The sequence below is a fragment of the Pteropus vampyrus genome, unplaced genomic scaffold (genome assembly GCF_000151845.1).
Source record: "Pteropus vampyrus isolate Shadow unplaced genomic scaffold, Pvam_2.0 Scaffold1100, whole genome shotgun sequence".
Lineage (NCBI taxonomy): Eukaryota > Metazoa > Chordata > Mammalia > Chiroptera > Pteropodidae > Pteropus > Pteropus vampyrus.
The window spans coordinates 9,012-81,100 of NW_011889881.1; the positions used below are offsets into that span (position 1 = coordinate 9,012).

Below are 72,089 nucleotides of genomic sequence, written 5' to 3' on the forward strand. Positions count from 1 at the left end.
AAGGGCATCTGTGAATGGAAAGATATGGAGCAGAAACTGGCTATGTAAAGGGGGATTGATCAAATTCTTTCTTTCTTTTTTTATGCTGACATTGGTTAACAAAATCCAGTAAGTTTCAAGTATACAATTTAACAGTAAGGCACATATATATTGCACTGTTTATTCACTGCCCACAGATTTCTTTCTGTCACCACATGTTTGACCCCTTTTACCTCGTCTATCTTCCCCCTCCCCCACTACACTCTGGTAACCACTAGTCTATTGTTCATTTCCATGAGTTTCTGTTTGTTTGTCCTGCATGTTTGTTGCTTTTAGGTTTATATCCCACATATAAGTGATATTATGTGATTTTCAGCTTTTTCTGTCTGGATTATTTCACTTAGCATGATCATCTCGAGGTCCATCCAAGTTGTCACAAATGGCAGTATTTCATCTCTTCTTATGGCTGAGTAATATTCCATTGTATATATGTACCACAGCTTCTTTAGCCAATCATCTATCACAGGACACTTCGGTTGCTTCCATGTCCTGGCCACTGTGAATATGCTGCTATAACATTGGTGTGCAAATATCTTTTCGGATATTGGTTTTCAAGTCTTTGGGGTAAATGCCCAGTAAAGGGGTTGCTGGATCATATGGTAGATCAATTCTTAGTTTTTTGAGGAACCTCTATGGTGTTTCCTATAGTGTTGTATCAACTTGCAGTCCCATGAACAGTATATAAGGGTTCCTTTTTCTCCGCATCTTCTCCAACATTTGTAATTACTGTCCTGTTGATAATAGCTATTCTAAGAGGTGTGAGATGTCAAATTATTTCAAATGTATTAGAAATAATGGAAGCTAAGTTTCTCACTGTTGGAGAAGGGATTCACTGATTCAAAACAAGAGAAAAACCAGAATGAACCCTGTGAATTCAGAGATTGGAACTGAATGTATCAGTGTAAATTCATGCTTTTCTATGCAGATAGATTACATAGATAAATAGATGATAGATAGACAGATCATAGATAGATAGACAGATAGATAGATAGATAGATAGATAGATAGATAGATAGATAGATAGATGATAGGTTGTGTGCGTGTGTGCGTGTGTGTGTGTGTGTGTGTGTGTCAGAAGCTGATACCACACACAAATTCTCTACTTTTCTCTACTGATGGTGCTTAGAAACAGTGACACTTTACAGCAACGAGCACATCTTGTGCTCAAATTTTGGCTTCTAAGTACTATTTTTCACCAATAGGAACCCAGGCTCCTTAGAGAAATGGCTGATTCAAGAACCAGGGCTGAGAATGCACGTGATGAGCCTGTGCTAGAAAGAGCATCTTGTGCTAGAAATCAAGAAAATGCTAAACACTGAGGAAGACATGTCAAAAGCACACAGAAACCAGACTGAGGGGCTTCTATTAACCAAACCATGGACAATATGAGCATCACAATAAACAAAGATAATAAGAAATTATAACACACTGAATAAAATAAGAAAAGAATACATACAGACATAAAAATCGATAAATTGTAACTGTGAGGATATTTACACAGTTTCGAAGTATTGCTGTTCAAAATGCCTATTAATTACAAAGGGGAAAGGGTAGCTTCACAGTGGTGGACACTGGCAGACATCTCCTAATCAAGTGATCAGAGTGATTGTCATCAGGAATGAGATGAATTAATCAAGCATCACTTGACAGGATGCAGTGAGAAGAACTCGGCATCACCTCTGTGATAGATTTCATACATCTTCCCCCTATCTCGTGGATATAAATTTGTTTTAGTCATGATCTGCATATTTTCTTACTGGACTGAAGCTTTCCTTTGTAGAGAAGCTACTACCTCTTCTGTGGCTAAAGTCCTGTTAGAAAAGATTATCCCTGCCTGGGGAACTCCTCTCAAACTCCAAAGTGATTGAGGAACTCATCTTACTGGCCAGGTGCTTCAACAAGTCTGTGCTGTTTGATCAGTCTTACAGCATTTTCATGGTGCTTGATGCCTTCAATCCTCAGGTTTAGTCAAAAGTACTAATGGCATTATTAAGATTCAAATGGTGAAATTTGGAGAGACTCTCCAAATACCTTGGCCATAAGCATTGTTGCTCTACCTAAGTGTGCTTATTTTTAATAGAAGCAATTGAGCCTTTACAATATTAAAGTATGTCTCCCTTTATCAACTGTGGATAGAAAGGAGGAGCCAAAGGCATGGGATAACCTGTATTTATCTCAAAAGGTAGAGCAATCTTTTCATAGTGTGCTCCAAGGAGATGAAACTCCAAACACCATACTCTACAACCTGGGGACTTTGTTTAGTGGAAAAGACACCTCCAAAAAGACTCCCTTGAGCCTTGCTGAAAGGGACGCTATCAGCTACAGTTAACTAATCCTGTGCTTCTAAACCCCAGGGAGTAGACTCTTGGAAGCAAGTAAAGAAAAATTGCAATAAGCGTAAAAAGTGATTTTAGAAAAATAAATAGGGCGTGTTGGAGAAATATGGAGTCAATAAGCCATATGTGGGCAAAAGAATGCTACTCAGGTGAGATGATTCAAGCCCAGTCTAGGGACAGGTGTTTATAGTTAGTCAGGTATAGAAGGGAAGAAATGGTGTCCCAGGAAGAAGAGAAGGCATGTGTTATATTCACAGGTATGAGGATAATGGAGTATTTTGAGAATTAAAGATTTATTCCTTTTAAGATTTCGATTGTGTTGAAAAATATCAAAGGGCTAACAACACAGAAAGGCACTTGGTCCATTTAGGTTCGCACAGGAATTCCAACAAGCCTTCAGAAACAAATAATTTCACTCAATTTGCACTATGCTATAAAATTAAAAAGAAGAGAAGCTTCAGGAGTTTTGTTGGTTTTGTTTATTCTAATTTAATATAAAATTGATGCCAATATTTGGACTATTTTGAACTAAGTTCTGCCTGATCCTAAGTTGAATTTGCTTTTGGGTTCTTCCATTTGAAACATTTAAAAAGCCCTAATTGGCTATGGTGTGCTATTTCTTTAATATACTTGATTGTATTTTTAACATTTTTATTTAAGAATATAGCTTTATGTAAATGAGATTGGCCTATAGTTTTCTTTTTAGTGATAAATTAAATTTAATTAAATCTTGAGAAATTTCATCTTGAGAAAAAATATCACCATAAAGAAATTTCTCTAAACCTTGTAGTTCTAAGAGAATGACAGCTCTTTAGGAAAAAGTTGATGAATATTAAGGTTAACAAAAGGTGTGTAATGGAAAGATCACAGGCTTTGGAGTCAGACAGTTGAATACAACCTGGACTAAGGTAAGGTAAATGAGGTGATGGTGTACAAAATTTAAGGAGACATTCATTCTCAGGGTCATGTAATGGCAGGGCTGACATCTGAAAGTGAGTGCTTTCTTAAATTTTACATCTCTGGTGCCTCATTTGCCTCATCCTAGTTTAGCCCCTGGTCTTGAGTCAGGATCCTAGCCCTGCCCTCACTACCTAGAGGATCTCAGGTGATTTACATAAGCTCTTTAAGCCTCAATTGTTTTCTGCTGCAAAATGAGTTGATATTGTCCACCTTCCCCACAAGACTATGCAAGAACTGAGATATGTTAGATGGTATATCAAGCAAATTGCCTGTAAATCACAGATGCACATTAAAATTAGTTTTCTTATCCTTTCTACCCTACCCCCCTCAAAAAAAATATATATATATGCTATAGGAGCAGTAGGTAGAACCTAAATAACAATGAACTTTTTTTTTTTTTTACATTACTAAGAGCTTGGACTCTATCTAGAACAGTGGTTCTCAAAGTTTAGTATCTGTACCAACGGCATCAGCATCACTTAAGAACTTACTAGAAATGTAAATTCTGAGTTTCCAAATCAGAAACTCTGTTGGTCAAGTCCACAAACTTCTTTAACAAGCCCTCCACTTGATCCTGATGCACGCTAATGTTTAGAAAAATATGAGAATAATTCTGGAATTTTAAGCAAGGAAGTAACATGGAAGTATTTAAATAATAGAATTATTAATAAATGTCATTCAATGGATGAGAGATTCAGGACGAGTCAAGACAAGACAGGGAGACTTATTAGAGAGTTATTTTGTTAAGACAGAAGTTATTTGAATTTGAACAAAAATAGTGGAAGTGATAATAATAGGAGATGGGTTTGTAATTATTTGGATAGCAAAAATAAGATAATTTTCAGGCCTCTTAAATGAGAGTTTATATACTGGTTATCTCTATATCTGCAAAAGTTGGGAAATTATTTGGGTCACTGAAGGTTATCAATAACTGCTAGCTTTTGAGTAAATAAATCTAGAATATGTCCTGCCCTACCTATATATGTGATAGTTGGATATTTTTGTTTGTAAGAAAAAGACTTGTTCACTTGTATATGGAAGATGAACAAAAGAAGTAATGTGAGCAGGCTCCTTGGCCTTTGATATACCAAGATAAAAAGAGCATTAACTTGGAGTTTTTCTCCCTATAACATTCCTTTGTTTGGTATCTAATTATAGCAATTTGGCCAAATGTGAGTATTTTGGGAGCTCATGAGAACACTGAACCCAAGTTTAATGACACCTTGCTTTTCTTGCCAGATATGAAGAAATGTATGAAGTGACCAGGAAATCTATATTCAAATAGTGATCAAGATCATTGCCTCTCAAAGGTTGTGACCTTCTTGGCCTATGAAGATCCTATGAGGTGGTACTTGCCTGCACAGCCCTTTGTCTATCCTCATAGCTGTGGTTCTTGGGATTTTTATAAAGTATAGGGGCGTTCCCATAGTCAAAGCTAATAACTGGACTCTCAGCTACATCCTGCTCATCTCCCTTATCCTGTGTATCTTCTGCTCCTTACTCTTCATTGGCCATCAGAACACTGCCACCTGCATTGTCCAACAAATAACATTTGGAGTAGTATTTATTAAAACTGTTTCTACCTTTTTGGCTAAAACCATTACTGTAGTTCTGGCTTTCAAGGTCACAACACCAGGGTGAAAAATGAGGCAGTGGTTGCTATCGGGGGCATATAATTCTATTATTCCCATCTGTTTATTGACCCAAGTGACTTTCTGTGCAGTCTGGTCAGGAATTCTTCCCCTCTTGACATAGATACATATTCTGAGCTTACCCTCTTTTATCATCGTATGCGATAAGGACTCTGTCATTATGTCCTATCTTTTCTTGGGCTCTCTGGGCTCCTTGGCCCTCATGAACTTCACCTTGGCTTTCCTGGTCAGGAACCTGCTCAACACTTTCAACGAAGCCAAGTTTCTGATATTCGGCATGTTGGTGTTCTGTAGTGTCTGGATTACACTACAGGTGCTACATTATTCTCCAAAAGCCAGATAGGAATACTCTGCCTGGATTAAAGGGTGAAATAAACTCTGGGGGAAAGCTTGAAAATCAAGGACTACCTTAAAGAGTTCTCTCTCCACACCTTGCCATGGATACCTAAATGTTCTAACCTCATTCTCTCTCCCCCCTCCCCCCACCAATTTGAAATGTCATGGTTATTATAAATTGAATTCCTATATATAAATCTATGTTCTGAATGTTCCGTTCTTTCACTGATTCTTTCCCTGAATGAATACTACACTGTTTTAATTTCCTGGGTTTCATTACATGTTCTGACAGTTGATCACCTGTTCTTCATTGTTGTTGTTTTTCAGTTACTTTGTGTTTATTCTTACAGAATTTTTCTTTGGTCTGATTTTTCAAATCATCTCAGCAAATTCTGTAACACACATTAAGAGATTTGGATTGGAATCATTTTGAATTTAAAGATTAATTTGAAGAAGAACTTACCTCTTTGCAACAAAAAGGTTCCCACTCAGAAATATGCTTTATCTCCATTTATCTTAGCATTTCCATTTTATTTATTAATATTTTATTATATGTGAATGGTTATCTGGGTTAAGTAATATATTGTTTCTTGTACATTTCTTGAGCATACTTGTTGGTTCCAATTATTTGTAAGTTGATTCTCTTCTAAGGTATGAAAAATAATAAAATAAAATGCTTCTTTCTGCTCAAGTTTTTTTAATGTTTTATTTTTATAATTGAATTTATCGGAGTGACATTGGTTAATAAAATTGTATAGGTTTCAAGAGTACAATTCAATAAGACATCATCTGTGTATTACATTGTATGTTCGCCACCCAAATTACTTAGCCATAAGAAAAGATGAAATACTGCCATTTTTGACATGGCTGGATCCTGAGATAATCATGTTAAGTGAAATAAGTCAGACAGAAAAAGTTAAGAACCATGTGATTTCACTCATATGTGGGATATAAAACTGAAAGCAACAAACTTATATATACAAAATTTAACTGAAAATATATCAAAAACCTAATGCAAGAAGATGGTCCAGTTTTGGGGGTTTTTTGCATGTATTTGTCTAATTTTCCCAACACCATTTATTGAAGAGACTGTCTTTACCCCATTATATATTCTTACCTCCTTTGTCATATATTAAGTGAGCGTATAGGTGTGGATTTATTTCTGGGCTCTCTATTCTGTTCCATTGATCAATGCATCTGTTTTTATGCCAGTACCATGCTGTTTTGGTTACTGTAGATTTATAGAACAGTTTGATTTCCAGTAGTGTGATATCTCCAACTTTGTTCTTCTTTCTCAAGATTGTCATGGCTATTAGGGGTCTTTTATGGTTCCATACAAATTTTAGGATTATTTGTTCTAGCTCTCTGAAAAATGCCATTGGTATTTTGACAGGGATTGCATTGAGTCTATAGATTGCTTTAGGTAGTATTGCCACTTTAATGATGTTGATTCTTCCTACCCATGAGCATGGTATATGCTTCCATTTATTTGTATCTTCTTCAATTTCTTTCCTCAATGTCTTATAAATTTCCAAGTACAGGTCTTTTACCTCCTTGGTTAAATTTATTTCTAGATTTTTTTCTTTTTTTTTTTTTTTGACCTTTTTTAAAAAAAATTTTATTACGTTTATCGTGGTAACACTGGATAATACAATTATATAATTTTCAGGTGTACATTATAATTTGACATCTGTATATTCTATTGTGTATTTACCTCACAAAATCCAGTTTCTTTCAGCTACCATATATTTGATCCCCTTTACCCACTACACTCTCCCTCAACCCTCCTACATTTGACCACCTTTAACCATCTACCTACCCGCCTCCTCTCCCACACTCTACCCTCTTCTAAGCACGTCTACATTCCATGTCCATGAGTCTCTGTTTGTTTATTCATTTATTGCTTTTAGGTTTATATCCCACATATAAGTGATATCATCTGATTTTCAATTTTTTCTGTCTGGCTTATTTCGCTTAGCATGATTATCTCAAAATCCATCCATGCACGCAAATGGCAGTATTTCATCTCTTCTTATGGCTGAGTAATATTCCATTGTATATATGTACCACAGTTTCTCTAGCCAATCATCTATTGTACGACAATTCAGTTGCTTCCATGGCCTGGCCACCGAGAATAATGCTGCTATGAATGTCGGTGTGCAAATATCTTTTCGGATATGGGTTTTCAAATCTTTGGGGTAAATACCCAGTACAGGGATTGCCGAATCATATATGGTAGATCAATTATTAGATTTTTGAGGAATCTTCATGCTGTTTTCCATAGTGGCTATACCAATTTGCAGTCCCACCGGCAGTGCATGAGGGTTCCTTTTTCTCCACATCCTCGCCAACATTTGTTATTACCTGTCCTGTTGATTATAGCTATTCTAACGAGTGTGATATGGTATCTTATTGTGGTTTTGATTTTCATTTCTCTAACAGCTAGATGTTGAGCATCTTTTCAAATATTTGTTGGTCATTTGTATATCCTCTAGGGAAAAACGTCTGTTCAGGTCCTCTGCGCATTTTTTGATTGGATCATTTGCTTTTTTGTTGTTATTGAGTTGTATGGGTTGTTTGTATATTTTCGATATTGGGTCCTTATCAGAGGTGTTGCTTGCAAATATATTTTCCAGTTCAGATGGTTGTCTCTTTGCCTTGTTGATGATTTCTTTTGCTGAGCAGAAGCTTTTTAGTTTGATGTAGTCCCATTCATTTATTTTTGCTTTTACTTCCCTTGCTTTTGAGGTCAAATTCATAAAATCCTTTCTTTAAGTCCAAGGTCCTTGAGTTTAGTTCCTATGTTTTCTTCTATGCACCTTATTTTTCAGGTCATAAATTCAGGTCCTTAATCCATTTTTGAGTTAGTTTTGGTGTGTGGTGATAGACAGCAGTCTAGTTTCATTCTTTTGCAGGTGGCTTTCCAGTTTTCCCAGCACCATTTATTGAAGAGGCTTTCCTTTCTCCACTGTATGTTTTTGGCTTTTTTGTCGAAATTATTTGCCCATATAAATATGGGTTTACTTCTAGACCCTCAATTCTGTTCCACTGGTCCATGTGTCTGTTTTGCTACCAATACCATGCCGTTTTGATTACTGTCACTTTGTAGCATAATTTGAAGTCGGGCAGAGTGATGCCTCCAGCCTCGTTCTTTTTTCTCAGGATGGCTTTGGCAATTCGGGGTCTTTTGTGCTTCCATACAAATCTGATGATTTTTTGTTCTATTTCTTTAAAAAATGCCGACAGGTTTTGGTGGGGATTGCATTAAATCTGTATAAAGCTTTAGGTCATAAGGTCATTTTAACTATGTTGATTCTTCCAATACAAGAACATGGAATATCTTTCCATTTATTTCTAACTTCTTTGATTTCTTTTAATAGGGTCTTATAGTTTTCATTATATAGGTCCTTCACATGTTTCGTTAAATTTATCCCTAGGTATCTTATTCTTTTTCTTTCAGTTGCAAAAGGAATTGTTTTTTCCACTTCTTTTTCTGATGCTTCATTATTAGAGTATAGAAACGCTATGGATTTTCGAACATTGATTTTGTAGCCAGAGACTTTACTGTATTTGCTTACTGTTTCTAGTAGTATTCTTGTGGAGTCTTTAGGGTTTTCTATATAGAGAATCATGTCATCCACAAATAGTAACAGTTTGACTTCTTTGTTTCCTATTTGGATGCCTTTTATATTTTTCTCTTGCCTCATGGCACTCGCTAGGACCTGCAATGTTATATTGAATAACAGTGGCGATAGTGGACGGCCTTGCCTTGTTCCTGATCTTAGAGAGAAGGTTTTTAGTTTTTCACCATTAAGTATAATGTTGGCTGAGGGTTTGTCATATAAGGCCTTTATTATGTTAAGGTACTTTCCTTCTATACTAATTTTGTGAAGTGATTTGATCATGAATGGATGCTATATCTTGTCAAAGGCTTTTTTGCATCTATTGATAGGATCATATGATTTTTATTTTTAAATTTGTTTATGTGGTGTATCACATTAATCGATTTGCATGTGTTGAACCATCCCTGTGCCTCTGGGATGAAGCCCACTTGATCATGGTGTATACTCTTTTTAATATGTTGCTGTATTCAGTTCACTAGTATCTTATCTGGGATTTTTGCATCTGTGTTCATGAAAGATATTGGTCTGTAGTTTACCTTTTTTGTGTTATCTTTACCAGGTTTGGTATCAGGGCGATATTGGCCTCATAAAATGCGTTGGGAAGTATTGCCTCCTCTTCGATTTTTTGGAAGAGTTTGAGGAAAGTAGGTATTAAATCTTCTTTGAATGTTTGGTAGAATTCACTGGTGAAGCCATCTGGTCCTGGACTTTTACTTTTTGATAGGTTTTTGATGATTGTTTCAATTTCCATACTGCCGATTGGTCTGTTAGATTTTCCAGTTCTTTTTGATTCAGTCTAGGAAGGTTGTACTTTTCTAAGTACTAGTTCATTTCTTCTAGGTTATTAAATTTGGCGTTATATACTTTTTTCATCGTATTCTTATATGATCCTTTGTATTTCTGCGATGTCAGTTGTAATTTCCCCTCTTTCATCCCTGATTTTGTTTATTTGTGTCCTTTCTCTTTTTTCTTTAGTGAGTCTAGCCAGGGATTTGTCAGTTTTATTCACCTTTTCACGAACAAGCTCTTCGTTGCATTTATTTATTTATATATTGTTTTCAATTTCATTTATTTTTGCTCTAATTTCGATTATTTCTTTCCTTCTGCTGACTTTAGGCTTCATTCGTTCTTCATTTTCTAGTTTTTTAAGATGAGGCGTTAGGTTGTTTATTTTTGGAGATAGGCCTGTAATGATATGAACTTTCCTCTTATGACCGCTTTTGCCATGTTCCATAGTTTTGATATGTTGTACTATCATTATCATTTGTTTCTATGTATCTCTTGATCTCTCTTTTTATTTCTTCCCTGACCCAGTTATTCTTCAGTAGCATGTTGTTTAATCTCCATATATTTGTGGTTCTTCCCTCTTTCATTTTGCAGTTGATCTCTAGTTTCAAAGCATTATGATTAGAGAATATGGTTGGTATGATATCAACCCTCCTATATTTGTTGAGGCTATCTCTGTGTCCCAGTATGTGGTCGATTCTTGAGAATGTTCCATGTGCACTAGAGAAGAATGTATGAGCAGCTGTTTTGGGATGGAAGGCTCTGTGAATGTCAGTTATGTCCAGTTGGTCTAATGTGTCTTCTAAGGATGTTATTTCCTTATTGATTTTCTGTTTGGATGACCTGTCCATTTCCAACAGTGAGGCGCTTTGGTCTCTTTCTACCTCTAGTTCTGTTAGTAATTGCTTTACATATTTCGGGGCTCCCTGATTGGGAGCATAGATATTAATAAGTGTTATGTCTTCTTGGTGCATGATTCCCTTTATCATTATGAAGTGTCTCTCAATATCTTTCTTTACTTTTTTTTTTTATTTCGAAGACTATTTCATCTGATATTAGTACCGCTACTCCCGCTTTTCTCTGAATGCCATTTGCTTGAAATGTCATTTTCCACCCTTCCACTTTGAGTCTATATTTGTCTTTGGAGCTGAGATGTGTCTCCTGGAGGCAGCATATGGTTGGGTTTTGTTTTTTGATCCAATCTGCAACTCTGTGCCTTTTTATTGGTGAGTTCAGTCCATTTACATTTGAGGCGATTATTGAAATATGAGGTCTTCTGACAGACATTTAAACTTCTGCTTTCTGGTAGCTCAGTGTTTCCATTGCTTCCTTGTCCTTTTGTTTCTGTTTTCTTTATTTTGGTTGGCGTTTGTGGGTTTTGCCTGTGGTTCATTTTGTTTTATGTTATATACTTCAGTTCTGAATCTTCTGTGTGTAGTTACCATTACGAATATGTAAAGGATAGTTATATATATACAATCGTTCTTTTTCTTCTACATGTGCCTTATCTCCATTCCCCTTTGCAAATTTGGGTGTTTGAATCCCCTCTTTTCAGTCATTGTTATTTCAATTTGTCCCTATATATGCTGAATGTTCATTACTATCTTGTTTTAATAATTCTCTTATTACTTAAGCTTATAATACCCTGTTTTTAGTAAGGGTTGCACTCTTCTGCTTCTATATGCCTGATAGTCACTTTACTCCTAATTATGTTTTCTTTGTTGTTGTCATTTTGTTTTAGGTGAGCTTTTCCCTTTCATTATTTCCTGTAGTGCAGGCCTCGTAGTGGAGAATTCCCTCAAATTTTGTATGTCTGGAAAGGTCTTAATTTCTCCTTCAGATCCAAAGGAGAGCTTGGCTAGATACATTATTCTAGACTGGTAGCTCCTTTCACTTAATAGTTTAAATATTTGATTCCATTCCTTTCTGGCTTATAAGTTTGTGTAATGGATTTCCCTTTATAAGTTACCATTCTCTTCTCTCTGGCTGCCCTGAGGATTCTGTCTTTGTTGTTGATTTTTGATAATGTTAATACAATGTGTCTTGGCAAAGGCCTTTTCGGGTTGAGGTAATTGGATGTTCTGCTGACTTCTTGAATTTCAAGCTCCAGCTCATTCCTTGGATTTGGGATAGTCTCATAAACTATTTATCTGAAAATGCTTTCTAGTCCCTGCTCCTTTTCCTTGCCTTCGAGAATGCCCATTATTTTTATGTTTCCTCTCCTGATGGTGTCAGCTAGTTCTTGTATTTCTCTTTCATTATTTTTCATTCTTTGGATTTTCTTTCCTTCTGATTTATTTTTAGATTTCTGTCTTCGATATCAGTGATCCTTTCCTCCATTGATCGACTCTATTTCCCAAGCTTGCTATGGTTGTTCATGGTGTTTAATGGACGATTTCTTTGCCTGGGCATTAATGGAAGTGTATTCTGCTGTTTTTCTAGAAAGAAGATTTATTATATAAAGGTCTCTCTTTAGCCTGTTCTTTCAGTTCCCAGTAGGTGGCATCTAAGCCTCTTGGATCCCTGCTTTATATAAAACCTTTATAATGCCTTTTTTTTCTCTTGTAGATGTTTAACCACGCTCGCTACCCTCAGTCTCAGTCCCTGTCAGAGTTAGTGACAGTTTCAGTAGCATTAGCTCAGAGTTCCCTGGGGCTCCGTGGTGTTTGGTTTCAGAGATTATGCGGGGAGGGGCCCTCAGGGCTGGGTGTTATGGTCTGCGGCTCAGCTTTGGTTTTGCAACCACTGCCGGTATAAATCAACTGTTGTTTTTCTGCCGTCCGCTTATCTGCTCTCTTCCCTGATGACTGGATTCTGCTGCCGGCCACAGGGAGCTCACAACTCTCCCAGGCAGAGGTGTTCAAGGAACTCACTGCACAAACTCACCACACCTTCTCCTCTCCCCCTCCTCCTACAGGGAGCTCCAGAGGTTGCAAGAGGCAGCTTCTTTATTTCTCCCAGTCCTCTGCCTGACACCCAGAGTTTGACCTGTGGTAGCTCTTATGCACAGATCCCACGCTCAGACATGCTGGCGTGCAGTTTAGGTGTTTTTTTGTTGAGTTTCAGATGTTAAGCTTATTGTTGTTTCAAGGTTGAGGTAATTGGGGACATCTCTCACTCCGCCATGTTTCCAAAGATCGATATTTTAATTTTTGATGCAATTGTAAATGGAGTTGTTTTCTTCATTACTCTTTCAAACAGATCATTATTGGTGCACAAAAATGCAGCCAATTTCTGGATGTTATGTATCCTGCTACTTTACTGAATTTATCAGTTCTAATAGTTTTCTGGTGGAATCTTTAGGGTTCTCTATATAGTATCATGTCATCAGCAAATAATGAGTTTTACTTCTCTCTTTCCAATTTGAATGATTTCTTATTTCTTTTTCTTGTCTAACTATGGTGGCTAGGACTTTGAATACTATGTTGAAAAGAAGTGGTGAAAATGGACATCCTTGTTTTGTTCCTGATCTTAAGGAAAATTCTTTTAGCTTTTCCTCACAGAGTATGTTAGCTGTGTGTTTGTCATACACGGCCTTTATTATGTTGAGGTATGTTCCTTCTGTTCCAACTTTGCTGAGAGTTTTTCTCATAAGTAGATGCTGGATTTTGCAAAATGCTTTTTTCTGCATCTATTGATATGATCATATGATTTTTATCCTTCATTTTGTTAATGTGGTATATCATATTGATTTGCAGATACTGAACCAAACTTGCATCCCAGGAATAAATCCAACTGGTGTATGATCTTTTTAATGTAACACTGAATTCGGTTTGCTAATATGATGTTGAGAGTTTTTACATGTATGTTCATCAGGGACATTGACTTATATAGTTTCCTTTTGTGGGGGGCAATGTCTTTTGTCTGGCTCTGGACTCAGGGTAATGCAGAGGTGTTCAAGGAACTCACTGCACAAACTCACTATTTCGTGTGTCATATTGACACACGAAATAGTGAGTTTGTGCAGTGAGTAAAATGAGGTTGGGAGCCTTCCCTGTGCTTGAATTTTTTGGAATATTTTGAGGATAGGTGTTAATCCTTTTTTGACTGTAAATTCGCCCGTGAAGCTCTCTGGTCCAGGACTTTTGTTTTTAGGAGTTTTTTTAATTACTGATTTGATTTCATTAGTCATTATCAGTCTGCTCAGATTTTGTTTCTTCTCAATTCAGTTTTGGAAGATCGTTTCTAGGAATTTAGCCATTTCTTCAGATTGTCCAATCTGTTGGCATGTAAGTGTTCATAGTATTTTTAGTTGTCACAGCTCCTTTCATTTCTGATTTTAGTTATTTGGGTCCTCTTTTTTTTTTTTTTTCTGGATGAGTTTGGGTAAAAGGTTATCTATTTTATCTTTTTCAAAGAACCAGCTCTTTGTTTCATTGAACTTTTCTATGGCTTTTAAGACTCTATTTTATTTCCGTTCTGATCTTTATTATTTCCTTCCTTCTATTCACTTTGGGTTCTGTTTTTTTGTTTGTTTTTGTTTTTGTTTCTAGTTCTTTTAGGTGTAAGGTTAGATTATTTGAGATTTTTCTTGTTTCTTGAGGTAGGTAGAAAGGGCAATTTTTAAAAGTTAGCAGATATAAACTCAATTAAATAATATCATTAAGTGTAAATGGACTGAACATTTCAATTAAAAACCAGATTTTTACACTGGATGAAGAAGCAAGACCTAAAAAAGGTGTGTGTGTGTCATGCTAAATGAGAAACTTAGAATGGGAAATCTGCCAACAGGCATTCTGAAGGTCTGCACCATGACACCAATAATGGTAAAACTGTAAAGAAAAACAAATAAGCTGTACTTTCAAATATTCAGAGGACAGTGATCCCTTTGACTATGTGGAAAATCTTTTCCACTTCAGAATCACCTATCTCCTGCATTCTTCCTTTTAGACCAGAAGAACTGAAGGTCACCGAGAATTGAAGGCTGGACTCTCAGCATCCAGACTCCAAAGGAGCTATGATTTCTCAGTCTTTCCTGAGTCTCTCTTGGCTTCTTGAATGTAATCTATAGCTATAAATTATAAGTCATCTTGGGTATTTTATGACAAGTATATTTCCAAAACCTCTTATAAGACTTTAGTTACCTGGGTTTCTTCATTGTGTCTCTTCTTTTGTGTGTGTCATTTCAGACCCCCTTACACTTTCAACATACCAGATGTTTAAAGTATTAATAGTAACAATGTATTGGGTGTTTATTGCCTATGTAAAAGTGAAATGTGTGACACCAATGGAGCAAGGACTAGGAATCAAGGTCAAACTGTTATAAAGCCTCTCACCACACAAGAAGTGACATTATTTGAAGGCAGACTCAGATTTTTTCAAAATGTACATTGTAAACCCTATGGCAATGACTATAAAAAGTTTTTAAAAATATATAAGTAATAAATAGAGATAAAAAAAATTTTAACATGCTCAATAAAACTAGAGAAGGTAGAAAAAGAGAAAAAAGAAATGTAGAAGTGAAAATAATAGAAAACAGCTATTGTTTGTATCCAACTATACAAACAATAACTTTAAAGGTAGATGATTTAAGAATAAATTAAGAATTGACAAAGTGGATTTAAAAAATTAAAAAGTAAGACCCAACTCTATGAGATTATATTAGTCAGGGTTCTCCTGAAAAACAGAACAAATAGGATGGATCATCGGCCATTGGCTCACATGATCATGGAAGCCAAGAAGTCCCATAATCTTCTGTCTGCAAGGTGGAGAACCAGGAAAGATGGTGGTGTAATTCAGTCTGAGTCCAAAGGCCTGAGAACTACAGGTGTAAGTTCCAGCTAGGGTCGAAAGGCCCAAGAATCAAGGGATCAATGGTATAAGTGTCAGTCCAAGTCTGAAAGCTAGAGAACCAGCAGCACTGATGTCCAATGGCAGAAGATGGATGTCCCAGCTCAAGCAGAGAAATTATTTGCCCTCATCTCTCTTTTTGTTCTATTTGGGCTCTCAACTGATTGGATGATGTCTACACACATCGGTGTGAGTGATCTTCTTTACTCAGTCTATTGATTCAAAAATTAATCTAGTCTAGAAACATCCTCAGAGACGCACCCAGAAATGTTTTACCAGCTATCTGGGCATCCCTTACTTCACTCATATTGACACACACAATTAACCATTTCAGAGGTCTACAATAAATCTTTCTAAATATTGATAGAACACTTCCAGTTTCAGCTCTAACATGTAAAAAATTTGTAAATCATAACTCATATCCTTAAAGAAAAAAAATGAGAAAACTGAAAATCAATGGACTTTCTTGGACCTACCAAAGAACTGAGGTTGTATGGCAAATTGCCACCACCAAATCTAGATAGACAGGCAAATCTAGAGTTTTAGCTGAGACATGCCTACCTAAAGCAGAATCTACCAGAGCCATAAACTGGTAGGATACTTAAATGGTAGATTTGATGAACTGCTGGAGGTTGAATGTGGGTTAGCTTGAAAAACTTCTGGGCACTGCAGGATTAGAGAGCGTGGCACATATTCATGGGTTTTACCTCCAGAAATGCCACCAAATAGAGTGAAAAGTTGAGAAAGAACCCCGCATGGCTCTGGCAAGAGGAGAAATAAAAATCGATGGAAAATGAGCCCAGTGTTTTCCATAACAAAACCTTTGTCTCCAGGGGAAAAAGATGTTAGCTGAGCCTTATCCAGGGTCATGCAGTGTGGGTAGCTTATAGCACCAATGTATGTACCTACCAACTTCGCAGGCTGAGTGATAAAGTTTAGATTGAAATCTGAGATGGTCAAAGTCACCCGGAGAAAATGGAGGATAAAGTCACTGTAAATTGTCTTCTGAGTTTTAATTGTTGTTCCTCAAGCTAAAGTTTCTGTGGTGAAATACACTTGAGAAAGGCTGCGTAACAAATGCCCCTCCCAATGAGTCATGTAACACATTAACATAGTAAAGACTCAGAGAAATCCCTAAGTAAAATTGAAAACTATTACAAATTTATTCTCAACCCTGTCGATGCATCAGAAGCATCGGAAGAGTTTGATTTTCAGTAATCGTAACACTCGGGTCCCATGCCATACCTGAGGTGATAAGAGAGACCAATCTCAAGACTCGGAAAAAAAAAAGGCAAAGAATTGTTAATAAGATAGGTAACGTAACAGAAAATAAATCTCTCAGTAAAAGATGCATTTGTACTAAGTAGTAAACAGATCAGAATGTGTCACCCCAAGATATGCCGCTTTGACATAAAAATTATTTTGAGCTGAAAGCAATTAACAATAAAACCAGAAAAAGCTCCCCCTTTTTTGCCTAAAAGCAGGCTATAAATTCTCCTTTTATTAGAGTCAGACTCTTAGCCCAGGCATAGCACCAAAAGAATCTGCAAACAAACATTACCCCGTTTCCTCATATATATTTATCTTCCCACAGTCTGCCACCCTTGGAAGCCTAAAATTGCTTTTCTTTGTCCTATCATTTCTTCAAAAATTTAGTTTTCTTTATTGAAGATACTGTGTGAACCAGAATTCTTAAGCCACCATTTAGAGTTACTCTTCATTTTAGATTTCTCCTGCATGATGTATGATGCACATGTTAATAACCTGTTTTTCTCTTGTTAATCTTTTCATTGAGTCCCAGATAAAAACCTAAGATGGGTAAAGTTTTAGCTCCCCTACAGTAGTATAAAGCGGGATAAGCTTCCCAAGGACCAGATATTAACAAGGCAGGTACTAGAGGAAGTCCTGATGGGATCTACTAATTTCCTCAGGTTGCCATAAAAAAGTACCACAAACTGAGTGGTTTAAAACAAAAGAATTGTCTCACAGTTCTGGAGGCCACACATCTGAAATCAAGGTTTTGGCAAGCCCATGTTCTCTTGGAAGTTTCTAGGGAGAATTCTTTGCCTTTCCCAGCTTCTAACAGCTCCAGGCATTCCTTCCCTTGTGCATAATTCCAATCTCTCCCAGAGCCATCTTCCCTCTGTATCTTCACACGGCATTTCCACATGTATGTACAAACTTCACTCTAATTATAAGGATACCAATCACATTGGATTAGACCCACCCTGACGACCTCATCTTAATTTCCAAATAAGGTCATATTCACAGGTAGGACTTCAACACATCTTTTCGGAGGACATACTTAACTCATAAGAGCAAGTATCTTGGAGAGTTAAGGAGAACTCAGCAGAAATCACTGAATAACGGAGTTGCACAGGCAGAACAGGAAGAAAAGCCAGAATGGGCTGGGACATAGGAAGGGAAAGAGGGGTTAGGAAGGGTGCTGGAAGCTTTGAAAGAAGCCTTGTTAAATCACTGCCAGGAAATCTACTGAAAGTCTGGGAAGAAACACATTAAAATGTCAGTAATGGTGGAATCACTGGTGACTTTAATTTTCTTTACATTTTTCATATATTCCAAGTTTTCTACAATAAGTACACAACTTTAAACGAGAGAAACGATCATTATTTAAAAAATAACTATCCAGTAACTTTCACAATCCTCAGAGTGTGTACAATCTAGGGCAGAAAGGTAAAGTGAGAAAAACACAAATACCAGATAAAAATACATGAGAAAATAAGAAACAAAGATGATGCTGAACCACAATCTGCATTCAATAAACGCTTACAAGTAAATGTAGAGAAGGAAAGCATGTAGGCTTTCATCTCAGACAGATCTGGATTAATCCCAACACTTCCACTGCCAGCTAAGCAACACTGAGTGAGTTATTCTAAAAGTTTGTCTTCTCATTTGAAAAAATAGGATTTTAACTTCCATCTCACTGAGCTTTTAGAAGAGTCATAGGAGAACATTATGTAAAAAGACCAGCACAGTGTAAATACTTGGTTTTTTAACATTTTCAATATGACATTAATAAATTTGCATATACAATATATGAATTTGAGAAATGGATAGCATAACAAACGCTTGAGGCTGAGACACGGTCAGATGAAGAGAAGTAACAGCATGGGCAAAGTACGGGAACACTGCCTCAATTTTCTGATCCAGAAAACCAAGGGATATCAGTACTTACTGGAAAGAGGAATTACATGACTGAGTAGAAAGGGATTCTATAAATCTGTCGAGTTTCAGAAAAAATGAAATAAGCCAAAACTGTGAGCTATCCATGCTATGTGCCTAGAGTACCAGTTAGGATACTTCGGACTGCAAGTAACCAAAATGCAACTGAAACTGCCTTTTATAATAATGGAGCAATAATCTCAATATAACAAGGTTGAGACTTTGGAAATTCCAAGTTTGACAATGCCAACAAAGATCATGTTTCTTCTTCCTTCTCACTGTTACTGACTCTCCTCAGTTCCAATACAGCTGCTAACATCAGAAGAGGGGATGTGTCTTCACAAACATTGTTTTAGCAGCTACAGAAACTTTCCCCAGAAAGTTTCCTCACCTTGGAAAATTTCCCATCCTGTCTCACTGGCCAGAATTACCTCACATGGGACTGCTCCTCCTGAAGTACATGGTGGGTGCACACCAGAAGAGGAGAGAGGTGGAATAAGTGGCTACTAGAAAGGCAACCAACAGTGTCTGCCATATCTGTCTATGCACAGGACATACAGGGAGCTGAACAAAACATGAATTAAAAATGAATGGACAGAACTGCTGTACTATCAAGGATCAATATCCATGAAGTGAAAGAAGAGGGCCAAGGGATGGATGTCCCCAGACTGAGATACAGGGAGGTATTCTTGGTCAGGGAAAGAACAGCTCATTTCCCACCAGTCACTGGTGGGATGACTAAAGATGCTAATGGGCTCAACCAAAAAAATGGCCGGAGACGTGAGACTAAAGGACAAGAAAAAGTGTGCAGGTGCACTCCATCCACAGCACTGTAGAATGAGATATCCCCAGCCCCATGATCTAGGAAAACTCCCACCCGGTGAAGAGCTGGCTCTTGCCTGATAGAACTTACGGAAGAGCCTGTTAGGGGCCGATAGCCAGCAGAACTCCAACAAATAGCCCAGATGCCCTCATTGGGGCATATTTCTGAACTACTAGCAATCCCCATGATGTCTTCTCGACACACCCCCACCGCAATCTCCAGGCTATCTCGGCTCTCAACTTCCCAGTAATGTTTCCCTGAAGTGAAAACGTTTTTTCCTAAAACACAGGGTAAGTGCTGAAATTTCTCCAAAACATGAGTGTTCTGCTGAGGATTCTTCCATCCAGTAAAGTAGTTCCACGCTGTAGAAAATAACGGCCAAGAACTGGCTGATGCTCCATTTTTCACGTACCTCCCTTCCTGGGAGAAGATAAGTTTGGGATGAGCTGTGTCTATAGCTGGACTGACAACCACTGCAAAGAAAATGAGAGCTAAGATAAATAATGCAACGGCTTACCACCAACCCTCCTCCAGAAATGCCCATCTTTTCCAACTTCAGTTCCATCCTTCACCTCCTAACCAGTACTATCAGAGATGAGACTCCTCACTGCCTCTCTACTGATGCTCACTCAGTGGGCCTAGTGGCTATGTTATGACCTGTAGCAACCTGAAATCCTCATTTCCTTTCTGCTCTAAAAGACTAATACCTAGAAAATGGGGAGCTCATTATTTCATGGCCCTAAGTCACAATCAGCACAAAATTTGGAGAAACATTAACAAATTCTGACTTGTTGAATCAGAACTAGTCCAAGGTTGGTTCTTCATACAGGTACACGACGTCATCATTAACAAGGTTTCTCTTCACTGGTTCCAGGTGTTCTCTGGGCATCTCCACAAGCCCCCAACAGATAACTCAAAATGGAACTCATTATCCTAAGTCCCCTTCCACCATCTTTGTACTGATCCCCCCTCAAATGCAGACATCATTGTCCTCTTTATTCTTTAAGGTATAGAGCATTAACTCTCCCTAAACATTCACACTCTGAAATCTTGAGGTTACTTGACTCTTTTCTCCCTCTGACCTTTGATAACTAATTAGCCACCAAGTTCTATCAACTCTACCCCTGAATTATCAGGTTCTTTTCCTCCTCTCCACTCCCGTTGCCACTGTCTTCACTTGGACCTTCAGAATCTCTCACTTTAACTCTGTCTGTAACATCTTCCTTGGTCTCCCTGCCTCCAAATTCTCTTTCCTCTCAGAATGTCCACGTCTCTCTAGTTTGTCTTGTTTTTCAATCAGGAATGGATATTAGGTTTTGACAATGTTTTTTACGCATCAACTGAGGTGATCATAGTTTTCTTTTTGGTTCGCTAATGTGGTGAATGACAATTACTTTTCAAATGTTAAACCAACCCTGCTTTTCTTGGATAAATCCCATTTGATTGTGATGTATTAACCTTTTAATGTTAGATTCAATATGTTAAAATTCTCTTTAGAACTATTCTATGTTCATGGGGAACATTAATCTACACCAATAGGAAGTTCTTTACTCTTGTAATGTCTTTGACTTTGGTATCATGGTAATGTAGGCCTCATAGAATAAATTAGGAAATATTCTTTCCTCTTCAATTTTTTTGTAAGAATTCATATAGAATAGATACTTATTTCTTAAATATTTGGTGAGTTCACCAGTAAAACCATTTAGGAAGGTTTTTAACTACAACACCAATCTTTAAAAGAAATGAGGTTATTCCGGTTATCTATTTTTTCTTGAGTAAATTTTGGTCATTTGTATCTTGTAAGGACTTTGTCCATTTCACCTATGCTGTTGAATTTATCAGCATAAAGTTGCTCATAATATTCCCTTATTATCCTACCATCATCTGTAGAATATGTAGTGATGTCGCCTCCCTTTCTTGATGTTAGTAATGAAGAAGGGCCCGGTTGAGACCTCCGCAGTAAAGGCCTTAGAGTCTCCAGCTTCACGTTCCCTTGTCCTATAGTTTAACAATAGACTGCCCCCAGCAGCTTGACTCAGAGGTTGGAACATTCCCTGCCATAAAAAGTTGCCCTGAAACTTAGGATTAATGCCATTATGCTTCCTGACCGCAGTCCTTCTGGTTTAGCATTCTTTCCAGACTATTCTCATCTTTGTTCTGGGTCGCTAAAGCCACCAGAAGACCACGTTGCCAGAGGAACAACTCTGGGAAGCATAACAGATTCCCCCCAGAACCATCTTGTAGTCCCTAGAATAATGTCTTGATTTTCCCTTAAGTACCCTAAGCTGGACTGAGAAGGCAAGGCAGTTTTTAAGGTGTTAACCTGCTGCCTTCTCAGGTCACCAGTACTCTGACGATAAACGCTTATTCTAAATGTCCCAACTCCTGCATCAGTCTATTGGCTGAGTGGCACAGGCAGCACAAGCCCCAGACTCAGTTGCCCTCTGGTCTCAGTAATGTGTGTCTTTTTTTTTCTAGTCATTCTGGTTAAAGGTATATCAACAAAATCAATAATCTGAAAAAAAGGCCTTTTGGTTTCATTATTTTTTCTGTTTTCCTGTATTGTATTGCAGTGATTTCTATGTCCATTATTTTGTTTACTCTGGGCTTTATTTGTTCCTTTTTCCAGTGTCTTAAGGTAGAAACTGATCACTGATGTGAGAATTTTCTTCTTTCTTAATATAGGGTAGTGCTATAAATTTTTCCATAAGTACTGCTTTAGCTGCATCCCACCATTTCTGATGTGTTGTGTTTTCCTTGTCATTCAATTTGAGGTACTTTCTATTTCCCTTTTGATTTCTCCTTTAATTCGTGGGTTATTGAGAAGTGTATTATTTAGCTGCCTAACATTTGGGGGATCATCCAAGGATATTTTATTACTAATAGCTAACTTAAATGCATTATGGTCAGAAAACATACTTTGTATAACTTGAATCCTTCTGAATTTAATGAGATTTGTTTTATGGGCTACCTTGGTTTATCTAGTAAAACATTCCACATACATTTAAAAAGAATGTGTATTCTTCTGTTGTTGGGTGTTCTACAGTGAGGTCAAGTTGGCTGCTAGTGTTCTCCAAGTCTACTAATATATCCTTGCTGTTTTCTGCCTACTTATTCTAAAAATTGAAAAAGTACTGAAAACTCCAGCTATAATTGTAGATTTGTCTTTTTCTCCTTGCAGCTCTATTAGTTTTGCTTAATGTATTTTAAAGCTATTGTTAGATATACAAATGTTTAGAACTGTTATGTCCTCCTGATGAATTGACCCCACTTATCAGAAAATGACCTTCTTTATCTCTGGTAATATTTGCTCTGAAATCTACTTTGATATGAAAATAGCCACTCCAGATTTCTTTTGACGAATGTTAGCATGGTATATCTTTTTCCATTGTTTTACTTTTAACATACATGAATCTTTATATTTAATGTGTTTCTTGCCACATATATAGCTGAGACTTGTTTTATCCAATCCAATTAATCTCCATCTTTTGATTAGGATATTCAGACCATTTACGTTTAATATGATTATTAATATAATTTGGTTTGTATCTTTCATCGTTACATGTTTTCTATTCTTTTCCTTTTTCTGCCTTCTTTTTGATTAATCAAACATTTTTTATGATTCCACTTTATCTCTTTTGTTGGCTTATTAGCTATAACTGTTTTATTTTAGTGGTTGCTGTGAGGCTTATAGTATACATCTTAAACTAAGTCTACCTTTCAAGTGATGTTACACCATTTCACATATAAGAACTATATAGTATACTTCCATCTCTCCCCTCCCAACATTCATGCTATTGTTCTTGTATATTTTACTTGTAAATGTTACAAACTCCATGGTGTTGTCTATTTAAACATTCATTAGTCAGGGTTCCCAGGAGAAACAGAAAAAAACAGACTATGAATGTATACATAGAGAAAGAGAATATAAGGAATTGGCTCACATGATTATCACTGGTTTTGGTGTAGTTTTCATATTTCTTGGGCTTAAGGTTTATTGGGTTTATCCAATCTGTGTACTTATAGTTTTCAACAAATTGTGAAAATTTTGGCCATTATTTCTTCAAATATTTTTTGTCTCATCCCATCCTACTCCTCTCCTTCAGGGACCCCAATTAGCATATATAAGGCTATATGAAGTTGTCCCACAGCTCACTAAGGCACTTTTCATTTTTTGTTTTTGTTTCCTCTGTGCATTTCCTTTTGCAGTTTCCAGTGCTTCATTTTCAACTTCACTAATGTCTAATCACCACCTATTAATTCCAACCAGTATTCTTAATCTCTGTCACTGTAGTTTTCATCTCTAGAAATTTGATCTGGGATTTTTTATATATCTTCCTTATCTCTATATGCCTATTATGGAACAGTTATAAAAATATTATTGTCCTATGCTTATTGTAACATCCTGATCAATCCTGGGTCAGTTTAGATTGATTATTCTCGTTATGGGTCACATTTTCCTATCTTTTTGCATGCCTGGTAATCGCTGATTGGATGCCAGGCATTGTGAATTTACGTGGTTGGGTACATACTTATTTTTTAAAATCCCAATCGATCTTCTTGAGCTTGTGCTGGGATGCAGTTACTTGGAAATAATTTGATCATTTGGGGGTCTTGCTTTCATGATTTGTAAGTTAGGTCCAAAGCAGTGTTCAGCAAAGGGCTAATTACTGCTCACTAATGAGGCAAGATTTACTCTATCCAGTGCCCCATGAATTAAGAGTTTTCCAGTCTGGCTTGTAGGTACAAGCACTGTTCCCAGCCCTGTATGAGCACCACAAACTGTTCCTTCTAATCATTTTAGAAATCTGCTTCCTCAACCTTGGGTAGTTTACAAGCATGTGCTGATTGGTACTCTGCTGAAAATTCAGAGGGTGCCTGTGCAGATCATCAGAGCTCTCTCTATATATACAGTCTTCTCCTTTCCAATACTGTCCAATACTCTGCAAATTGTCACTTTTTTGTTCTCCCTGGACTCTCAATTCCATTCTTCAACCCATGGAGTCTACCTGGCTCCACCTCTGCTAATCCTTCCTGAGATGGCCTGAAAACTCTCTCAAGGATATAGGCCGAAACAATCATAGGGCTCACCTCATCTGTTTCACAATTCTCAGGGATCATTGTCCTTCACTGCCTAATGCCCAGCATTCTGAAAACTTTTCTTTCTAGTATTGTTTTGTTTTGTCTGTTTTGTTTTGTTTTTAACTAACTGAATTTCAGGCAAAGAGTAAATCCAGTCCCTGTTACTTCATTTTAGCTGGAAGAGAACATTCACAACATGGTTCTTAATCAGGGATGTGTATGTGAGAACTGTCTGCATAGCTTTTACAACATGTACGTGCATTGGTACTTCTCTGAAGATTCAATAAGTTTATCTTCAGTTTTTCCTACACTCATCTTCTCAACCTCAGTTCTAACTTTTCCCCACAATGCACCTTATGGTTTAGTCACACTGGATACCCTCTGCTCCATTTTCTCCACACCTTAGCTCATGCTGTTGCCTCTGCTTAGAAGAGTACACCCTCTTTTTCCACTTGGCAAACTCCCACTCATCCCTAAATCCCAGAACAACTGTCATCTCTGCCATGAAAACTTCCCTACTTCACCTCAAATAGAGCTCTCCCTCTGTACGTCTGTAATATTTTATTCGTACCACTGATAAACACTGAATCCCACTTTACAGTAACTGATATGTCTATCCAATTTGTTTATGAATTCTTAGAAGGAATAGATCTTTTTCTTTTTGAATTACTAGTACCTTATAACACACAGTGTGTGTTAAATAAAATTTTTTTTAATGAAACATATATCTATTCCTAAGTCGTTACCACTTTTCCTGACACTCCTGTTACCTACATGCTCTGTTTCCTCTTTCCTTTCCAGATTTCTTATTTAAAAGACTTCTAGGGAGCTCCAACTCCTAGAAATTCTGCTCACCTTGGAATAGCTTCAGCATTTCCTTCATCAACGGTATACGGCACACGGTATTCACCTTTAGAACTTCAAGGGTATAGTCCATATTCTGGTCCTCACTCCTAAAAAAAGTACAGAAGGCCGTTCTTCTTCTTAGGAGATAACTAGGGCAGCCAAGACCCCTAACTCTCATGTGAAGTTTCCAAGCCCAGAGTTCAGACCATTTCTCTCCCATTCCTCCTTGAAAAAATGAAGAGAATTCCTCCTCCACAGACCTCTCAAGGGGTGGCTGGATTGCTCAATGGAGCCCAGGCCTTGTTTCCCCACTGCTCAAGCTGTATCTTTACTATTCCACTCAGGCCCCCATAAGAAAGCAGGAGCTCATACCTGGTCAACAGATCTTTTGGATCCTGTGAAGAGAAGAAAGAAATAAATTATGTACTTTCCTCTTGAGATCTAGTACTCAACTTGTGGGCAGGTATTTTTCTCTCAGTTGCTTTTGTTAATGTGACATATGATCTCATGCTGCCAAAGCCAACGATTGACACAACGTCATCTTTTTTCTCATGTGACCCCTCTGTACTATTTGACAATGTCCATCAATCCCTTTCTTGAAACCCCATTCTTTCTCCTAAATTTAGCACTATGACATTAACTCTCTCATGGCTTTTCGCCTACTTTTCCATCTATTCTCTATCAATCACAGAAAATAACAAATGTTGGTGAAGATGTGCTGGGAATTTAAAATGGTTCAGCCACTTTGAATAACAGTTTAGCAGGTTTTTTGTTTTGTTTTGTTTTGTTTTTGGTGACATTGGTTAATGAAATCCATTAAGTTTCAGGTGTACAATTTAACAGTAAGGCACATATATATTGTATTGTGTATTCACCGCCCATAGTTAGATTTCTTTCTGTCACCACATATTTGACCCCTTTTACCCCATCAACCTCCTCCTACACCCTCTACCCTCTGGTTACCACTAGTCCATTGTCCATGTCCATGAGTCTGTTTGTTTGTCCTGTTCATTTGTTGCTTTTAGGTTTATACCCCATATATAAGTGATTTCATGTAATTTTCAACTTTTTCTGTCTGGCTTATTTCGCTTAGCATGATTATCTTGAGGTCCACCCATGCTGTTGCAAATGGCAGTATTTCATCTCTTATGTATATATGTACCACAGCTTCTTTAGCCAATCATCTATCATAGGACACTTTTGTTGCTTCCATGTCCTGGCCACCATGAGTAATGCTGCTATGAACATCGATGTGCAAATATCTTTTCAGATATGAGTTTACAAGTCTTTGGGGTAAATACCCAGTAGAGGGATTGCTGGATCATATGGTAGATCAATTCTTAGTTTTTTGAGGAACCTCCATACTGTTTTCCACAGTGGCTGTACCAATTTGCAATCCCACGAGCAGTGTATGAGGGTTCTTTTTTCTCCGCATCCTCTCCAACATTTGTTATTACTTGTCCTGTTGATTATAGCTATTCTAACAGGTGTAAGATGGTATCTCATTGTGGTTTTCATTTCTTAAAAAGTTAAATATAAATAGACCATACAGCCCAGCAATTTTGCTTCTACTATCTACCAAGAGAAATGAAAACATGTTGACACAAAGAATGGCAGGCAAATGTTCAGAGGAGCACCATTCATAATAGCCAAAAGGTAGAAACCACCCAAATGGCTATCAACTGGAGAAAAGATAAAGAAAATGTGGTGTATTCTACAATGTATACCATTCAAGAATTTAAAAAATGAATGCAAATACAAAACTAACATAACCTCAGAAACATTATACCAAATGAAAGAACCCTATACAGAAGCCCACAGACTTTATGATTCTGGTTACGTGATAAATTCAAAAAAGCAAAATTTACAGAGGCAGAAAGTAGGTTGTTTGAGGCTGGGGTTAGGAACAGGATTAACTATAAACAAGCACAAAGAGATCTTATGGAAATGCTCTAAAACTGGATTGTGGTAAGGACTGCATAACTCAGTAAAAATATAAAAATCGCTCAATTGTACACTTAAAATGGATGAATTATATAATATTATTATACTTCAAAAAAGCTTTTTTTTTTTTTTTAAAGAATATATCCAAATGGTTAATTACCATTTGAAAAAGTACTCAATCTCATTAGTTATCAAAGAAATGCCATCTACCTTTCGGGAGGAAAGAAGAGGTGCTGATTGAAGGTATGAGGTAACATTATACATCATTTAGGATGGTTAAAATGAAATAACTGACAATTCTAAGTATTGATGAGGATATACAGTAACTGGATCTCCCACATATTGCTCACAATAGTGTAACTTGGTACAACCAGTGTGATCAGGAATTGCTTTCATTGGTACATAACTGACAGCGACGTATACATGTGTGCACTAAAAAGAAACATGCTTGTAACTGCTTTTTTTAACAGTAATAACTAGAAACAACCCAAATTTTGCTAACAGTAAAATGAATAATACGTTTTGGTATGTTGCTACAATGGAATACTGTTGGCTCTCCACTGGGTTCTCCTTCTATGGATTCAACCAATTGCAGGTAGAAAAGATGTTTTTTAATGTTACGTTGTTGCTAATTGTAGTTAGGCCTACCATAATTGCATCTATACTGAACATGTACAGACATTTTTTCCTGTCATTATTCCCTAAAAATACAAAATAACAACTATTTACGTTGCATTTTATGTATGTATTATATATATGTATATGTAATCTAGAAATAATTTAAAGTATACAGTATTGGATGTGGCTCCATAGTGTAGTGGTTAGCATATCTGCTTTACACTCAGAAGGCCCTGGGTTCAGGGCCCAGGTGGAGCCACAGACCATACCCCGGGTACGCCAGGTGCCCGGCCTCGGGTGCATGCAGCGAGCATGTGGGAGCAGACGCCCCACCTTCAGAGATCCAGTTCTTAAGGGGAAATGGCAACATCCATAGGCCAGGGGTGGAAGTGGGGTGGCAGGGGTGATTAAAGAGGGGGGGGACGTATACAGTAGGATATGTATAAGTTATATGCAAATCCTACGCATTTTAATAAGGGACCTGAACATCCATGGATTTTGGTATCCATGGGGAATCCTGGAACTAATCTCCCACAGACACCAAGGCACAGCTATACTATACAGCAGAGTTTTCAACCTTAGCACTACTAACTTTTGGGGCTGAAAAAGTTTGCTGGGAGCAGGAGCAATGGCGTGTCCTGTGTATGATAGGATGTTTACCAGCATCCACAGCTTCTAAACACTAGATGCTAGTAGTAACCACCCCTGAGTTGTGATGATCAAAAATGTCTCCAAACAGTGCTCATTGGGGAACAAAATCACTGGTTGAGAATTACTGCTATGCAGTGATGAAAACAAACATCTGTTGCTACCTACAACATGAATTAATCTCACAAACATAATGTTGAGCAAAATAAGCCAGACATAAAGATTCTTATTCAAAAATAAGCAAAATAAAAGTGTGAGAAGTCTCAACAGGGACTATTTTGAGGAGGGAAGGGACATTGAAGAGGGTTTCTGGGATGCTATTTGTGTTCTATTTCTTTCTTTCTCTCTGTCTGTCTCTCTGTCTCTCTGTCTCTCTCTGTCTCTGTCTCTCTCTGTCTCCTCCCTCCTTCCCTTCCTTTATTATTATTATTTATGCCTACAGCACCTGATCTTCCTAGGTGGTCTCCCATCCAAGTACGAACCAGGCCCGACCCTGCTTAGCTATGGAGATCAGACATCGGGCTTGTTCAGGGTGGCATGGCCATAGACCATGGACTATGGCTCCAGTGGGGCACGAACCCAGGACCTTCTGTGTGTAAAGCAGACGTGCTAACTGCTACACTATGGAACCATGTCCAGTGTGTTCTATTTCTTGACTTTTGTGGTGGTTACATGAGTGGGTCACTTGGTAGCAATCTGTCAAGCTTATGATTTACATATTTTCTCCATGGATGTTATACTTAAAATGTTTTTAAACATGTTTATTTAGTTAAAGCAATACTTTAAGCTATATTTTCTTTATTTAGTTAAAGCAATACTTTAACTAAATAAACATGTTTTTAAATATGTTTATTTAGTTAAAGTACTGCTTTAACTAAATAAAGAAAATATAGCTTAAATATATTTATCAGCAAACAAAAAAAAAGAATATAAATAAGCTAAGCATACCAAACTCAAGAGACTGAAGAAAGAGCTACAAAGCAAACCCAAAAACCCAAAAGGAAGAAAATAATAATGATAAGAGTAGATAGTAATCATTTCACTGTAGCTTGACAGATTAATACCAAGCAACAAAATATGGTGAATGCACACATGGATTAAATGTATATACAGTTACAAGAGTGGCTCTTAAAAACATAGTGCCCAAGGAAAAAAACAAGAAAGAGAATGCAACAAGAACTCTCACTGCATAACTTAAAAATACATAAACCCAAGCAATACTGTACATTTTGCAAATAAAAAGATTAAAGCACAATGAACGTTTTTATTTTCAATGTTTCTAAGAAGAATGGAAAGGAGTTATAGACTAAAAGTGAAGGAATAAATGAAAAACATGGATGGATAGATGAATGGATGTATAGATGAATGAATGAATGAATTAGTAAAATATGTCCTCTTAGGCTCTGAGATTCTATGATCCAGTTCTATCTTTAATCATTTGCTAACCTCACACTTACGTTGGATGATATGTTTTTTTGTAAGCACTTTGCTGACTCCTGTGTACCTTTGAGGTTTCAGACTCTGACTAGACATTAAACCTATATTTATAAAAGTGTTTAAATGTGTTATTTCAAGGATTCTGCTAGAGTATATGACTGGATATGTAATGGGAACTTCACTGTTCAAGCAAGTTGTAAAAGTTCTAGACAATTCTTGGAAATCATTACATCTAGATACCACATAACTCCCAGCTAACAATTTCTTGTTGAAAATACTGGTCAGTGGGTGATGTTTCCATCTTCCTTAAGAGTAGAATAGAATGTTGTCTCCTGCTGATGAGAAAATAGTAATAGTAGATTGAAGGTATTCTTGAGAACACCCTTCAATGGTTCATTTTTAGTCACATGAGATGGAGAAAAGAGACATTCTGAGGGCTCTAAGACCAAAGGTAAATTATTTCAGTGAGAGGAAAAAAAGAGGCAGTCACAAAAGTTAGACTGCACCCAAAAACTGAAAGAAGCTATAAGGGCACTTTACCTACAGAGGATATAAAGGTAAAAATTAACTTATGATAATAAACTGGTCTAAAGTCCCAAATTTAAGGGCTAATGAGTTAGAATTATAATCTTTTAAAAGTTGCTAGGTATAAAAATTATTTACATGAACATACTAATCAAAATCTGGGGCTAAGAACAAAATTATATCAAGCCATGATTGTAATGATTAAAATTTAGTGAGAAAGATAAATTTCTCCTAAAAACTGTTGATACAATTATCTACTTTGTGATTTTGTTTTGTTTTACTGTTTTAACAAAAAATTATGAATGTATAAATAAGACAAATAGAAAAGTCTTAGATGTGCTTCACATCCTAGATAAACTATGAGACCAGGTGAATCATACCTACATTTTACATTAATTTCTTTTGAATAGTAAATCTTTGGCTCTTTAATTGTATGACAGTAGTAATGCAATTATCGACAGAGAAAATATTTCTTCTTTTAAACCCACTCACTAGGAAAGACATTCAGCTCTAAAGACAAGAGATAGTTCAGTTAGTGATGTTTAGTAACCCCTCCCCTGCCTGTCTCACCTGAAGCAACTCCAGGATGGAGCTCTGGTTCTTCTCCTTGACTTCTAAGATGAGCTCCTTCAAGGAAGTGATTATCTGATTGAGCCTTAATGTATTCTCATCCCATTTCTTCTTTGTCTCTTCTTCTTCTTCTCTCAGTCTCTCAAGAAACAGTTGCTCTTCTTCAGCCAGAAAGTGGTGCAGCTTTGCAAACTCTGCACTTAATCTCAATTGCTGAATCTTCATCTTGTTCTATAGCCACATGAGATTTTCTCAGTCCTTGTTCTGCCTGGTCCTTCCTCCTAAACTCCTTGCACATGACTCCCCAACAGTCCATGGTCCTTCCCTCCTAATCACCTCCTCTAGAAAAGCTCCTGCCCTCTATTTATACTTACTTGATATCTTTATACTGGTCTTTATAGCATTAATTCGTCTTTGTAACATCTGAGTCTCTACTACTGGTAGCAATGCCTTCTTTGTGTACTTTTTAAACTAAAATGCACTTTCATATTTATTATTTAATTTACCCCTCAGAACACCTACTGTTTAGTTTCGTTAAATCTTTAGATATACATGAGTGTACACATATCATGCCTCCCAACTAGAACAGGATCTCTGAAAGCAAAGTCCATTTACTTTCACAATGCCATGGACCCAAACCAACTCCAACCTGGGGCATACACTTAAGAAAATGTGGGAAAGAGAGAGGCACTACCTTAAAGTAGAGGTAGATATGGAGATGAAGTGTATGGAACTCACATCACCCAAAGCCACAGGTCAGTAGGGACAGATATGTACTTCCTGTTCTATCACCTTATCTGCAAGGGGTCTGACAACCGATGACATCATACAAATTCTTCTCAGTGAAACCCCATAAGGAGTCTCAGACTAAAAGAACCTCAAGGCTAAGAAATGCCCAACCACTTCTGCTGTTACCTTCCACTCTGTTGCATTCTTCTTTTCCATGTCCTGTAAATGCATGGCATTCTTCATCTTGGCTGTCAGACTGCACTGAGTCGCAAGAAGTTTATCCTGCCAGCAGAAACATATATTAGAGAAAAATCATCCCTCTAAGGATCCTCCTTGTTCAAGAGCTAAAAGTCACCTAATCCAAACAGAAAACAATATTGAGAAAATGATGAAGACAGTCATAGGTTGTCTTCAGAATAATATTCTGATCTGAAATTGTTCTAACACTATATACACTTTGCCTATTAAGGTGGCAAAAACTAAAAATTGTTAGAGGATTAATAAATGCCTAGTATCGGCAAGGGAAAAAGCCTCTGGCACCGTAATAGTAGAAAAATAAAAAGCTGCTATCTTTTCGAAGGGCACTGGCAAGACTTAACAAAATTTAAAATGTGTATGATCTTACTTCTAATAATCTATGCAACAAAGCACTAGCAAAAATAATATGTAGAGGAGTATTAACTGCTGCATTATTCATTATCAATGAGAAATTATTAAATAAATTATGGTATATTGATACTCTACATAAATTTCAAGTAGCTATATATTGGCATGTTATATTAAGATAAAACTAAGCTGTAAAACAATAGCATTGTATAATTGTTTTGAAAAGAATGTGTGTTTGTGTGTTTGTGTGTGTGTGTGTGTGTGTGTGCATGCGCGCGTGCGCGTGCATGTATGGGTGAACAGAAAGAATACGTGGAATGATATATACCTAAGTATTATTAACACTGGTTATTTCTGGGGAATAAGAATGGCTTAAAAGTTAGGAGAGGGAAAACTAGAAATTTAATACATTTCTGTTTCGTTTTAAGTCTACAAGAGGCATATACCATTTTCTGTAATTTAAAAACCTGAATAAGCTATTAAAAATAAAATGAGTCAATCAGCATTAACAAAGTGGGCTGTAGAGGGGCAGCACCTAATAGCACAATGTGAGACATGACCTTAGCAACAGAAGGCAGGCTAGAGACACACACAAGAGGAAAGCCAGTAGGAACTGATGACCAAATGCCTGCAGGAAGGAGTCCAGATTTAGCCCCTGGGTTCTGGCTTAAGTAAACAGACTATAGGTTATTTACCAAATTAGAAAATATAGGAAGATGAACAATATGTAAATAAAAGGAAGGAAAATAAATTTGACTTGAACAAATTGAGTTTGAGATATCTGTGGGGCATCCAAGTGGATAGAGTTAGCAGTTAAGAGTCAAGAAAGATATCTGAGTTGCAGAAGCAGATTTAGGGGTTAAAGCACAGGTAGCAGCTGAAGCCATGAGTGTGAGTAAAATCACCCAGTAAGATTCTACACAGTAAAAGGAGGATCAAGGCTAGAAATGGGAACAACTACAAGGGGTACACAGAGGATGAAAGTCCTACAAAGAAGCTGAATGGCTGGTGAAAAACTATGGGAAAATGGTTTCTCATACACCAAAGAAAGAGAAGATTTAAATTAAAAACTGGTTAAAACTATCAAATGCTGAAGAATGGCCTAGGGTGACTTTCTGTGAGTCCAGATGTACACCAAAATAAAAAGTTTAAAAGACAAAAAAAAGAAATGAATAGAACTAGGAAATAAGCAGCACAATTAATTTTTTAACTCTTCCCTAGAATAATAAAACTAATAGGTATTACTTTTCTTTCAATCATTTATAAATGACAGTGCTTAAAGTCAGATAATTTAAAAGACTGACAATACCAAAGTTGGCAAGATGTGGAGCAACCAGAACTCTCATACAATGTTGGTAGGTCTGCGAAATGATACAACCACTTTAGAAAAAGGTCTGAGTAAAACTAAACATACATTAATCCAACAGAAACACAAGGACAAGGAAGCAATGGAAACACTGAGCTACCAGAAAGCAGAAATCTAAAAATAAATCAGAAGACCTCATATTTCAATAATCACCCTAAATGTAAATGGACTGAACTCACCAATAAAAAGGCACAGAGTTGCAGAATGGATCAAAAAACAAAACCCAACCATATGCTGCCTCCAGGAGACACATCTCAGCTCCAAAGACAAATATAGACTCAAAGTGAAAAGGTGGAAAATGACATTTCAAGCAAATGGCATTCAGAGAAAAGCGGGAGTAGCGGTACTAATATCAGATGAAATAGTCTTCGAAATAAAAAAAAAAAGTAAAGAAAGATATTGAGAGACACTTCATAATGATAAAGGGAATCATGCACCAAGAAGACATAACACTTATTAATATCTATGCTCCCAATCAGGGAGCCCCGAAATATGTAAAGCAATTACTAACAGAACTAGAGGTAGAAAGAGACCAAAGCGCCTCACTGTTGGAAATGGACAGGTCATCCAAACAGAAAATCAATAAGGAAATAACATCCTTAGAAGACACATTAGACCAACTGGACATAACTGACATTCACAGAGCCTTCCATCCCAAAACAGCTGCTCATACATTCTTCTCTAGTGCACATGGAACATTCTCAAGAATCGACCACATACTGGGACACAGAGATAGCCTCAACAAATATAGGAGGGTTGATATCATACCAACCATATTCTCTAATCATAATGCTTTGAAACTAGAGATCAACTGCAAAATGAAAGAGGGAAGAACCACAAATATATGGAGATTAAACAACATGCTACTGAAGAATAACTGGGTCAGGGAAGAAATAAAAAGAGAGATCAAGAGATACATAGAAACAAATGATAATGATAGTACAACATATCAAAACTATGGAACATGGCAAAAGCGGTCATAAGAGGAAAGTTCATATCATTACAGGCCTATCTCCAAAAATAAACAACCTAACGCCTCATCTTAAAAAACTAGAAAATGAAGAACGAATGAAGCCTAAAGTCAGCAGAAGGAAAGAAATAATCGAAATTAGAGCAAAAATAAATGAAATTGAAAACAATATATAAATAAATAAATGCAACGAAGAGCTTGTTCGTGAAAAGGTGAATAAAACTGACAAATCCCTGGCTAGACTCACTAAAGAAAAAAGAGAAAGGACACAAATAAACAAAATCAGGGATGAAAGAGGGGAAATTACAACTGACATCGCAGAAATACAAAGGATCATATAAGAATACGATGAAAAAAGTATATAACGCCAAATTTAATAACCTAGAAGAAATGAACTAGTACTTAGAAAAGTACAACCTTCCTAGACTGAATCAAAAAGAACTGGAAAATCTAACAGACCAATCGGCAGTATGGAAATTGAAACAATCATCAAAAACCTATCAAAAAGTAAAAGTCCAGGACCAGATGGCTTCACCAGTGAATTCTACCAAACATTCAAAGAAGATTTAATACCTACTTTCCTCAAACTCTTCCAAAAAATCGAAGAGGAGGCAATACTTCCCAATGCATTTTATGAGGCCAATATCGCCCTGATACCAAACCTGGTAAAGATAACACAAAAAAGGTAAACTACAGACCAATATCTTTCATGAACACAGATGCAAAAATCCCAGATAAGATACTAGTGAACTGAATACAGCAACATATTAAAAAGAGTATACACCATGATCAAGTGGGCTTCATCCCAGAGGCACAGGGATGGTTCAACACATGCAAATCGATTAATGTGATACACCACATAAACAAATTTAAAAATAAAAATCATATGATCCTATCAATAGATGCAAAAAAGCCTTTGACAAGATATAGCATCCATTCATGATCAAATCACTTCACAAAATTAGTATAGAAGGAAAGTACCTTAACATAATAAAGGCCTTATATGACAAACCCTCAGCCAACATTATACTTAATGGTGAAAAACTAAAAACCTTCTCTCTAAGATCAGGAACAAGGCAAGGCCGTCCACTATCGCCACTGTTATTCAATATAACATTGCAGGTCCTAGCGAGTGCCATGAGGCAAGAGAAAAATATAAAAGGCATCCAAATAGGAAACAAAGAAGTCAAACTGTTACTATTTGTGGATGACATGATTCTCTATATAGAAAACCCTAAAGACTCCACAAGAACACTACTAGAAACAATAAGCAAATACAGTAAAGTGTCTGGATACACAATCAATGTTCAAATATCCATAGCATTCTTATACTCTAATAATGAAGCATCAGAAAAAGAAGTGGAAAAAATAATTCCTTTTGCAAATGCAACAAAAAAAATAAAATACCTAGGGATAAATTTAACAAAACATGTGAAGGACCTATATAATGAAAACTATAAGACCCTATTAAAAGAAATCGAAGAAGATACAAAGAAATAGAAAGATATTCCGTGTTCCTGTATTGGAAGAATCAACATAGTTAAAATGACCTTATGACCTAAAGCTTTATACAGATTTAATGCAATCCTCATCAAAATCCCATCAGCATTTTTTAAAGAAATAGAACAAAAAATCATCAGATCTGTATGGAAATACGAAAGACTCTGAATTGCCAAAGTCATCCTGAGAAAAAAGAACGAGGCTGGAGGCATCACTCTGCCCGACTTCAAATTACACTACAAAGTGACAGTAATCAAAACAGTATGGTATAGGCAGCAAAATAGACACACGGACCAGTGGAACAGAATCAAGAGCCCAGAAGTAAACCCATATTTATATGGGTAAATAATTTTTGACAAAACAAGCCAAAAACATACAGTGGAGAAAGGAAAGCCTCTTCAATAAATGGTGCTGGGAAAACTGGAAAGCCACCTGCAAAAGAATGAAACTAGACTGCTGTCTATCACCACACACCAAAACTAACTCAAAATGGATTAAGGACCTGAATTTATGACCTGAAAAATAAGGTGCATAGAAGAAAACATAGGAACTAAACTCAAGGACCTTGGACTTAAAGAGAGGATTTTATGAATTTGACCTCAAAAGCAAGGGAAGTAAAAGCAAAAATAAATGAATGGGACTACATTAAACTAAAAAGCTTCTGCTCAGAATAAGAAATCATCAACAAGGTAAAGAGACAACCATCCGAATGGAAAAATATATTTGCAAGCAATGCCTCCAATAAGGGCCTAATGTCCAAAATATACAAAGAACTCATACGACTCAATAACAACAGAAAAACAAACGATCCATTCAAAAAAATGGGCAAAAGATCTGAATAGACACTTCTCCCTAGAGGACATACAAACGACCAACAAATATTTGAAAAGATGCTCAACATCGCAACCTATTAGGGAAAATCAAATCAAAACCACAATGAGATACTACCTCACTCCTGTTTGAATAGCTATAATCAACAGGACAAGTAATAACAAATGTTGGAGAGGATGCAGAGAAAAAGGAACCCTCATACGCTGCTCGTGGGATTGCAAATTGGTACAGCCACTGTGGAAAACAGTATGGAGGTTCCTCAAAAAACTAAGAATTGATCTACCATATGATCCAGCAATCCCTGTACTGGGTATTTACCCCAAAGATTTGAAAACCCATATCCGAAAAGATATTTGCACTCTAATGTTCATAGCAACATTATTCACGGTGGCCAGGACATGGAAGCAACCGAAGTGTCCTACAATAGATGACTGGATAAAGAAGCTGTGGTATATATACACAATGAAATATTAGCCAGCCAAAAGAAGAGATGAAATACTGCCATTTGAGACAACATGGGTAGACATCAAGATAATCATGCTAAGTGAAATAAGCCAGACAGAAAAAGCTGAAAATCACATGATATCACTTACATTTGGGATATACACCTAAAAGCAACAAATGAACAGTACAAACAAACAGAGACTCATGGACATGGACAATGGACTAGTGGTTACCAGAGGATAGGGTGTAAAGGGGGTCAAATATGTGGTGACAGAAATCTAACTATGGAGGTGAACACACAGTGTAAATATATATATGCCTTACAGTTAAAGCGTCCAGCTGAAACATTGGATTTCGTTAACCAATGTCACCATTAAAAAGTTAATTAATTTAAAAAAAATACATGAATCCTAATGCCCAGCCTTTCTACTCCTAGACCCAAGAAAAATTAAGATATGTGTCTACAAAAAGACTTGTATGAGATATTCATAGCAGCTTTATTTTAAGAGCCAAAAACTGGAAACAGCCCAGGCATCCATTATTAGGAAGATGTGCAGTATGGTCACATAATGAAATACTATTTGGCCGTAAAAAGTAACACACTATCGATGGATGAATTTCAAAACCAATATACTGAGCAAAAGGGCCCATAGAGAAGAGTACATTTCTATAAAGTTCTGGAATAGACGAAACTAATCTGTGGTGGAAAAAAAATCAGCACCGTGGTTGTACTGGGTGAGGAAAGAAAGAAGAGAATAACTGGGAAAGGGCATGAGGAGCTTTCTGGGGTATGTTCTTTATCTTGAAAAGGGCTTGGAGTACCCAAGTGTTTGTCAAAGCTCAAGAAATGTACACTTAAAATGTGTCTATTTAATTGTATTTAATGTTACTGCAAAAAATACCACAAACAAATGTTAAGTCTAGTTAATGATAAGCATGCTAAAGTATAGGCAGAAGTGTACTGTCTGTATTAATTTTAAAATGCTTCAAAAGGAAATAAGAATTGATGCATGCGGAGAAGATATAGACAGATGGATAGACAGGTGATAAACAAATAGAATAAAATATTAATGGAAGAATCTAGACATGGGTATACTGGTATTATCAAATTCTTCCAACTTTGATGTATGCTTGGAAATTGCATTGTAAAATCTTGGGGGAAATAAAATTAGGTTATAATGGGATTTTTATATCACAAAATCACCTGTGCTATTTTCTTTCCAACAGAATGTTTTCCAACATTATAAAAGCTATTTCTTACCCCCAGTTGTTAACTTAAATAGGTACACTATCCTGCTACTCAGTAAGCTATCTCAAATAATTTTGTTCCTTCGTTCAATTATATAACTACCACTTTTTGGTCACTGTCAAATTTGTGTATATGTGAGGCTTGTAATGAGATGAACAGCTCCTTTGAATGTGACTAAGATTTTTAAAGTTTTCATTTGTGCTTAATAATGAAAAAGATTAAATAATCTTTCAAACAGAATTTTTCAATTCTTTAAAAGCCTTTAACAAGTCCAGTATGCATGAATTATCCTGTATGGTTGGTTCTATAATCTAAAACTCTACTTAAGTTGTGCTGAATCCTGCCACAGTTGGGATATAAAAAGGGTCCCTGAGTTAAATTTGGGAACCCTTTAGAGAGATTAGAAAACTCCCCTACAATAACAGAAACTGCCAGGAGGTGACAAGAGGGCAACACCTAGCATTTCAAAGCTTGCTAGTTTTTAAAAATCACTTTCTCTTCATTTAACATCAGAAAATTATATGTATATAAAAACATAAGTATAATAAAGTACATACACTTATGGAATAAAGACATTTGCTGAATTGTGGTCATGTAGTTCAAACAACATTAAACTTCAAATCAGATATGAGTTTCAGTCTAGATTTTCACAAACTAGTTATGCATCTATGAGAAAGCCAGCCTCACACATTTCCTTACCTATAAGATGAAAACAACTGGATTAGATGGTCTCTTAAATACAATCCCAGCTCTTAGATTCTATGAATTTCAGTCATTGTAATCTCTGCATTCAATCCAAGCAGGTAGATCTACCTCTAAAATAGACATCAAATCAGCCTACTTACTGTCCCCACTGCTACCCTCTAGTTCAAGCCTCCATCATCTCTTGTCTGGCCAACTATTAACTCCATGACTAGTTTCCCTGCTTCCAATCTTGTCCTTCTCTCATCTGATATCCACAAAGCAGCCAGAATAATCTTTCCAAAAACCAATCAAATTATGTCACTAACCTGCTTAAGATCCTTCACTAGCTTTCCTCAAAACCAAAAAAATTCAAACATCTTATTATAGCCAGATATAACCCCACCTTTTGCCTACATCTCCCAACTCATCTCATTCTACTTTAGCCCTCATTCATGATGCTCCAAGCGCACAGACCTTTTTTCAGTTCCAAAAATATGTCCAGTTCTTCCCAGCCTCAGGGTCTTTGCATTTGCTGTCCACTGCCTGGAATGCTCTTCCCACAGTTCCTCAGATGGCTGGCTCCTTTCTCAACCATCAAGTCTCAACTGAAATGTCATCTCCTCAAAGAGCGCTACCCTGTTCACCTTATTAAAGCCCCAGTTACTGGTCTGGCATGGCACAATATTTCTTTCACAGAATATCACAATCTGTGATTATTTCATTTATTTGTCTATCTATTGTCTCCCTCTCAACCCCAACCCAACTGGACTGTGTGCTCCACGGAAACAGTCTTTTTATCTGTCTTGTTCACCATCATAACCCTAGTGCTATGTCTGATACTGTAGTACAGTGTCTGACACAAAACAGATGTTCGAAATATTTATTAAATAAATCAACAACAATGGAGGGATTAGCTCCTAGAGTCAGCAGACTAAATATTGGCATGAGTATAAGAAGAGCTGTGCTTGGAAGCCTTTTCCGCACGAACAATCTGCTCCCTGAAGTTTATGAAGCTATTTCTCTTTCTTTCTCCCCCACCACTGATGATTCTCTTAAAAACAACTTATGTTCTAAAAAACTTTTTGAGATATCCCTCTGTGAAAATATTAAGATATAAGATCATGGTTCTTTATCCTATTTGTACATTAGAATAACCTAGAAGAGCTTTTAAACACTGCCGATGCCAAAGACCCCACCAAGTGAATCAAAATGCCTGAGGGGTGGGGAGGGCACTGTCTTGAGTATTTCTTAAAAGAGCTCCCAGGTCATCCTAATGTATATCCTGAGCCACTGGTGTGGCCCAAGAGAGAAAAAGAAGTGGGGTAGGAATTCATCAAAGCTGGTTTTCTGGATGCAGTGCTCAGGAGTTCAGATCCTGAGAGAAAGTTTCTGGCACACTGTTTGCAGGGCTCAGATGTGAATGTAGAATGGGGATGTTTTCCTCGGACATAGGGAACTCCCAAGTTTTAAGAAACAGTCCACCCATCTGAGTATGAACTGGGAATGGGATGCTTGAAAACAGAGTAGCTCCACCCAAGAGCAACTTAATCTTTTCTCTAACTAACTGGGGGGTACGGATGAAGTTGGAGATGGATAAATGGAGGAGACGGATAAATGGAGCAGTGACCAAGCAAAGGAGGGTACAGAGAAGGACAGACACGGGGGAATTCTGCCAAATGAAGTGACTCCTGAACACCAATCCAATCAACCTTGTAACATTCAGGCCATCCCAATGTTATTCTCACCTAGTCACCCCAACTTGTTGGACAGTTTAGTTAATCCTGAAATCCTACCTCTTCCAAGAAGTCTTCTCAGCTAGATTAGATATGACAGTGAAAAGTACAATGGACTAAGAGTTAGAGAACCTCAGTTTAAACTTTGGTACCTCCTAACTGTGACCTTGGGCAAGTAACCTCACATCTCTGTGTACCAGTTGCCTCATCTGCAAAATGGGGATAATAAAATCCATCTAATAGGGTTGCTCTAAGAATTAAAGAATTACTGTATAGAAAATGCTTAGAACTGTGGGTGGTATGTAAATAATAACTGATAGCTATTATTATCATTATTATTGAAGATTGAAGATTTAAGGGCTATGTTTCCCCTCATATGTATCCACTTACATTTGCTTCAGCCCTTACCCACAAGTGTATTTTCCCTTCCATTTCTCTAATGAGTCCTTTCAATCTCTTTTGTTGGCTATTAAGCACTAGTGTTTCCCAAATTTCCCTTTATCCACCCCCCCCTTTTTTTTTAACCCTCTATGTGGTTTCCCTGGGGGACTCTCATCTGCTTACTTCTATGACTTCAAGGATAGCTAACAATTCTAAAATACTGTTTGAAGCCTCCAAAGCCCCCTACCTCCTGTCCCTCTTCCTTGGACTTCCTGTCACAATTACTTCACGCTCCACATGTTCCAAAATGAGCACTAGAAACCTGGGCTGCCGCCATAGACTCCTCTCTCCCTCACCTATCAAGTCCAATTAGACATTTAACTTCAGCTCATAATGGACCCATTCCCTCTTCTCTATATTCCCTGTCCTGCACTCATTCAGGCCCTTATTATCTCCTGCTTGAAATGGTGCAACTGCAGTCTAACTGATCTTCTCCATCTACGCAGGTGCCAGAGGGAACTTTCTTAAACAAAAAACTGATGGTGTTATTCCCTGCCTTAAAATCCTGCAGTGACTCTCCACTACCTCAAAGAGAAAGTTGTGACCAAGATCCTTCATGACATGGCCACTGACTCTTCAACCTCAACTCCCACCATCTTCTCTCCAGGGCTCTACACTACAGAAATATCAAGCAACCTCCAGTCTTCTTACATATCAGATGCTATTCCACGCTGCCAAACTGAATATGTTATTCCCTTGGCTTGACTATCCTCCCCCTACATTGTTGTACTCACCTTTCAAGAGTGAACTCATGTTTAACTTCTGTGTGAAGCCATTCCTCTCTCCTCACTGATGACTTCAACCTCAGACCTTCTGTGTACTGGGTACAAACCTGGATAACTCTCACACACTTAAATTACTGGGCTACATGCTTATGTATCCTACAAGACAAGACCCGTGTCTTTCATTTGTTTATGACCAATTCTAGAAGAATGCCTGGCATAAAGTAGCATCAATAAATGTTACTGCATGAAGGAATTAATGTATATGTCCTTGTCCAGCTTTGCATCTGTTTCCTGTTTGTAGTTAGCTGATAAAATTGTACAGCGTTTTATAGTTTACAAAACACTTTAACTTGTATCATTAAATTCATGCATTCAACCAGTACTTACTAGATACCAATTCTGTTGGAGACCACTGGAGTTATACCATCAGGAATGGAAGGGGGTAGGGTTACTCTGGAAAGGATGATCAAGGAAGGTCTTCAAGCTAAAAGCGAGTAAGATCTAGAGGATGGAAGGTGTGGGTAGAGAGAGAGAACAGCCTTGAAACCAAAGCAAGAAGGCCAGTGTGGCTAGAGCAGAGTAAGATAAACTGATTTATTCAACTGAAGCTTCTTAACAAAAGAGACAGGACAGATAATCTACAATTAAAACATTAAGTGATCTTCCCACTGATGAAGGAAGCTAGTAGCAAAACCTAGCCTCGTCATTCCAAGCCAGGCTTTTCCCAAATCATCAGTTGTCTATGACATCTATAGGATAGCCCTGTACTGTCCAATACAACATCCATTACCCATTTGAGCACCTGAAATATGGACAGTCTGAATTGGTATGAGCTATAAATGAAGTACACACAGGTTTTAAAGACATACTATTAAAAAAAAAAGTAAACCATCTCATTGATAATTCTTCATAACTATTAATGTTAAACAATATTTTGGATAATTATGTTAAATATTATTAAAAATTAACATCACCTGTTCTTTTTACCACTAGAAAAATATTACATATGTAGTTTGCATTATTTCTATTGGACAGCACTGGTATACACCCTTTCAGGATGTCTGTCAAACTAAAAGTTCCCAGAGATAGTCCCTTGAAAATTCTCCACAGTGATGAACTTTACACCACCCTCTCCACTCCCAGTTTGAACTCCAGCTCTAAGGTCCATGTAGCATAACTTCTTTGAGTCTCAAGGGGTGCTCATGTTTCCAATGAGACTAGCAGCCACCTCGAGGGTCTTTTATGAAAGTTAAGTAAACGGTAAACATTCCTGGGCAACACCAGCAGCCCCCTAACGGCCAGCTCACCCGGTAGCTCTCGAAGGCCTCATCGATGGGCGCCAAAGTGTGGGCCTGGTGCTCCTGGGACTCCCTACACACCAAACACACGGGCCGCTGGTCGTCCTCGCAGAAGAGCCGCAGTGGCTCCCCGTGGCGACAGCACAGGCTGGAGGACACTGGGCCCTGGCGCCCCCGCCGCGTCTTCTCCACGAGCCGGGCCAAGGCCCAGTTGGGTCGCAGTGAAGCGGAAGACGACAGCTGCCGGCACTCGGGACAGGGGAACGAGCCACCGCCCAGTGCCCAATTCTGTTTCAGGCAGCCGCGGCAGAAGTTGTGACCGCACTCGATGGACACTGGGTCCTTGAAATAGTCCAGACAGATGGGGCAGGTCAACTCCTCCTGGAGATCTTCGGCTTCCATGACGTTTCTCTTCCCCAGAGCCCAAATCGGGTCTGACGCGAGGCGCGGGAGCGGCCTGCAGGCTGAGGGTGGGCCTGGGAGGCCCGCGGCCTTCGGACTCGCAGCGGCCGCCTCCTGCGGCAGGGGAGAGGGTAGGGCTGGGGTTTCGGTCCCGGTGCGTGCCCGCCGGGCAGCAGCCCTTCCCCGCGCCGGCGTGGCTGGGCCGCAGTGCGCGAGCACAGGAGCCGTAGGGTTTCCGCGCGCGCCACCCCGGGCCTGGCCGCGGGGCATGACAGGACCCGGGCTGCTCCTCCCGCCAACAACAGAGATGCGGAAACCGCCCCCGGAAGCCTAGAGAGGAAGCCAGGAACCCAGGGCTTTGGGAGGGTGCGGGAGGGCGGTGACTACGCCTGTGCAGCAGCCTCAGGCGGAGCTAAATAGGGAGGTGCTAATTTGGTTTGTCCTCAAGGTTGGGAGATGAGGTTAAGGTTGCTCTGGTAATTTAAGTGTTAGAGTCCAAGGAGAGCGGCACTCAGGAGAGCGTTCAGGGCGTGCCGGGGGACCGAGGGATCTGTGTAGCTGGGCCTGGAGGGAGCTAAAGAGGCGCCCGGCCAGTTAGGCTTGCTCTTTCTGATATTTTCGCTTTTTCGTTCAGCCTCATTCTCCAGGGAGAGGAATCTCAGCCTCCAACTCCAAGGTCTAGTTGAGTTCCTAGAAAAGCAAGATTTCCGATTGCCTCCACAAAACCCACCAAATCTCCTGGTGTTCGGTGATGCGAGCAAGAAAGGAAGTGTTCAGCCCCGTGAGCTAGTGGGAAGCTATCGGATCGTCTTGCCACCCTGATCTCTCTTCTTCCCAAGCATAGGAAATAGACTCCAGTAGAAGAAGCCCATTCTCAGGATGGGCACACTCGCCCAGTGCAGATAGGGGTTCTAATGGTTAAATTAGGGGAAGGAATCTAGGGTTAGATGGTCTTCCCCAGTTTTGACTTCCCGCCAGTTTTAGGTAGTTCAACTCTCAGGAGGTCTCTGGTCTATGGGATGCTCTAAGCCAGCTCTGAGTGATCCTATGAGTGGCTGTCATCTAAGATGCTGAGAAGGAGCAGATCCTATAGCTGCTACTGCTGAAGCAGTTCTCTATCCTCCTGCCTGAGGAGGTCAAGACCAGGGTAGAGAGCAAGGCCTGGAAAGTGGAGCTGAAGCTGTAGCTCTTGTTAAGGACATTGTGAAAGACCTGATAGGAGTGGGAGAGTGGGTGAAAAGGAATTGAAGTTTTTTAAGTGGGAGTGATTAAGATTCAGAGCACAGATACATTGCCTGTTGGTACCCAGCTTGAAGTCAGCAGCCATTTTGCTATCCCAAGGAACATTCATTGAGGATTTCAACAAACAATATGTTTGCTTGTTTCAGGGAATTATCTGTTTCTCCTCAGTGGATTTATGATCTTGTTTCAGAGGTGCTTTAAAAAAAAATTCCCATGACTACTTATGAATGAAATTTTTAATTCTCGTGTCCCAATATCAGATACTGCCTTTCCCATAATATGCTCGGTGAATAGTTACTGAATGTATGATTAAATGATTGGACAGGGGTTTCTGCAATTTATTTTGGGGGTTTTGATAAAAGTCCCACAGAATATCTAGTTTTAAATTAAATTTTTCAGTTATACAACTAAGAAATGCATTTCTTTTGTAAAATGGAATACCATATTGAGAAGGAATCTTAGTCTTAACATGGACTAAGGTGGAAGAAGGGCTCTTATCAGTTACTTATATGTGCCATGATTGTGATGTGAGTACATATCTGTATGTCTGCCTATGTGTCAAGTGACAGAAATAAGATCGTATGTCTCCTTAAGGTCCTTATGTCTTCAGTCCTCCCATATTCCTGAGATGAATGTCCTACTTTACTGAAAATACTGAGGCTCCCTAATTCATAATTTTATTCGAATGGAATTTCAGGGGACTCCAAATAGCTAAAAAGTCTTGAAAAAGAAGAATGAAGTAGGAGGACTCACATTTCCCAATTTCAAACCTATCACAAAGCTACAGTAATCAAAACATGTGGTATTGGCATAAGGATAGACATATACATCAATGAAATAGTGTTAGAGAAATTTCCTGGAGCCAAGAAGCTGGAGAAAGAGGCTGACAACTCCAGCATTACATCAAGAGTTTATTAAGGGAACTTACATACGAGGCATGTCTTGGGCAGAAGCAAGAAGACAGAGATACTTTCCATGCCACGTGACAGTTACTAAAGGATGATACAGAACAGAGCAGAATGGATAGGGGCAGTAGGGCATGACCAGTCCCAGACAAGGGGAAACTGCCTTACATGCTTGCCCAAGGCAGGGCAAAGGCCTCTTTCAGGAACCAGCATGCCTGGGGCATAAGGGAAGGATTGATCAGACATTCTTTGAGGAGATTTATGGGAAGCAATATCTGTTCTGGCCTGGATCAAGCTGGATCTAGCTTGAGGTCCCCAGCCATATCATGAGACAGTCTCTCCTCCACAAATAGAACTGAGCATCCATAAATAATCTACATCTACAAGCAATTGATTTTCAACAAGGGTGCCAAACCATATTTTATGAAAGAAAATAAGCTTTTCAACAAATGTGCTGTGACAACTGAATAGCCACATGCAAAGAAATGAAGTTGGACCATTTTCTCATGCCATAAAAATTAATTCAAAGACCTAAATGTAAAGCTAAAATTGTAAAACTCTTTGAAGGAAATGTGCAAATCTTTATGGCAATGGATTAGGCAAGTGTTTCTTAAGTATAGCACCAAAATCATAAGTAACAAAAGAAAAAAGTGATAAATTGGATTTCATCAAAATTAAAAATTGGGGGGCATCAAAGGACACTATCAGTAAAATGAGAGACAACCCACCGAGTGGGAAAAATATTTAGAAAATCTATATCTGATAAGGTACTAGTATTCAGAATATATAAAGAACTCAACAACAAAGATAGAAACAACCCTATTTTAAAAAGTGGGCAAAAGATTAGACATTTCTCCAAAGAAGATATACAAATGGCCAATAGGTACATGAAAAGATTTGCTCAATATAATTAGTCATTAAGAAAGTACAAGTCAAAACCACAATAAGATACTACTTCACCCCAGTAGGATGGCTGAAATTTAAAAATCAAATAAACCAGAAATACCAAGCGTTGGTGAGGATATGAATAAATTGGAACCTATTTATACATTGCTGCTGGGAATGTAAAATACTACAGCTACTGTGGAGAACAGTCTGGCACTTCCTCAAAAAGTTAAGGAGTTACCACATGCCCTAGCAATTCCACTCCTAGATATTTATTTAAGAGAATTGAAAACATATGTTTACACGAAAACTAGTACATGAATGTTCATAACACCAACATTCATAACAGCCAAAAAATGGAAACCATCCAAATGTCCATCAACTGAAAAATGAATAAATAAAATGTAGTATAGCTATTAGAAGAAATAATATTCAACTATAAAAAGGAATGAAGTAATGATTTATGCTACAACATAAATGAACCTCAAAAACATTATGCTAAATGAAAGAAGCCAGTCACAAAAGGTCACATATTGTATGATTCCATTTATATGAAAAGCCCAAAATGGGAAAATCGATAGAGACAGAAAGTACATTAGTGGTTGCTGACATTTGGGAGATATGGGGTTTCGAAGGTAACAGCTGAGGGTTGCAGGGTTATTATTTTTTTTTTTGAGTTGAAAATTGTGTCAATGGATGTACAACTCTAAAAGCCATTAAATTGTACACTTTAAATGGGTGAATTATATAGTGTGTGAACTATATTTTAATAAAGCAGTTTAAAAAGCAACACTATTAAGGAAGAATTCAGAATGATGTCACTTGCTTTTTTCCATCCTTGGTCAGTTGGCTGGGCTCTGGCTATAGCAGATAAGAGATTCTTTGTGAAACACTTGTGTCGCAGAAAGAAAAATTATTATTTACTAGTTGTTGCCAACGTGTCTCTTGGGGAACCAAATATCTTTCCTTAAAGATGCACCTTAATTTACTTGGAGATAATTTAGGATTCAGAAAGAGAAAATAAAACTAGATAACTGCTCTGTTGAGAATTTGAGGGCAAGGAGGGACTGAGGAGAGAGGTGCAAAAATGTGGGAGGCTACAATGCTCTTGGACATAAATGCCTGAGAGACTCAAGAGAAACCTGCTTTAAACTTTGTACTGAGTCACACTCTGATGTAAACATCCCTAACTGTTACCCCGGAATCAGAAGTAGAATTCTACTGTCTTTTCTGCGTGGCATTGAGGGGTATGAATTTAAAAAGTAGGGACTTAGCCCCATATATGAGGTGCTGCAATGCTGGAGCCAATGGAGCAGCTGCCATAAATCAAGCAGAGAATCAGAATTGAGTAGAAATCAGAGTTCTCAGCAGTTCAGGGGACATAAGCCTCTGAATTCACATTATTCTTCCTAAAAGGTATGGCTGGATGTTTGAATAAATCTATGTATTAAAAGACACTAAGTTATATATATGCTTGGAAGCTCAGAGTTTACGGATATGACATATGCTGCAAGTCGGGGGGATATTCAGGGGTCACAGGACCTTGAGGTTTGGGGAGCAGAGAATGTGAATCAACAAGAGAGAGATAGGTAGAGTCACTGAGACTGGAAGGAGGATTCTCTAGCAACAAGAATGCCACCAACAGTAATCAATATTTATTGTGCAGGACAAGGATGAGGCATGTTTTTATGGAGGTTTCTGCTGGCTGACTTTGAAACCAAGCCCATGAAAATTGTGATGCTGACACCAGAGAATTCTGGTGAGAAGACACAAGCAGGAGTTCTTCAAGGAAATGCTTTAGACAGCATGACCTACCATGGCCCTTAGAGATGCTTCAACAGCCTCTTATTTGTCATGGAGGTAAATCCCTGCTCACTGATGTTAGAAAGTAGATTCAATAATAGGGTTTCCTTCAGAGTTGAGCCAGGTGTCTTCATAATTCTGCAAAGTAGAGAATCAAGCAGAAGCTGAGACTTTTTCTAAGTGGGAAGAGATCTCAATGGAAGGACAGGGAAGTACAACTGACTGAGCACCCTGGTCCTGGTTCATTGGAGACAATCATCAGATTGATTGGGATGGAAGTTGGGTTGGGAGTAGTGGTCAGACATCTGCCTTGAACTTGGTTTTCTGCTTTGCAACATGTGAGAATTGTACTTCCTAGACGGTGAGGGACCTACTGAGGTGGGTTATCAGGACAGAGACATCAGGCAAAGAAGAAAGAGGACATTAGTGCCCTTCTCACCTGCTACACGGAACTGCTCTTTGGATTCCACCACTGGGAAGTTATCAGTTGGTTCCTTGTGTCTTCTGCTCTCTGAAGTTGGGAAGTAGTTAGAAGATTTTTGCTTCCAGGTCCACCACCATCTTCCCAAGCCCAAGAGCACAAGCTCCAAAAGAGTAAACAAAAGACAGAGCCCACTGACTCCAAACATGGTCTTTAGGAAGATCGTCTTCTCAGAGGGGCGGGAGAGATTACAGGCTACACTACCAAGGCAAGGCTCTCGACGGCATGCAAAGGAGCTGGGCATCTTGAACCCATACAGATGGTACTGCCCCCCCAAGGCCACCCCCTCAAGAACTAGTCGTACCCCCAGCTGTGCCACATAGGCCCAGAGCAGCCTAGGGCTTCCAGCCCCTGAGGCACCTGTGGTGCCCTCTCCTTGCTGGATCAGGTTCTCCTCTTCCTTCTTCACCTTTCCTGAGTCTTCCCAATGCCAGATGATGTGATATATGGTGAAACCCATGTAGAGGGCACTGGGCACAGCCACCAAGATGACCTGGAAGGCCCAGAAGCGCAGTGGAGAGAGGGGGTGGAAGGCGTCATAGCAGGCAGCCTTGCAACCTGGCTGCTGGGTGTGGCACACAAATTCGCTCTGCTCATCACCATAGACCCCCGTCCCACTGGCCGCCAGCAGCAGGAGGCGGAATCCCAGGAGCACAGGAAGCAGGAGGCGCCCCACAGGGGTGGAGTGCCAGCTCTCCTCAACCACCAGCCGCCTCAGGAACCTGCCACACATCCTGTTTTGGAACAGAGGACAACGGTGAATGTAGGTGTGCTGCTCATTGTCCTTTAGGAGGAGCTCTAGGCCACCTCTTCACTCCTAATCCAAGAATAGATAAGGCAAGCCTTGCTCCTCTCCAAGGATCTGGTTGATCAAATACTAAAACTCTTACTGCACTTATTTATATAATGGAATCATCTATATAAAATAATAAAGTGTGCGTGTGTGGGTGTGGCTCTTTCTTCTGTTCCCCTCTGTACTGCTGGAGCAAAGAGGAACTCTCACTGGGTGAAGACCTGGTGGGCACTTTTTCTCTCTTTCCCTCCCTCCTTCTTACCCTAAATAGGCTAAATAGTAAGAGACAAGTGTCTTCGGAAAAGTTGTTTCCCCAGGCTGCCAGGTCTGGTGCTACTGTCAGCATTATCTAAACAAAATCAATACTGACCCTGGGGGGAACATGCACTCTCCTGCTGTCTGGTTTTCTCTGACTCCATGCCCTCTGGTGTTCACAGGCGTGTCTGGCTGGCTCTGCTCCCATCACAGAGTAAAATTGAGGTTAAGGGGCTCCATGGGGATCCAGAGAAGAAAGTGAGAGTCAAGCCTTGCTTTAGTCAAATATTCTTTAGACCTAACCAGCTCAGGAAAAAGAGTGTTTAGGGGAAAGAAAAAAACAAAACAAAACAAAACAAAAAACAAACAAACAAACAAAAACCCAGCAGAATCTAGTTACATGTAATGGGGTTTGGGGTCGAAACCAGAACTGACTGTATAAAAATTCGAAATTCAACTTTCCTTTGCCACAGTTTCTTGGGCTCATATCTCCCTCACAGTGAGAGGTGACCATGATCAGAAACATATTTCAGAAATTCCTCAATTCTTCAGACAAAATACCATCATGCTACTGGCCCAATTTGCCATCTTTATCCTTGTCGTAATCAGCAGCCTTCCTCAATGTCCAGCTACTGTTTCTAACACCCTCATTCGGCTCAAATTTTTACACACATGATTCCGTTCACTCTTAGAAGACCATGCAAACCTCTTACTCCACAAAGTAAATAGAGATTTTTTGATGTGAAACCCCACAGCTACTAGTCCTTCTTCTATCATCATAGTCACTTCCAGCACCTTACAGAAACAAGTGGCCTTACACTTGTCCAAAGCTTCTTTCTCTTCTAAATTTGTATTCTTGGGTCTCTCCTTTCCAGCTTCTTCAAGGATTTGATCCCCACATTATATTTCCTATAATTCACACCACCCTATTTCCTCTTTGACTACGAACTTGCTTAGGTTTCTCCCTTTTAACTCTAATAATAATAACGTGAATTTCTAAGTTAACATGGTAACAAATGAGACATGCCTAATTTTTCTTGTATCAGCTTCTCAATTATAATACCGACAAAGATGCAAAAAACAATTTAAAATGGTATCATAAACAATAGATAAGAACAGGCCATATGCCCAAAAAAAGTAGAATGGTCCCTTCTGTGCAATTGGAAGGGATGGACTGAGATGCTTCCAAGGGTTTTAGTTGACCAGAGAAATATGTCCCCACCCACCAACTGTGAGAAACCATATTTTGAGCCACTAGGAATCAAGAGTTTGAAACTCCGCCTGCTCCTCAGTCCCTGTCTTTCTACCTTCATCATAGATTGTGAAGACTCAGAAGCCTATCAGGCCACTGAAAATTCTTTTCTATAAAATTGGATTAAAATTTTTAGAAGAAACTTATTTCACTCTATAGAAAGAAGCAAAATTGTTTTCATGATTAAAGATGGCAGATTGAAGACAGAGATTTATCCTCTCTCGTTCCCAAGACACTCAAAAATGAGAGTAAAGGGACTTTAAATGTATAAACCCACACTACAAGTAGAGCAGGAGAAAGATCATCAGTACCACAACTAAAATCTACTTTGAATAGGACAGATTCTGAGGAAAACAAAATTGGGGTGCCAAAAGCACATTGGATAATTCTTCCAGAATTCAGGGGAAGAAGGTGAATAATTGAAAATAATAAAAGGTAAATTGACAAGGAAACAAAATCTGTTTTTGGATTTGAAAATCAAGACAACGATAAAACAAAATCACTAGCTTACTTATTGAATGAAAAAGCATTTAGCGAAGTGCCTGGGCAAGAAAACAAACAAACAAACAAATAAATTTTGTTTAGAGAGATATTGAGCTCTACAGAGGCCCAAAAGGAAGGTCAAGTTCCAGTGCTAGTCCTGGATTCCTCAACCTTGGTGCTATTGACAGGGCATGATAATTTTTGTTTGGGGGCAAGGGGATGTTGTCCTATGTGTTGTAAGATGTTTAGCAGTATTCCTGGCCCCTATCCACTAGATGCCAGTAATACAGCTTCTCCTCTCCCACCCACAAATGTCTCCAGACATTGCTAAATGTCCTCTAGGGTCAAATTCACCCTGGTTGAGAACCACTGCTTTAGGGTAGCACTGGTTCATCACTTCTTCAATCTTGGCTTCAGATACCAGCTCTGTAAAACAAGACATCTGTACCAGAGCATCTCAGAGGATTTGGGGGCATGATAATCTGCCCATTTTCAGGCTGACTGCACATTCTTCTCAGTCAATCCCATCTGCAAGGATGCCTGTAGCCCCTCCCTGCCTCATAAGTCCGGGAGAGTCCCTGTGCTTAGGGAAGGCAAACCCAGGGCTCTGAGGGTTCTGCCCTGGCTCTACTGGAGAGTTACTAGACTAAAAACTAATTTGGCAAATTCTCAAATCTTGCTCTCAGCCTTCTCATTTCAAACTGCAGGCCAAACACCCTCTAAAGACATTTCCATCACATTCTCAGCAGAACTGGAATTTAACACAGAGCAGGCCTGGCATATTCCAAGTGTTGGGAATTTGAGTAGTTTCCAGAGGGCCTATCTCTGGTTCTTCTTCCTCTGTCCTGTGCACACCCTAGACCCATAGGGAGACACCCAAATATCCTCTGAGAGGCTCTGTGAACTAGGATCTCCAGAGCTCACCACAGAGCTTTGGGGGTTTGGAAGGCAGAGTGAGAAAAGCAAGACTAGAGGACTTGCCCGAGAACTCCTTGGTTTAGAGCTCCCATACCTATGTCTGAGTCCCCTTCCATGTCCTTTGCCCCATGGCTGTTATCACCAAAACAACGTTTATTCCACATACATTCCGAGGTCTCACTCAGACAAAATTGTGCTCTTCTCCCAAAGTCTTTAGACCAAAGAGAGTTTCCTATACAGCTAGAGCCTAAACACAGCCCTTCCTCCTCCCCCTATCTGTTTCGGCCATCCCTGGCCCACCTGTCTCATTGTCTGAAATCTACATCCTCCTCCTACAAACATGTCTGCAGCTTTGTCCGCAGTGGCCAGAGCTCCCAGGCCGAACTCCAGGATCTAGGGAGCTGAGAGCTCAGCATTGCTGACAAAGCTTGACTCAAGGAATGCCACTCTGTTTCTAGGACTGAAGAAATAATTTGCAAATAAATCTATTTGGGAGAGAGTTGGTAGGATCAGAGCCCTGTCAAGATTTTAGCTGGAAGAGCAATACCTGTGAGTTCAAGAATTGGGAGAGAAAGGAGAGCTCAGATTTTAAGGGGATTTTCAAATATATAAATAGATTTTTCTTAATTGCACCATGATTTTGGTAAGAATTTTTCTATACATCTTTATTCTTTTCAAGAAAAATTTCATGATTCCCTTGGTGGCAGAATCCATCTCAGATAGCTAAGGTGTGAAGGAGGAATTTCCACTTAGGACAATGCTGTACCCGGCTCACTGCTTCCATCTCGCCCGACCTGACCTGGGAAACATTCTAGATTCTTTTACTCAAAGTGTGGTCCAGTTGCAGCAGTACTGGTATGCAGACTCTTGGGTCTCATCCCCAGCTTAGCAAATCAAATCTGAATTTTAATAACATCCCCAAGTCATTGGTGTATGCATTAGAGTTGGAGAAGGCAGTCTAGGGCTCCAGGCAGCAACCCTCCACAACTGCGCCCTGGCCCTGTGCCAGCCCAGCTACCCTCTGCCCCAGCATGAGCACTCACCTGGCAGCTTCCAGCAGAAGTACCAACAACAGAAGAAGATTGCAACTAAGCGTCCTCAGGCTGGAGCCTACAGGGTCTCAAGCTCTCCCACAGGCCCTGCCTCCTGCCACCACCCACTCCTCCCCCTCCCCTTTTCATTCCTGGCAGCCTTAGTGAAGAGTGAAAGAATTGCAGCAAGAGGAGCAGGCAGCCCTTCTGTTAAAGAATAGGCTGTGGAGAATAACCCTCTGTTGTTGAGGGTGAAGGGAATGTCTCCTAAGTGAACTGAAAACAGGGATTTTCAGATCATCTGAAAGGGGGCAGTGGCCTCAGCATAGTTCCAAAATGCAGGCTTGCCAGCAACAACAGATAAAATTTCCTTAATTTTATCTCAAGATGTCTCTTAGCTGAGAGAAATAGCACAGGCTTCCCCCTACAACATGATGGGCATCTGCTCCATGTCCCCTCAGCAACTCAAGGAACCCAGCCCCACTCCACCAGGCCCAGTGAGAACTGTGACACTTGCCTTTATACCCATTCCTGCCCCCATTGCTAGAGCCAGAATCCCCTCTAAAGATATGGTGGAGAATGGAAAGGGACAAGGCTGGGCTAATAAGTGGGTGGTTGAAGAGAAAGGGATCTGTTTACTCTGTTGCATGCAAAAGCTCCCAGAGCCAACATTGTACTATTCAAGGAGGAGATTTGGAGAGAACCTCACTTCCAGATTCTGCCCCTGTGGATATTTGGGGCATCATTCTACTATTGTCTAGCATTTAATATTGTTATGGAGAAGTATAAGTCCAAATGGATAGTCTTCACCTTTTAAGTGATTTGACCTTTTTGACAGTTTGCCAAATGGATTCTTTTTTTTTTTTTTTTTTTAACCTTTGAAGCTTGTTCACTCTTCCAAGGGATTCTATTAAGCACAACATAAGATAATCTCGTATTGGTTCTCTCTTGGACATGTTCACATCTGGTCCACAGGAAATAGTTATGCAGCCTTAGAGCCACCCAACTTGAGGCATATAGGCCAATTCCAATATAGCCACATCTCTCTCTTCATCTGCTGGGCATCCTATCTCTTGCTTTTTTGATACATCAGGCAAGAGTCAGTAGACACATTGGAGCCCCTCTCACTAGACTTGAGATGCAAGAGGCAGCACCTTCATCCCTTTCTCTTAAGGGAAACTAACAGCACATCTCTTTCCAAAGATATCCTCTCCTCCAAGTTAATCCACTCATCCTCTAATTTCCAACAACTCTGCTATTTTATACAACTTTGATGTGGGTATAGAGTTTACAAGTGACACAACTGTTATCAATTTGCTTGTTTTTCCTTTGAAATATTGCATCTTACATTTTAAAAATCACTGTAGAATATCATATATGTTGTATATTCTAAATTATTGCATCTCAAAATCCCAGTCAAAATTTCCAATTTAATATTTTGTTACAGTAACATTTTCAGTGCTTAATAAATGACAGATATTCCAAGTGCTCTATGGCTTTTAACTCACTTAACTCCCATAACCTTATGATATAAGTACTATGATTATCTTCTTTTACAGAGGAGAGAAATGAAGAATAGAGAAGTTAAGCAGCTTATTCAAGGTTGACCAGCTAGTGAGTGAAGCTGGGATTTGAACAAGCAATCTGGCTGCAGATGTTAAACCCTGAACACTACTATACTATTAGCTTCCCCATTATCCAAATTACCAGCCTTTAAAGAGCTTTCTATTATAAACTCATAGTAATTTCATACTCCCCCCTCCAAAAAAAAAAAACAGAAATCCTGCGCTTAAGTATTCCATATCTTAATAACTAACTCCACTATACATCTTGGATCCCAACCAAAAACTTGGATGTCATCACTGCCATCTTCTTCACTGACCACATCTTGTCGATCTACCAGTTGTACAGATTCTGTCCCTTGAATCTAGAAGGTGCCTAGTTCAATATTGAATCAATGAAACGTCATCCCAGTGTCTCTGCTTCTAGGCTTGTTCACCTCTAATCCATCCTCTGTGTTGCAGAAAGAATATTTAGCTTAATTCTTATTTAGATTTGCCAACATGTTTACCAGTTTCTTTGCTCAGTTCTCCCTCTTGAATCCCATATTTTCCTTCTAGATTAAATTTTCTTCTTCTTTTTTATTTCTTTAACTATCAACAATTTTTATACGTGTTCAGTAACGTTAGATATATTCCCATTATTGTGCAGCAGATCTCCACAACTCTTTCATCTCACAAAACTGAAAGTTTGTACCCATTTCTACCTCCTCTTACCCACTAGAAACTACCATTCTACTTTTTGTTTCTGTGAATTTGACGACTTTATATATCTCATATCAGTGGAATCATATAGCATTTGTCTTTTTGTGACTGGCTTATTTTATTTAGCATAATGTCTTCAAGGTCCATCCATCTTGTAGCATCCATCAGAACTTTATTTCTTTCTAGGGTCAAACAATATTCCATTGTATGTATATATGCATGTACATGCCACATTTTGTTTATCCATTCATCCATTGATGGACATTTAGGTTGATTTTATCTCTTAGTTATTGTGAAAAACACTTCTTTGAACATAAGTGTGCTAAATTTTATTCTTCTTAGGGTACAACCTTCAGTGGTTCCTCTACTAAGGGTAAACTCTCTTGATCTTCTTTGGTATTAAGATGCTTTCATTTTATCCTTATTCTTGAATTGTTATTTAGTTGAGCATAGAACTCTAAGTTGACCGTTTTTATCCCTCATGACTTTAAAGAGATTATTTAATGGCCTTCTACAAGCTGGTGGGTTTATAATCTGATTTATAATCCTTTATGCAATTGCCAGTAGACTCAAAGAAAATTGTTACAAATACAGTTGATAAAACCTTTGAGTAAATACTATAAGTCATCACCAGTTTGTGGAACTGCTGAAAAATATAGAGGACAATTAATTTAATGAACTTGCGTTCTTTACCAATGCTTGTTGGTTGAGTCGTGTAAGGGTTTTGCTAATATTTATTGTTCTGATAACTCCAGTACAAGATCTTCTTAAACAAAAGATATGCTTGCCAAGTGTTCAATAATCAAAGACACCCCCCCTCAAAAATATGGCAATATGATTTACAATTCCTCGCTGATATCACACTGTAGATAAACAAACTAAATTTGAAGCTCCAAGGAGATCTTATTTGTGAACTAGCCAGACAGATATGAGAATTAATGTTGAAATGTAAACTTTTTGAAATACACACAAATAATTATGATTTTACACATTGTTCTAGCACTGAATTAGTATGCACATTAATCAGATCAATAGCTTCTAACCATATAACAAAGGTTGTGTTATTTTGCTCTACTAAATATATTACATCTGGCCTAGTGGCTAAACAATGGGCTCCTACTTGGTTAATTCTTCAATAGTCTATCTGCCATGATCCATTCTGTTTTGCAGAGTCCAGACTGGTAAATTAAATGGGGGATATAATGGAGACCATCGCCATGCATTCCTTAATGATTTGAGGATGCCACTGATTTCTGCCATTTCTCCCGGGATGCCATATATTTTCTAGTTACTCTCTTGGCCTGTTTGGGGCAGGAGATAGCTCACTTGCCTTTGGCTATATAATAACTTTACTCCAGTGGTCAAGGAAACTGTATAGGATTCAGCCATCTGCTAAGTTTATCTATCATGTAAAACTACACATTTTAGAACATAGGAAATTATTACCAAATGGGTCTGCAGACCCACTGACTGTAAGATGTAACTATGAGAGGGAGCTAGGACAGGATTCCATTTATTACCAAACCTCTACATGTGCTATGATGATCCTCTAGGTTCTCGCTGCCAGCTCAAATCATATATGTAACTTTCCTCAAAAGATCTCAGTATTCCCCTTTTCCATTATGTGGTTATTTGAGTAAAAGGCTGTGGTTACTTTGGGGGAAGAACTTGGAGAATCGCTACCGCATGCACCTTACATGGTGTTATAGGATATTTCCACATGGAAATCCACCCCTTCAATCGATGGGTTCTCAGTCTAACTTACTTAAAACTAACAGTTCTCCTTGGGAACTGAGAGCTCTGACCTCACCATTCAGGGCTGTGGAGTTGGTCCAGCCAAAGTCCAAAGTGGGGGTGGAAAGTGGGGGGATGCGCAGGGCCCAGGGAATAGGGATACTTTTCAAAGTTGCATGAATTTCTCTTGATTCTTCAATGGCTCCATTTATAAATGTCAACAGTGCCCGGGTCAGTGTGGGGAGGAGGCTAAGGTTGGTGCTTGGGAGTAGGGGCTGGGTGGAGGGGGTTTCTGCCTAATTATTTCTAAATTTCTGACAGGACCCTAAAGCACTAAGACAAACTTCTCTTTCACAATAAGTTTCTGAGGATTGATGCCAGGAGAGAAGCCTCCAAGGGTAAAGAGAATTCTCATTCCACCAGACAATGCCCTCTTTGTCCCTCCTCTTCCCACAAGATGAGACCAGCCTCCTCCCACAGCCATATGTTGACAATATGTGCCAAGGCCTGGAGCAGCAGGGCACCCAGGGTGCAGAAATCACCCAAAGTTAGGGGGTGGAAAGAAGTGTATACCCCACAATGATAGGAAGAGATATCTTTCTCTTCTCCCCGCCCCCCTCTTTTCCACCAATGGTTGTATCTATCTGGTTTTGGGGAATGTGAGACAACACCAGGAACAAGGGTTGAGGAGAAGTCAGCAGAGAAGGAAAGTATCAGCACGAGAAGGAAAACATCTCCCCAGAGCACTGGATATAACGGCCTGGGCCTGGAGAGAAGGGAGCTAAGCTAGTCCTGGGCCCATCATCACATGAAAATCTAGAGGAAACAAAAATCTAAACTAGTAATTTCTTAAGACTGTGCAGGTTTAAAATCTGTAACATTTTCAAATAGTCAGCAAATACATTTCTCACCAGTATGGCAAGGATCTAACTCAGCAACAGTTTACCTCAGAGAACTGGTGATAAAGAGACAGCATCTTGGTTTAATTCCATCCTGATCCTCTCTGGTTCATTACCTGAATTTCTAGAAAATTCTCTTTCCTGCACTTTCTACCATATAAAGGCAAATCCTTCTGCTCACATGAGCATGCAATGCTGTGAAGCAGCTATTGATCTCAATGACTAGATCTTCCTTCTTGACTCTCTGCTGCCCAATAAGGGGTCTCACAGTTACCCCACTCCACTTTTTCAGGTCTTTGTTCTGTGACTTTCTTTACATCAGATTTTCCAGGCCTACTAAAGTCTTCCCCAGGTTTTAGGCCCCTGCCCACCCAAAAAATCAAGCCTTCTTTCTCTGTGATTGTGAAGACAATAAGTCCTTGGAACTGTAGAGTCCAGTGATGCAGATAAAAGATGGGAGAAGAGCCGAGTTCAGAAGACCAGGGAAGATGTCTTCAAGGTGACTTTGAAAGACATCATGGTCTATCCCAAGGACAGAGAAAGCCAGTGGACTAAGTGCAGTGAATGGAAGGTACAGATGTGCTATTTTCACAAGATCAAGGGGCAGTCCCAAGTAGGTGTGAAAAGGAGACTTAGTAGAAACAAAACATCAGAGCCCTAACAGATCTACAAAAGACACAAGTAGAAACACAGACATTTCTGCATCCCCTTCCCCAACAACACAGCTGCTTTCCTCTTTTCCTATCATTTCTCCATCCTCACTCCCAGGTTTCAACTGTCACAGGAAATGATGTCAGAGTCAGCTCTTAACCAGGCACATCTGATCTCTCAGCTACACAACCCCACCTGTCTGAGGCTGATCCCACTTAATAAGGTATCAGACTCACTCACACCCAGGGACGTTAGATGGAGAGTGAGCCAACCTTGGGTGTCAGTCAAACCTTGGGTTCATGTGGTGGCTCCACCAGTCACTATCTTTTTTATAGGGACTTAATCAAGTGACTTAATCATTCAGGCTACATTGCATCAGTGTTTGTCATGAGAATTCAGTTTTTAAAACTAGTGTATGTAATCTTCATGAGGGCAGAGGCATTGTGTCTTTTGATCTGCCCTGTACACCCCATTGCCAAAGACACTGATTGACGTTTAGAACTTGCTCAGTAAATATAGTCCATAGTTCATAGTCCATGCTAGGTGTTCACTAAATGTTGTTTTTCTTTCCATAGACCATTACAGCTACATAAAACTCTAAGGATCCTCTAGGCCATATTACAGATGAGAAAGCAGACTCTAAATAAATAATTTATATGGATCATACAGACTGCAAGAGGCAGAACAAGACAAGAGACATGTTCCTCAAACCTGGTGAACTGTTGAGATCAAAGCACAGAATAAGAGATAAAGAGTGGGATTTGAGAACAAAATGCCAAAAAAAGCTGTAGAAAATCTGGAATCTCCAGCAGAAGCTATCAGGAAAATAGCCTGGACTCTGCCTCCTAAGTAGGAGTGATTATGGGACAGGAGACTGGGAAGGATGTTGACTGGAACAGAAAAGTTATGATCAGAAGTTATGAGTAACAGGGGTGACAGATAAAGACAGAAAGAGGAGGACACTAGGTAGTTATAGTAGATGCCATTTATGTAACAAGTACATGCTATCTCATTTCTCAAAAAACTGTAATAAATTTCTTATTATAACGTCCATTTTAGCAATGAGGATATTGAAGCACAGAGGAATTAAGAAATTTGTTCACAGTCTATAAAACCTGGATCGTTAACCATAACGCTCACTGTATTGGATAAATCCTAGTTAGGAGTTACTATTTTGAATAATTAGAAGAAGGTTGAAGCCCTAAGTAGGGATTACACTGACCCTAGAAAGCAAGTGTTCATGTTAGGGAAAACAATGAGGAATTATTGAAAATGAGTGAGGGAGATGGGGACATCAGGAATTTGGGATAGGAATAAAAGCAAGGTAATTGAACGCTAAAGTTGGATGGAAAGAAAAGTCTCAAATAATCTAAAGATTAAAAATAATTTTTATTTGCTTTTGGAATATCTATGAATGTCGTTATGTCTGTTTCCTCAGTATTCACAAGACACCAGAAGAAATAAACTTTATTCAACTGAATCAGGAGCATCAGCAGATCTGATTTTCTTCTCCCTATCCACCGATAGGCTCCCTCTTGTGGCAAAATGGGATATACTGCTAAGACTCAAGAAACAAACACAAATACAAATGTCTGGCTCCACCTTGCTGAAGGGAGGGCATTAGGTGTAAGGTGTCCGCCTCGGAGTTCCAGGATGCTGGCAACAGCAGCTGCATCATCCTGTTTTTCCAGCAATGATGGATTGGGTTTCCCAAATTGCACCATCGTATCTATACAAGAAGGGCCTTTGTTGCTCAACCCTCCTCCCCCAGGGTTAGTTGACCAGCTTGGCATGCAAAGTCCCCTTTGCCAGCCAGGATCCAAAAGCAGAAGAGGGGCATGGGACTGTCTCCTGAGACAGGTACTTGTCAAAGTCTAGAATTTTACCCTACTTACAAGCCTATAAATTAGCCTATACTATTTTGTGAGTGCTGGCAGAAGACAGGAGAGCTCTGAGATAGAAACAAAAGACTGGTGATCATGGCACAGCAAGCAGCATGAGCATTGTGTTGGCCAGGGTGCTCCTGGGCCCCTAACTCCCAGACAGTTACTCCAAAGGACTCAGGTGGATTTTATACTGATATAGGCCTGTAGTGCAGTCAAGAAACACTTAGGTTGAGGAATGCACGCTTTTATAGTCAGCTTTCACAAGCCTGATCTTTTTCCAAAGGAGATTAGTACCTCATCCCTTGAGGTTGCTCACTGCAAACACTATCCTGAGAAATGGCCTGGGTCAAAAACACACAGATTTTTTATTCTTGATATGCCCAGTAAGAATGTGCCAGAATCTCAAGGCCTATGGCAGATTATCCTTCCCAGCAGCACCCTCCCCTTATCCTTCCCCCAACCCCACCTCTGCGTGCAGTCAACCTGTTGTTCCCTGACTCACAAGCTGATTGCTCCTACTGATGAGGCAGGATTGCATCAGAAAGGACTAGCTTACTGATCATTGATGATTCTCATGGATGTGGGACACAGGAAAGGTTCAGGATTCTGGGCTAGAACAGCCCACTGCCTTACCACTCTGTATGTGCTTGGAGGTGTGGGGGAAAACTTTGCAGTGCCCCCTCCAATCTACAGCACCTCAGGGTGGTGAGTTGGCAGCCAGGCCCCTCACCACCATCACCCAGTATACTACCCTCTGGTTCTCAGGTCAATCATGGAGGAAAGAGAAGAGCATCTGTCTTCCTACCTGGGCTTTCCAAAAGAATAAGGCAGAGGAACAACCTCACTTGCTGTGATCAGTGCAATAGCTCAGTGTTCTCCTGGCAGGACGTAGCCATGAGTGATTGACTTTCCTTCTTGCTGCCCTCCTTGGCCCTCCTCTTCCTCAGCTGTGAGTGGTTGATGGGGGTATGGCTCATGTCCCACAATCCCCGACAGTCCCTCTGTCTCTTGTGGGTAGCCTTCTCTGTCAAGGAGAGTAAGAGGCCTCATCCTTGGGTGTTCTTCTCCAGCCCCTCTTGCTGTTCCTGGAAAGCTCCAGATTGTTTGTCAAGCACAGGAGCAGGAAGATGGTTCATTTTCTTTGTGGGGGCCTTCAGCCAAGGGGGAGGTAGTTGAGGAAACCTCCCTGAAACTAGAGTAAAAAGAAAAAGAAATAGGTAGTAGTAGAGAACATACAATAATAAATGACCAGGAGGTCCAAAAGCTATACAGTATGTGTTCCATAAAGAAAGAATTGAGAAGAAGGAATAGACTCATACCAGCGCATATTGTTATGAGATTTCAAAAAGCTAGAGAAAATGTAAAATTTTTACAAGCTTCTAAAAGAGACAAAAAACAGATCACACATTAAAGAATCAGAAATCAGAATGACTCTAGACATGCCAAATGCAACAGCGAAAGCTAGACAACAACAGAGAGATGCCTTCAACCTCTGAAGAAAATTATTTCTAACCTAAAATTCTATACCTAGCCAAACTGTCAATAAAATGTGAGGGTATAATAAAGACATTTCCAGATATAAGAGCACTCAAAAAATTTACCTGCAGAAACTTCTTGGTAATATGCATCATCAAAATGAAAAATAAGCTAAGAAAGGAAGATGTATATAGTATACATGGATCTAGGAAATGGAAGATGCTACATGGGTAAGAGATGGAATTCCAACAATGATAGTGAGAAAGGGAGATCCCAGGTATGGAGAGCAACCTGTCTAAACCTGAATTTCTGAATGTCTTGCAATGAGATTAATATGATTGGTGAGGAGTTTGCAGTTGAATAAGAACAGAAAAAAATAATTATTATTTGCTCCACTGAACAAAGAGTTATGTTGAAAGTAAAATAATTATAGTTTACTACATAGCAGAGCTGTAAAGGTATTACATAGTCATAATAATGAAAACAATGAATATAGACCTAACCTAAATTCTCTTATAATGTTTATATTAGGAAGAGGGATAATGGGCATGTGTGGTGGAGGTTAGGAAAGGAAAGAATGTAAATCCTTATCTTCCAGGATGTTGACTTTATGATGCCTAGCACTGAAACATCGAGAAAGCATTTTATTTAGACGCATCGAGGTAAATAGATCCAAATTAACCAGCTAAAAGATGTGAAAAATAAAGAAAAAATATTTTGAAAACCAAAAATATTTTGAATACCATATTACTTTGCATAAACCAAGCATTGAAAAATATATATTGTCTCAAGTAAAGAATTTTTACTAGGAAATGATTAACAGAAAAGGAAGGAATTACAAAAAAATTATGTATGTCAATGGAAGTAACAATGTGGTAGTTTATTTAAAATAGAATATTTGACCCAAGCCTCAACTGCTTTTATAACTTTACAGGATAAAATAAATAATATAAATGAAACATTAAAATTAAAAAAAAAAAAACAGAGATGCAGACAATGCCATGAACAAAGCAGAAAATGAAGCCAGAACAACCACCTGTGTAGAGAGTCTGGGAGGCCATACCTTCACAGTCTCACAGTCTCACACCTTTCAAGGAATGTTGGGTTGCGATCTCAGGCGTGAAACACACACACACACACACACACACACACACACACACACACACACAAGGAGATATGCCTATAATGGACAGATTCATCAAAAATAACAAATAAATCCTGACATGTGTCTCTCTGGACCCCGCAGCCCTGAATAACAATCAGAAGTGGGAGGCAGAGAGCATATCAGTGAAGTGACTGAGGCCTGTCTGGAGGAGGAGTGCCCTGAGATGCTCAAAGAGATTGCCTACTACCTAGACTAAGTGTTTACACCTTCTTATGTTCTACTCACCAGCAGTGAGCAAGAGAAGGGCCAAGAAACATCAAGGAGAGGGGATATAAGAGGGTAGATGACCCAGTGGAAGAGAAAGAGGAGACTTTAGAGGTGTGGAAAAGTGGTCCTCAGAATCCTAATTAACCCACAAAAGTACTCTCAAAAGCTCCAGGTACAGGACAAAAATGGGGATAAAAAGGGACATTGTCAGCCCACTCCTGAAATTCAAAAAAGTGTCCTAGGTTCAATTTCTGTTCTTGTCCCGAGCTCCCCGGGAAGAAAGTGGCCTGGATAACGCACAGGGTCCTTTATTACTCTCTCACATTAGTATTTTTAATTTAGTAATGGAAGAAAAACCTAATAACTCAAAAAGAAATAAACCAGCCAGTGACATTTCAAACAAAAAATTCTACTCCTTTGAGCAAATGAAGACAAATACGTAACAGGACAAATTTCTCAGATCAAAGAGGAAACCAGAAGTCCATATGAATAGCCCAGGCTAAGGCAGATTGGAAGGTGTGATTGCCCACCTCCTATGACAGGAAAGGCAGGGCAGGGGACCCAGGTATGAGGTAGGAGAGGGCACAAAGCCTTTCACAAATCCAGAGAAACTTCCTGGAAAGATTCAAGTTTCAGAGGAGTTGTGAAAGGCTATGATAGCTTGCCAAGAAGAGACAGAAAGATTGCTGCAGACCAGGAGGGTATGAGGCAGCTGAGAGGGGAGGGTCACAAAGTCCTATTATGGAAGTGACCTGAATTTGGGGCCTGGCCACAAGCATTGACTGGTCACACCAGGAAGGACATAGGGGTCCAGAGAACTAAATGTGGGTCCTTCCAAGGTCACTTCTAGCCCACCGACCACAGATCACCAGCAGATTCCCCTACAGGACTGGATCAACTTCAAGTGCACTTTCAGGATGTCCCACTCCAGGAGAGCCTCATTGCCACAAATTATCTCCTCCTTAACAAGTCTTCAGTCACTTTAAAATAGCATGTTGCTCTGCATCTGGGGAACCCCTCTGTAAAAAGCCCACCGGCTCCCAAGGGTGCATGGAAAGACCTTCATTTCCATGTAACTGGCTTCCTCTTTGTTCTATGTGTTTTATGTAATGCATTAAAAATTATCATGAAAGGAAACAATAAACAAATAATTTCTCGAAGTTAAGAAAAATAAAACTTGTCTTGGCAAGAGAGTAGATGGCACCAAAGACTAAGAACTGCTGACCTAGAGGGATGTGGTGTGCAGAGAACACAGGCTGTGAGGGAAAAGACGCAGTAGTGGGATGTGCTCATTCATTGGAAGCACTGGAAGCTCATTGGATGGGGGCCCTCCAGAATCTGACTCCAACTTCCCCTTTGAATATATCACCCTACTTGCCCTACTCCCTCAATCTTCTTCCTGAACTCCGTTCCACCAAACTGACCTCAATGACCCTCAGATAGGTCTGGTGCCATCTCTTTCTGTCTTTGCTCATTCATCCATTGATCTTCTTTTGTAAGTGTTTACTGATTGTCTTCTCTCTGTCAGGCACCGGGCCAAGCACTAGAGACACAGAAGTGGACAATAACACTCACCATCCTTGTTCTTATGAAATTGCCTCCAAGGGGCCAACAGAAATTCTACCCTGTTTGATGGCCTGCTCAAGCACCACATCTTCATGAAGCCTTTCCTGATGCCATTCCACACTAGACTTCCTTCACTGGTGAAGCTTTCTTCTCTATTAGACTTTTTAGGTTTTCGAAATTAAGTTATGAAATTGCATTTTTTTGTTCTTAGGTTTTAATCATTAGGCCTTATTAAATTTTCATCTTTCATCCTTGCCTCTAGAAAAGACAAAAGAATTCTTCTGTATCATAGAAATTCCTTGCTTTTCAGACTATGCTTTGGGTCCATAATTTCTGCTTCTGAGTTTATTATACTTTTCTTTCATTTTTCCAGCATTTATGGTCTCCACCATTCCAGATTTAGTCCTTGAAGTTGCAGCTTCTTCACAATGTCCTATGGTAGCATCCTCTGGGGAACTAAAATTTTGCCTTCAATTAACATTATGTTTTAGTCGATAACAGGAGATAATTCAATTATCTGTTTGACTTTCCACTGCATATCAAGTCCTGTAAGAACCTCCTCAAGATATCCATATCTTCATTATCTTCGGCCTCAATCTGGCCCCATAACCACCTATGGTTCCTTCCATTTCCCTAAGCAACTGTTGCCTGAAAACAACATTGCCCCAATAATTACCCCAATATTCTTAGCAGTCATATCATTAGTTGCTGAAACACAATCATTTTCTGACTTTAAGCAGAAAATACATTTATTTACCAATTAGCTCTCAGAATCAATGGAGAGACTCAGAGGTCGTTAGGAGAAGGACAGTCCAAATTACACTGTGAAAGCAGTACTGTAAATACATTTCCTGCCAACAGAAGCAACAAATACCACAACATGAACCCATGACAAAGACCCAATCACAGACAGCTCTTTCAGCTCTAAATTGGCTGACCATATGTAGACTCACTGCCCACAACATCCGCCAAGCCTGGTTTCTATATCCTGTTCTTTCACAGTCAGGAGAGGATACCATTCTGGCACTCTCGCTGGCCTGTACATTCACCTCATCTGGGCAGGGCTCAAAGCCTAGCCATTCCCCAAACTATGCTTGGCTCTCTCCCCAAGTACTCTGCTCCAAGCGCTAGAACCTGAGGAAGTCAAGAACCTTCCAGCCAGGAAACATGAGCACAATAGTGCCTGTACTGTTGTCTCTGCTGCTCCTTCTGAGTCCTGCAGTCTCCCAGGAGACCCAAGATGGTGAGTGGGGAAGCAAGGGCTGTGTACGAAGAAGAATGAAGAGGTGGTAATGAATGCAATAGATGGGCTGAGAAAACAGACCCTATTGCAGCTAGGAAACGCAAGTGTGCTCTGGGAACGGGTGTCTGAAGCTGTCACCTAAGTCAGCTCGCTCACTTCTAGGAGCATTCAAGGAGCCTCTGGACTCATGCTAAATAAGACCTTAAGAATCACTCTCTAAAATTCTTAGTTGTCAGATGAACAAAATCAAGACCCAGAGAGGCAAAATGACCTTCCAGTGATCATACAGCCAGGACAGAGAAGGAGCCACACAGGAAGAAATTCTTGTTCCTTCCCTCCTTCCCATGGCTGAATATACCGGTCTGACTCTCAGGGAGAGAAACAGAACCACAAAGAGCAAATGTGAAGGCAGGTTAATTGGAAGGGTGGTGCTGGAAAAATATCTTTTTCCCACTCCACAGTTAGACACTATGACAGGGAGCCTGCAAGCCTAGTGACTAGGAGAGAAGCTGGCCAGAGGTTGGGAAGAGCCAGAGCCAATTTTAAGACAAAGTATGAGGCTGTTTTTTGGCACACAGAACTTCAAAATGAAGAAGTGTAAGCTAAACTGTGCAAGCTTAGAATTCGTTACATTTTCACACTGTCCAAATATGTGTTTTATAACAATTGATTGTGTTTAGAATGTTAATCACATCCTACACCAAAATCTAATTTAGTCATGGTTTTCCAGAGAAATAGAATAATAGTCTGTACACGCAGAGAAAAAGGGGTTTATTTTAAGGATGTGGCTCACACAATTGTGGGGGCTGACAAGTCTGAAATCTGCAGGGTAGGTCAGCAGATTGGAGACTCAGAGAAGAGATGATGCTGCAGTCTGGGGTCCAAGGCAATCTAGAGGAGGAATTTCTTCTTCTTTTGGGGACTTCGGTCTTTTCTCTTCTGGCCTTCAACTGATTCGATGAAGCAAACCCACATTATGGCGGGTATTCTGCTTTACTCGATATCTACTGAGCAAAATGGTAATCACACTTAGAAACTAATTAGCAACTTCAGTACTGAAACTAAGAATCTGCCATTTGACCTCCAATGTTAGTAACACCCATGAGAGTTATATGCTGAATACATTATGGAACTAATTATGAAAATGTCCTTTCCTTTTCCAGTCCCTGCCTCACACCTAAATGCAGGGAGAGCCCTGGGAATTCTAAAATCCATTCTGGTCTTACCCTGTGCTGATTCATTCTGGGTCATTTCCTGAGGTTTCTACTCAGTTCTCCTTCCTACACTTTCTAACTGTATGCATTTGTCAAGATCAACTAGGTTATGCCCCGGTAACAAATACTATTTTAGTGGCTTGACCCAACAAATATTTATTTCTTGCTCACATAAACTTGAATACTTTACATGAGCAAGGCAACTTTCCCATCCTCTAAGGGGTGACAAGGATCCTGGCTATTTGCATCTTGGGACTCTTCTGTTTCATCCTGTGTCCTCAACAGTCATTACCAAGATAGAAGAGAGACAGAGGTGGGTCAAACCAGCTAACAAGGCCTCTGATCAAAAGAAAGACATCACTTCCACTCACACTCCCTTTTGACGAACTCGACCATATTGTTCCAATATACCTACAAGGGGGCTAAGAAATAAGGTCTTCGATGTGCCAAGAGAAGAAACTATGTAGCGAAGACACAAAATGGACTCTGAAATATCATCCCCAGAATAGAAGTAGAGCCCGTTCTCTCGAGTGAAGTTCCAACAGTGTCAGGATGACAGCAAGTGGATCAAGGTCCAGTGACCAGTTCACTTTTCCTGGTCCTCTGCTGCCCCACGTTGCCGCTCTCCTTCATGTACCCCATTTCTTAAAGTTTTCTCCTCTTTTGCAGGGCCTTACTCTCTGACCTTCCACTCCATCGGGGTGTCCACGCTTGCTGAAGGCCTCCCTGGCTTTCAGGCCACTGGCTTCCTCAATGACCAGCCCTTCTTCCACTATGATATTGAGAGTGGAAAGGCTGTGCCTCTGGGCCCATGGAGACAAGTGGAAGGAATGGAGGACTGGGAGGAAGTAAGTAAACGTCAGAAGGCAAGGGGGGACTTCTTCCTGAAGAATCTGAAAGACATCATGGACTATAAAAAGGACAGAGGTCAGTGGACTGTGGACTGCTGGGGTGGAGGGTCTTAAGAGGCAGCCCAAGAGGTAGTACTGCGATTGTGAATGGAAAGGAGTCTGCAGGATGGAAATACTCCTCATACCGAAGGAGGGACCAAAAGCACTTTTAGAAATTCACAGACATTTCTTATCCTCCTCCCCATTGCTTCCCCCATTCTCACTCCAGGCCTCAACTTTCACAGGAAGTGGAGTTAGAATCAGCCCTTATCCAGGCACATCTAATCATTTAGCTCCACACCCCCACCCATCTGAGACGGATCCCGTTTTAGAAGTTGTCAGACTCATCCCCATACAGGATATTAGGTGGAGAGTGAGCTAACGTGGAGGTCATTCTGACTAGGGTTCACGTGGTGGCTCTGCCAGTCACTAGCTCTTTGACAGTGAACATGTTCTTAATTATCTGGTCCGAATCTGTAAATATTGGAGCATTGAGTCCTGCCTCCAAGAGATGCCATGAAACTAATCTAGGTAAATTCCATGTGGGCTCTAACGTAGCCTATCTTGATCTTCCCTAGAGCTCCCATCACCTAGAACAGCCAATAATAGTTGCTCAATTGAAATATGCTTAATAACTGAAAGTAGCTAGAACAAACGACAGCTCATACTAGGAGCTTAGGAAGGGTTGAATTCAAAATCACATACTGTTGGTGTTTCATAAAAATCATCAAGACACTCCTGTCCACAAGGAGCAGAATAGGGAGGGAAAGATCTGTGTGCTTGTGGTGTAAGGAGCCAGTACAGAGCAGAATGCAGAGACTAGTTCTCATGTCTCTCAGCCCAGCATTCTTTCTCCTAATCCACACTGCCTACCCCGCAAGTCAGCCAACTGCAGGTATGGCAAACTGGTGATTTTAAATTACTATAGGGTGAGTGTCAAAAGGTGTGTTTCTGAATACAAAAAGATGCCCAAGAAGCTACATGAAATCTGAAAGTTTCCAAAAGGAGGCAAGAGTTGTGCAGAAATCTGAAGAATGTGGAGTGGGAAGCCCTGGTAAGAAAACAACCTGGCTGTGCTCAGAAATAGGGGAAGATGAGGCACAGATGCCCGGGAAGGACAGCAGAACAAAGTTCGACTGGCAGAAATAGAAATGTCAGTGTGAGTTATCATGAGTAAAAGAGGATAAAGAGATGAACACAGGGGATTACAAAATAATAAGAGCTAACATTTATTGAGCACTATGTACTAGGCACATGTATTGATGCATTTAATGACCACAATAACTCTCTTACATAGTGCTATCGTTATTTTCATTTCAGAGATGAGAAAAATGAAGCACAACAGGTTATTGGCTCAAGTTCATGCAACAAGCCAGGTGGTGGTAGAGACAGATCTGGGATTTGAGCTCAGATAGCTTGGTATCAGAGCCTGTGCCATAGCATTAATCAGTATCGGGTAAACACCTACTTTTATAATCAAAATTAAGTGGTTCTGTCTTCCTTTCCTAAGGAGGTTGATATCTAAGAGTTGTTTCTGGCTGAGAAGGGAGGTGGGCATTAGAGATTTGTTTGATGATATCAAACAACAGAAAAAAAGAGAAGAATCGATCAAATTATGTTGACTCAACTGGAGACATCAATTCCACATAGAACTGGAAAAATAAAGAGATTGCACAATCAATTTTAAGCTACAAATAAGTTCTATTTCAATGGGCAATGCACTTCTGGTGCTTGTGTCTAGTTGCTAAGAACTCACAGTATACTCAAACTAAGTTCATTAAGAGAGGCTGCATGGGGATAGATCTGTCCACAGACTGTAGCTCTCTGAAATCCCCTGGGTAAGAAGAATGTATCTCATCTCAGACCAGCCTAAAACACCAAAGGAAACCAAGTTTCCCTCTCTGTCTCTTATAACCTATTTGTCAAGATAAAGGGGTTTTATGCTTAGATTTCAAAATCCTTTCTTACCGTTGGGTTGCAAACTGTGGAGGAGTAAGTTATTGCGACGGAGTTGATGCCAGGCTGACTGATTTCTGGGGGTTTGTGTTGATGCAGGGAATCACACCATGCAGGAAAAGTTCGGTTGCAAGCTTCGGAATAACACATATTGTGGGGCATTCTGGACGGTTGCCTACGATGGACAGGACTACATCAAGTTCAACACAGAAATTCCAGCCTGGATCCCCCTGCAAAAGGCAGCTCTGAACACCAAGGTGAAGTGGGAGACGGAAGGCTCTGTTCAGCGGGCAAAGGCCTCCCTCAAAGAAGAGTGCCCCCAGATGCTGCGGAGGTACCTGCAGTATAGCAGGATCTATCTGGACCGACAAGGTACCCACTGTTACCTATGTCCTGTTCCACCATGGTGAGCTGAGAAAGACCAAGGTGGTCCCAGGATGGGAAGTCAGGGGAACATCTCAGGAAAAATCTGTAGTCATTTCTCTTCAATATGCTTCCTTCTTAGCGGTGGGGAGAAACAGGCATGTAAAATGTTTGCCTGGGAAGGGTGAGGATGAGTAAGTGTGAGCAGGATTGTCATGAGCTGAGACTTTGGTTTAAGAAGTAATAAAGGGAAGCAGGTAAGGATCTGAAGAGCAGAACTGCAGGCAGAACTAAGGGGTGGGGCTGAGACTGGGAGAGGCAGAAGCCACAAAGTCCACTGAAAGTTTGAGG

General features: G+C 39.4%; 3 protein-coding genes and 1 pseudogene across 4 annotated transcripts in view; 1 reads left to right on the top strand and 3 right to left on the bottom strand.

Moving 5' to 3' along the window:
* Nucleotides 1-18,050: 18,050 nt before the first annotated feature.
* TRIM4 (tripartite motif containing 4) lies at nt 18,051-44,515 on the bottom strand. 2 transcript variants are annotated; one of them, XM_011386315.2, is made up of 6 exons: nt 43,784-44,511; nt 32,114-32,209; nt 31,199-31,429; nt 25,829-25,851; nt 25,466-25,563; nt 18,051-20,001 (listed from the first exon to the last, which is right to left on the bottom strand). In XM_011386315.2, exons 1-6 carry the CDS (start codon nt 44,444-44,446, stop codon nt 19,415-19,417), a joined length of 1,698 nt encoding a protein of 565 aa, XP_011384617.1. In that variant the 5' UTR covers nt 44,447-44,511; the 3' UTR covers nt 18,051-19,414. The 2 variants fall into 2 exon arrangements, with proteins under 2 accessions (XP_011384617.1, XP_023382338.1); XM_023526570.1 differs by lacking the exon at nt 31,199-31,429 and having other exon boundaries at nt 43,784-44,515.
* LOC111734399 lies at nt 29,100-29,215 on the bottom strand (annotated as a pseudogene).
* A 4,882-nt stretch (nt 44,516-49,397) lies between the features above and the next one.
* Nucleotides 49,398-50,225, bottom strand: GJC3 (gap junction protein gamma 3). Its single transcript, XM_011386326.1, has one exon. The coding sequence runs from the start codon at nt 50,223-50,225 to the stop codon at nt 49,398-49,400; it is 828 nt and encodes a 275-aa protein (XP_011384628.1).
* A 16,999-nt stretch (nt 50,226-67,224) lies between these two features.
* AZGP1 (alpha-2-glycoprotein 1, zinc-binding) overlaps nt 67,225-72,089 on the top strand; it is a 5,647-nt gene continuing 782 nt past the window's right edge. Inside the window, exons 1-3 of the mRNA XM_011386316.2 lie at nt 67,225-67,315; nt 69,199-69,456; nt 71,475-71,747. Coding sequence (XP_011384618.1) covers nt 67,240-67,315; nt 69,199-69,456; nt 71,475-71,747 — 607 coding nt within the window. The 5' untranslated portion in view covers nt 67,225-67,239. The remainder of the gene's footprint in view (nt 67,316-69,198; nt 69,457-71,474; nt 71,748-72,089) is intronic.

Coding starts and splice junctions, on each gene's coding strand:
- GJC3 (XM_011386326.1), bottom strand. CDS start 50,225: ATGTGTGGCAGGTTCCTGAGGCGGCTGGTGGTTGAGGAGAGCTGGCAC.
- TRIM4 (XM_011386315.2), bottom strand. CDS start 44,446: ATGCCCCGCGGCCAGGCCCGGGGTGGCGCGCGCGGAAACCCTACGGCT. Junction 25,852..31,198: donor CCATCCTGGAGTTGCTTCAG/GTGAGACAGGCA, acceptor TTCTCTTCACAG/GATCCAAAAGATCTGTTGAC. Junction 20,002..25,465: donor AATGCTGAAGCTATTCCAAG/GTGAGCAGAATT, acceptor TTTTCTTTGCAG/TGGTTGTCAGTCCAGCTATA.